Genomic DNA, 72089 nt, shown 5'->3' with positions numbered 1-72089 from the left:
TCATTGGTGAAGAAATTACAAACAGTACCATTCGAATAAAGAAAAAGTACCAAAAAGTCTCCCCCTAGAATTCTAACTCACTTAGGACCGAGTATGCTTAATTTCATGTTTCTAAGTCCATTGTTATACAAAATTAAAAAAAAGTACCATTATAATAAAGAAAAAGTACCATAAAGTATCCGCTTGAATTTTTACTCACATAGGACCATATACGCTTAATTACATATTTCTAGGTCCATTATTATAGAAAATTCAAAAAGTACCATTATAATATATAAAAAGTACCAAAAAGCAGTCACTTGTAGATGTCCACCAACTCTGGCCCATGTAAGCTTTATTTCATGTTTCTAGGTTCATTGGTGAAGAAATTACAAAAAGTACCATTCGATTAAAGAAAAAGTACCACAAAGTCTACCCCTAAAATTCACACTCACTTAGGACCATATATGCTTAATTTCATGTTTCTAAGCCCATTGTCATATAAAATTCAAAAAGTACCATTAGATGAATAAAAAAGTACCTATAGTTCAGTTCTCACATTTTGGTACCTAAATATTGTACCCTATTCCTAACACAAACTTCACTCAGATACATATCAGCTAACTTTAGTGCCGATAAGTGAAATAATTTAAAATATTAAAAAAAGTACCATTAGGAGAAAAGTACCAATTTCCCTTTTCTTCCATGAAACAATCAAGTTCGAACTTTAAAAATATTCCATTTTGCCAAAATTGTTTATGCTACAGACATGTCTCAAAATATTAAAATCTGAGTTAATGTGCCCAAGAAAAAATATGTTTTTAAAAAAGTACCAAACTGTTTACCCGGATTTGGCCCAATATACACCTTGGCACTCGAGTTCCAAATAACACCCTGTTAGTTAATTTTTGTACGAATCCAGGAACCAATGTTAAAAAATTATCAAAATTGGCTTAATAATTTCAATAAAATGTATTTTCACGATTTTATCTCCTTTTTTATCCCCATTGCTTTGGTAAAATTTAATTCAAATAAATTTCTGTGTCGTGGTGGGAGCTCATAATAAAATATTCGTATGTCTATGTCAAATTATAGAAAAACATATTTTATGAAAAAGTACCAAAAATAAACACAATTTTTATCCATTAAGGGTTCGAATTTCCAAAAAGTACCAATTTTTTATTTTTTGATAATTAGAGAATACGATTTAAAATTTGTTTCTATGTTTATTGGTTTAAAAGATACATAGGGTGCAAAAAAAGTACCAAAATACAGTTTTTACCCGTTTTCTCCCCTAAAAGTTTCGAATTTCCAAAAAGTACGAAACACCTGTCAGCTTATTTTTTAAATGGAGTAACAGCTATTTTAATTTTTTTTGTGTCTTTATTAGTTTTGAAGATATAAGGTTACCGAATTTACCCCCTAAACGTTCGAATTTCCAAAAATCCCTTCTTATCGGATCGTTTTGGGGAGGGAGGAACCCACAGTTAAAATTTCGTGATTCTAGCTTCAGCCGTTTGGGCTGTGCGATGATGAATCAGTCAGTCAGTCAGTAACGTTACTCTTTTATATATATATAAAAGAGTAACGTTATATATATAGATTATTATCACTTTACTGAGTTTAGGTAAAAATGTTCAGGATCGGAACAGTGGGTGTACATAGTTAATTTTGAATATCTAACTTTGTCTGAAAATTTATTTTTTATAATTTTACCTAATTTGTTTCACCTCATTAAAAAAATAGTTTATAAACTCTTTCATATTTTTTTATTTTACTACGTAGGGGTAACGAAGCGCAACGGGATTCAATATGAATGGTGTTAACTTTAATGTTTTTCAGAATTAAATAAACTGAATCATTCAATTTATAAATGAAAAATGCACTAAAGGGTTTCCGTTTGATAAATGTGTGGTCAAAATTGAACAAAATTGTGAACAAAATAAAATTTGGAATTAATGAATCATGGATTATTCAGATTTCAAAACCGACTGAATATAAATATGTACGTTTATATTTACTATATAATCTATTTTAGTTGATAAATAAAAAATCCAGTATCTCTAAATGTATTCATATTTATTATATTGTACTCGTATGTTATAGAATGAATCAAGTTTAACTAAATTAACATTAAGGTTTGCAGAAAAATACGATAATAAATTTGGAGATTGCTATGTTTGCTTTACTAAGTGGACATTTCGCCATTTGTGATAGTTTTGTTTGCGTAATATTGGTAATAGAAACTAAATTTTAGTTTATATTAAGGACTTTTAATTCCAACATGAAAAAATATAAAACAAGAAATAGTATTCAATAACTATACATTTTTACGAATTGTTATTAGAAAAACGTTAATTTGCAAGATAACCCTAGGTTGACTATCGATTCAGAACAGTAAAAAGGTATCTTTAATGCTTATTTGGATTATTTCGATAATGGTGATTTAGCGGTAAAAGTTTTTTGGCTTATTTCGGTAAGGATTATTTAGCGGTAACGATATTTGCTGTTATTTCGGTAACGGTATTTTCACACTCAATTAAATTATGAAATAAATTTACAAAAATTAAAAATAAGTTGAAAATGTTGGTATTTTATTATATTTTTTAGATTTCAGTAAAAAAAATTTTAAAATCACAAATTTTTTATTTTTATAATTTTGAATTATTTATAGAATAAGGGTAACGGTGTTGACAGATAACGGTATAAACGATTATAATGGTAATTTCATTTATTTCCGGGTAACGTTAGCCAATCCTAAGAAAAAACGAGTAAGAGAGCTTATTCGGCTGTGCCGAATCTTATATACCCCTCACCAAATTATACTTCAAAATAAAAATTTTAAATATTTTTAGGTAAACAAAATTTAATCTTTTTTTTTGCAAAAGATTTTTTTAAATTTTTTGGAAAAAAAAATATTCGATTTTTTTTTAATTTTTTCGATTTTTTTTTTTGTTTTTTAATATTTAGAGAATCGTGTATGTAAGTTATTTGGGGGCTTCGGAAAGTTTATTCCAACAGAAAGACAGACGGCCGGACATGGCTTATCGACTCCGATATCTATATGGATTTACAATATACATACATATGTACTTTATAGGATCGGTCGGAAAATTATATTGTGGAAATTACAAACGGAATGACAAACAGATATATACCCATCTCACGAAGGTGAAGGGTATAAAAATAGAAATATATCCAATTCCTGGATAAATTAAAATACACTGTGACTAACCTTTTATATTCATGTACGTTTTAAAATACTTGTATTCGCAATATGACCAATTTTAGGCAATTTTTCCTATTTGCGAAAATTTATTTACATGTGTAATTTTTTCTCATATGTGTAATTCAGGTATGAGGCATGTGTAGTTTATAATTTTTTTGATGGCAACACTGCTGTGATATCATAATTTCGTTCATTGCAATGCTGTATGATATCGCAATGAGATTTGTTGATTGTCATTGCAAATGCATGCCGTACCGGAAACTGCAAGCGTTTAAAATCGAATGGCATGTCGGTCGGAGCCATTGGGATCTGTGGTATCAAAAGGTTTTCTCCCTTGTACTTTCCTATAATATAATTGCTTCCATGACGTTATTCATCAGGTTTTTTATCGCAAGTCGGGTGTCATTACAAAGACGTGGTTAGTTTATGATTCGTAACATTATGATTACAGAGCCGACTTTCAGTTGGAGATTATGAGGCAGTAATTAAACGTCAATTCTTCGACATCAATGTTATTCGCAGTCAATATAGCACGTTTGCTCAACCAATCATGATTTTTGTAATTTTGTGCAATGTTTGGAAACACCTATCGGATGAATTCGTATTTTGATTCGCTGAATTGGCAGAAAGCGAAGGGAAATTGAATGCAGCCGGTCGAAATGTCAACCGATTTTGCCGTTGCCAATGTCCAGTAATTGTTTGTATAATCAATAATTCTCAGATTGATCGTTCTGCAGCTCGACACTCATGTTCTCATTCAATTTGAATTTCTTGACGTGTTTCCACAAAACGAACGACTTCAAACATGCTTCAAGTTCATCGGCTGGTGTTGATCGTAGAATCACTGGCAATGTTTGCCGAAAATCACAGATTTATCGCACCACCAAACCGGCTTTGATTGTTTTGTTAATCTTACAACATATTGTATAATGCCTTTATGAGCCATTGTACACTCATCCTAAACGATGAGTTTGCTTTGCTGCAAAACTTTGGCCATCGCACTGCTCTTGGAATGTTGCATGTCGAATTTCCAACAATGTAGCTGCAGTGCAATATCATTATGCGAGCATTTCGTTGCCAAAATCAACGTGAGCCTCAAAAATCCGTCGTACGCATATTTTTGTTGTCGATTCAACAGTGCTACATTTGTTCTAACATCCCTCAAGGCATCGCAATCATATTGTTTTTCGCATCGCAACTCTTGATTAAATGCGTCGTGTAACGGATAATAACTTCTTCATATCCTCAATTAATATCAAAGTCTTGTTGTAAATTTCCTCGCTTAGTTGCAAAATATCATCACACATGGCATCTTTGTATTTGCTCCACAAATCAGTTGGTTTGGATTGGAAACATGTTGAGATATTTATCGAACACAATATTCGTATTTGATGAGCATTTGTCGAAAGCACAGAATATCCGGGTATGTATTCCCAGTGAGTATCATTCTCTAACAATCGCAAGCGTTGACACGCTTCGCTATACGTTTATAGTTCGCAAATCTTGGAATGATGTTGGGCCAAGAACGTTGACTAATAGCAAACGCAAATAGAAACACTCATCGTTTCTTGGATGGACTGTGTAAATGCATCGGTCACTGCCTTTGGTTACATAATTGCAGATGTATTCGATAAGTGGGCATATAAGTGGGTGAATTAGTGATCGTGAACAATTTTTCTTTATGTAAAAAACTTTTGTGGACTATTGAGAACATTAAAAAAAATTACCAAAATCGGTCTTGGTGCTCTGCGATTTTTGATATATCGAAAAAAGGTGAGCGTGCTCAATTTTTCTTTCAGTAAAAACTTAAATTGAATTACTACGAACATTTCAACAAAGCGGGACAGCCGTTTTCCGATTTTAGATAAATCTAATAAAGTGGGCGTGGTCAATTTTTCTTTTTGTAAAAACTTAAATTGGGTTACTACGAACATTCCAACAAAAAATTAGGCATATCGGTGCTGCCGTTTTCCAATTTTATATAAATTTAAAAAGTGTCCGTAAAAGTGGGCGTTTGCCAATTTTTCTTTCTGTCGGAACCCACTTTCAACCACTTGCAGGAGCAACTGTTTCTCTTCCTCATCATTTGTCAGAAGCTTGTTAAACTCTTCAAATGCTCCATCTTCTTGACAATTGCTACCTTTGCCTCATTTGATACTTTCTCTAAGAATAAACTTAAGCCAACTAACTCATCCGAGAGCTACCAATGATGGGATTTTATGGCAGTTGATACATTTTTATGTTTAACAAATTTTTTTATTGGTACTATACCAATTTTGTTTAAAAATATTATTTAAAACAGACAAACTGTTTACTGAATCAATAAAACTAGAAAATTCCAGAAAATCAAAATCAGTGAAATTTTTGTCTGTTTTAAACAAATATTTGTTTGAAATTGTGTGTAAATTCAAACAAAATTTTTATTCAAATCATATTTTTTTAATTGAAAAAAAAAATAATATTTTTTTTTTTTGCAAAATTTCGTGTTTGAATTTACATATTTTGTGATAGGTCCTAAAGCAAACAATATTTTGTTTGATTGGGTGAATTTCTTGATTGAATCAGAAATTTAATTCTTTCTGTGTACCCTTCACCAAAATATACTTTAAAATAAAGATTTTAAATATTTTTAGGTAAACAAAATTTAATTTTTTTTCAGTTGTTTTTTTGAAATTGTTTTTTTAAATTTAAAAATAATTTTTTAATTTTAAAAAATTTTTTTTTTAGTTTTTAATTTTTTTTTTAATATTTAGTGAAAAAAAATTCGGGTTAAAAATTTTTTTTTCCGATTTTGAACTATTGTAGGTCCAACTATGGTCTTATATACGTCGTTGCACAGGTCTTTGAAATATCTATCATTAGATATCCATATTGTCTATATTAATGATTTAGTAATCCAGATATGGGTCAAAAATCGAGGTTGTCCTGGTTGTGGACCGATTTTTTCGATTTTAAATAGCAACCGTGCCGGAAGAATTTCGGAGATATTGATGTATCATTCGTGTATGTAAGTTATTTGGGGGCTTCGGAAAGTTGATTTCATCACACAGACGGACATGGCTATATCGACTCCGCTATCTATAACGATTCAGAATATATATACTTTGTGGGGTCGCAAATGAAAAATGTAGAAATTACAAACGGAATGACAAACTTATATATACCCTTGCCACTCATGGTGAAGGGTATAAAAATTACGACATACAATGCTACGAAACCAATTGTGAATTGGGCAATTATGTATACAAAAACTAAAAAAGTGAATAGAAAATAAACATTCGGTTTTAATAAACAATTTTATAATAGCAAATAAACATTCAGAGTCAAATTCATTTCATACTACATATATGCAAATATAGAAATTGATAGTTTTTTTTATTTTCCTTCAAATTTGTCCTACGATTTACCTGGACAAATTTACTTTTATTTATAAGAAATAAAATATAAATATTTTGTGTATGTGAAAATTGTGTAACTTTGGAACAGAATAATTGGATTGAATGGCATTGTGTATGAAAACATTAAACAACAGCTAGAACATAAACCAAATCTTCCACGCTATGTACTATACCATAGTTTGTTCCAAATATTTAACTTTCATTCAACATTTTTAGAATTTAAATTTACACAATTTGTAAAACTTTTCTGTTAAAGCTTATGTTGAATTTATTTTTATTTGACATTTATGTATATCAAATATAAATTTTCTGTATAAACTTGCACAAAATTTGCACAAATGAGAAACTTAAGTGTTTAAATGAGCACCCTTAATGTAATAATCAAGGTAACTAAAAATATGTTCTAAAACAAGTGATTTATGCGCATAAAAAAGCACTTAAAAACGAAAAATATAAAAAATATCCACTTAAAAATAGTTGGTTATTGTTTAATTTCAAATTTTTATAAAAAAATAAGTAAGAAAGTATAGTTTTTTAAAAGTTTGTTTCTTCTGTATTTGTTTTGAATGTGTAAAAGATCCACTGGTAACATATACATATATTGAAAATTTTTGGTTGTGTTACTTCTAGTGTATTTTCCCCATAATTGTTTTGGAAGCTATCAACTTTAAATCGTCCTTGCGCTCGTCGTCTTGTGTTATATTGATGATCGATTGGTTTAAGAAACCTTGGATCATTGTAAAATTGGATAGCTAACGTTGTGTAATATATTGATTTAATGTTTAATATCTGCAGTTCCTTTGCTAGGTTATGGTGAATTCCAAAATGTATGTATGCAATGCAACCTTAACCTTCGCTTTACCAAAGGTTTTTTTATGTACATGGTTTACCAATACCCACCCGGGTTACACTGCACTTCTATAAATATATGCGACGAACGAAATTTTAAAAAATTTAAAAAAACCTTATAAAAAGTTTAAAATGCTTCTATTAAATTCTATAGAACTCTAAAATTTGTTCAGTGAGTATAAATTTCATTGAAATCGAAACAAAATTATAAAAAAATATTAAACCAATAAAAACGATGTGGTCACACCCGGGTGGGTATTGGTAAAGCGACGGTTAAAAAGTCGAGCGATTCTTAACGCAACCGTGTAAACTTTGATAATGTTTCATATTGCAAAATGTATGAAAAAGTAAAAACAGGCATAAAGTTTTTTTTTAATTTTAACTACGCGTTGCATACATACATTTTGGAATTCACCCTTATAGGGTTTTTACACTAGCGCACATCTAACATCTACCATCAATTTGCAAAGATGTTAACATCTTCCCATAAGAATTACACAGGGCTGAGTGCCAACATCTTTCTACATCTTTAAAAAATGTTCCTATCTCATTTCGTTCCACCTAACATCTTTCGATTATTTTAGTGTCACCACTAATAAAATTGCATTTATATTAAAAAAAAAAATGTAAACAAATATTTGTATAATGTATAATAATAATTTTATTTGTTTGAAATGTGTTTGTGAAATTATTTTCTTATTTAATTTGATAGTATAAAAAAGAAAACCAGTCTCAATTCATTTTGTTTTCATTAAAACAATATGATTTTTAATATTTTTGCAATTTTACTGATGGTAGATGTTGCAAGTGTGATCAAATCTTTCAAGTTTTCAACATCTTTCATACGTTTCGCCAAAATGTACGTAAGTGTAAAAACCCTATTACTGTTTATGACATTGTTGTTGCTGACGTTATATTGTTGTTGCTGACGATGTTGTTGTTTCTGCTGTATATGTTGATGTCGTTGTACACGATTATGTTGTTGTGGTTTACGATGTTGTTGACATAGCTGTTGTACCCGTGACAATGTTGTTGTTATGGATGTTGTTGTTGTGAGTTATCCCAGTTGGCCAGAGAGTTATAGACGAAATTTTCGTCGATGTTATCTTCAGGACATTTTAGAATTTGTCGTCTATACAATGCCTGTGAGGACAAGTATAAATCAAAGTCGCATATGTTGTCGTGTTTGAAGCTCCATTGTTGATTAGCTAACGACAATTTCACGAAATTGTCTTGAATAAAATATTATTCAGGACAAAGTGAGCGACATGTGCATGCATATTGACCTGTATTAAGCCACATCCACGACAAGATGAGCGACAATGTCTTCACCTTATTATCAGTAAAACTGTTGTGAGGACAAAATTATCGACAATTGCATGCATTTTGACGTGTTTCAAACTATATTGACGACCAGATGAGCGACGAAGTCTTAAACACTTCTTCATTTAAAAATGCAAAATAGCGGGACTTTAACAGAAAATAAGAAAACAAACTAACGCAGGAGGAACGTATAGATATTCAGTTGAGTTTTTAAAGTTCTAGTGAAAGGTAGTTAAAGTGCGTAACGGCGAAAAAAGTAACGAAACAGTGTGACGATGAACCTTCAGATCTTTTGCTATTTTCTTGAAAATCCATAATAGCAAAACATCTGAAGGTTCATCGTTTCAAAATCCATTAATCAGTAAGAGGATGACTTGAATATTTAAAGAAAACCTGGATCAGTAAAAGGTCTGACAGATGTTACCAATATCAAATACTGTCGAACAACTCTTTCGAAGAGCACCGAACACTTCTATCAGAAAAGCAGCTCGTAAAGTTAAATATTTTAATTAATTTTGTGCGCAGAGCCAAAGCTAATGCTGGGTTGAAGTCGTATAAAGTGTTCTTTAACTTTAGAAGCAAAAGAACTAGAGAAAAAATTGAGGGCAAAATTTATAAAAATATACACCTGGATGATGAAACTTATGAGCTGGCAGACATTTTACAACTTCCGGGTCAAAATTTGTATGTGGCTGATGGACGAGGTAATATTCAAGAAAAATACCGGTCAAAAAAAGGCAAATAAAATCCTTCGTAATAATTAAATGAATTGATTATATTTTCGAAATTATAAATATATTATTTAAAAATGAATTAAATAAACTGTATAATTTTATTTATTTAAAATTTTTTATTTGCGTTATTTATAAATATATTTAGAATTAATAAAATTATTTAATATAATTAATTAATAAAAAAAACAAATATATATTTCTACAAAAAAGTCTAGTGACAAAGTGGGTATATTGTCGACCGGATTATGGATAGTTCCACTATACTGTCATCAACGATAATTTGGAGGATACAGTATCTAACTGTCATCAACGAATACATGAGAGAGAAGTCGTGTTTATAGTCGTCGATGACAACTTTTACCACATTGTCACCCATATGATCATCAACGACAATGTGCATGATAATGTTGCTCACATTGTCGTGTACGATTTAAGTGCCGTTTGTTCGAAAAAGTTGTCAACGATTTGTATGGGCTGTCGCCTACGTGTCGTCTAGCATAGTTGGGGGTAGTGCACTAAATGTTGATTGAAATCAGCATTGCAATATCAGTCACTAAAATTGCAAAAAATTTAGTTTGCTCTATTTTTTATCAGCTTTAGTGATAATGCTTATTTCTTAACTAGCACTAACAAAAATAGTGATAGTGTTAATTTTTTAACTATTACTAAACAAGATTTAGTGATAAAATCTGCACTACTATTAATTAGTGCAAAATTTTAACCTGCAATCAAAAAAGGCTGCATTAAACATACTATCACTAAATTTTCAAAAATGAGTAGTCATGAAATTGTTGAATCCAAATTCGATAAATAAAAATTTTAAATAATTTTTGTTATTTTTAATGAAATATTAGTCTTAAGTTTTAAATTAGTGTACAGGAATAAACTTAAACCATTTTGAACAAAAAAGTTGCAATAAACTGATGATTGCATTTTTTTAATTCAACTAATTTAATTTTGAGTGCAAAATTTTTTAACTCATGGTATTTTCTTTTCTGGCATAAATGATGCATTTATTCTGCCTTTTACCCTTCTTTGTGTTCTTTTCTGAAAAAATGTAGTGTTCTTTTCTAATAATGTTACCCTAAAACCCTGAATATATGCAACATGTTTCACCCTCAATTTAATCAAAAGGTTTGAAATGCACCACTTTTTATGTAAGCAAAAAGTATAGTTTTATAATAATTATAAGCTACATAAAAGAAAAGTGCATAAGTGGTAATGATTTTTGTTCTATTGTGATCGTTAAAAATGCAACACATTATGAGGGTATGGGTAACCTTTAATAAATGGTACAAAATATATAGGCAACATTTTGTGTCAGAAAAGAAAACACCATCACTATCACTAATGTTTAGTGATTGTGCAAAATAGCGGGACTTTAACAGAAAATAAGAAAACTAAACAGACTAACGCAGGAAGGAACGTATAGATATTCAGTTCAGTTTTTTAAGTTCTAGTGAATGGTGGTTTAAAGTGCGTAACGGCGTAAAAAGTAACGAATAATGCGACGATGAACCTTCAGATCTTTTGCTATTTTTTGAAAGTCCATAATATTAAAAGATCAGTAAAAGTATAACTTGAACATTTAAAGAAAACCTGGATCAGTAAAAGGTCTGACAGATATTACCAATATCAAAAGAAGTCGAACAACTCTTTCGAAGAGCACCGAACACTTCTATCAAAAAAACAGCTCGTAAAGTTAAATACTCTGATTATTTTGTGCGAAGAGCCAAAGCTAATGCTGGGTTGAAGTCGTATAAAGTTCACAAAATTACAGATCCCAATGCGTTATAGAACTTAGAAGCAAAAGAACTAGCGAAGAAATTGAGGACAATTTTTATAAAAATATACACCTGTTGTGTGATGGATAATGAGACTAATCTACTGGCAGACAGTTTACAGGAATAATACCGGCCAAAAAAACAAACAAATTCCCACAAATAATTAAATGATATAATTATATTTTCAAAATTATAAAAGTATAATTTATATTTTATTTATATAATATATTTTATTTGCACTAAAAATATGTTTAGCATTAATAAAATTATTTAATATAATTAATTAATAAAAAACAAAATCTATTTCTACAAGAAAGTCTGGTGACAAAGTGGGAATATTGACGACCAGATTATGGATAGTGTCCAATATATGGTCATCAACTACAATATGGAAAATAAAGTAGCTAACTGTCATCAACGATAACATGACAGAAAAGTCGTGTTTATAACCAAAATGCTGAAATAGTAACCAAAAAAAAATTGAAAACGCCATGTTTTTAACAATTTTTAAATAATATGAAGTATGGAATTTAATTTAAAAATACAAATACAGGTTTTTATACATACTTCAAGATAAATTCTATGTCAAGATTTTAACATTTAGAATATTATGAAAATAAATTCTTAATAGCAATATATTCTGAAAAATCGGTAGAAATAATTTTTAATTAAATTTTTATTAAATATTTTAAAAATATTTTTTGCAGTTTAATTTTTTGGCTTTTTTGGATATTTTTTTATTTTACCCAATTATTTTTACTTAATGTAAATCTTTTAATTTTTTTAAAATGTACTTTATTTTAACCTCTACATGAAATACCTGACTTAAACATATCTTTTCAAATAGTGGAATAGATTTTCAAATATGTATTAGCCCCTGTCTATACCTGACAAATTTTTATCATGATAAACTTCAAAATGGTTGTCAGATATAGTCGCCATTTATTAGTATTATTGTTTCGTTATGATTCAATTGTTAGTGCTTTTGCTTAGACAATTTTGTCTTGACAACAAATGTCATTTATTGTTATGATGAATATTTGTCAAGTATAGAAGTTTTGGTTCGATTCCTTTTTTTTAAATATAAAATTGAAACAAATAATAAATTTTGTTTGAAAAATAATTTTCTTTATTGTTTAATTTTTATTTTTAGTTATATTAATAATTTGTTTTAAATTTTGTTCTTGCTGGTCAGAGTGCACATTTATAACTGACTTTTGTTAATAATTACAATTAGCATATCAGTAATAACAATCATAAAAAAAGAAAAGTGATAATTAAAGTAAATAACAAAATCATTCATTGATCTTTTTTATGTTCTGCTCTTTCTCTCTTCTTCATACGCATTGATAGTATGTAATAGAGCATGCAGAAATTATTTTTATGATCTCTCACACTTAACAGATTTATTGATTTAATAAATAAGTAAAAATGATTGAATGTATGTAATTGATTTAAAATAAAATATGTATGTAAAGCTTGACAACAAAGAATTTTAACAGAGAAATATAATGTTGTTGGCAAGTAATATATTTATAATGTGATATGTAATATTATATACATATTATGGGTATTCACTTATAACATCCCCATCGTTTGATTGAGACTCCGGCGAAAATTTTTGCATTTGTATTAATTACATTAAATGATTTTTACAAAACCTAAAGAAATTTAAATTCTTAAATTTTTTTTTGTATTACATATTACAAAATTTTGTTTGATTTTTTTCTTACTTTTGTTTTCTTTATAGAATAAAAAAAATAATTTATTAATATAATTGTAGTTTGATAAATTTAGTTTGATGAAATTATTTTCATTATGATCTTCATTCATATTTTTAATATATTTTTTTTTTTGTTTAATTTGGAATTTTAATTTGTTTTTTTTTCAATAGTTTGTTAATTTATTTTGCAATTGTATTTTAATTTGTATCAGTTTTTATAATATGAGAATTAATCTTTGTTATATATATTATATATACAATTTCTATTTATATTTTGAGAATACATTTAATAGTATAGCGTGAAATTCATAAATTCATGTTTGCTTTTATTTAATAGCCTTCATCAAAAATTGGTTTTGTGTTATCTTATACATTTTCCTTAATTTTTAAATATCTTTTTATTTACAAAATTTTTATTTTATATTTATATAAGCAAAAGTTTTCTATAACAAATTTTATAATTTTGCAATTTTAAATTAAAGGTTTTTTTTTTTTTAAAAAAAATGAGTTATTCATTACTTTGCAAATGTTTCTTTCTTTTTACATGCGATTTATAATATTTGTGTCTTGTTTGAGTTATGACGTGGTCATCATCTAACCTATCTACTTCAATTTTCCTAAACTTGGCATGATTTTTCCCACCTCTGTCATGTTTTAAATATACTTTTCCAGCTTGTATTTCACAGTCCTCGCGTTTTTGATTTAATTTTGATATGGATTTTTCTTTTGATTTAATAATGTTATCTTTTATCATCTGGTAATTTTCTATTGTTATATTGCCATTATGGAAATCAAAAGGTTTGTACTTTGTGGTTGAATGGATAGAATTATTGTAGAATGTGATTACCTTATAAATTTTTTCTTCTACTGTATCAGTATCTTTTTCTGGATCATGCCTTAGAAGACGAATATGTTCATTCATGGTATTGTGTAAACGTTCTACGTCTGCATTTGATGTATGATTATTGTTGGATGTAAAATGTATTTCTATGTTCCTTTCTCTTAAAAATTCCATTAGGGGCAGCGCCTTAAAGCCTAACTCATTATCTGTTACAATCTTATCTATATTTCCTACAATACTTATGTATTGAGTAAGAGCTTTTTTAAATTCAATCCAGGACCTATTTTGTATCTTGATTGCTTGCGCAAACTTCGAAAACTTATCAATTATAGTAAGAAATAATGTTTTTTGTAAACTATAAAAGACATCGATGTGTACTATTTGCCCTGGCCTATCAGGCGTTTCTGTAATTTTAAATCGTTGTTTAACTGGGTTTCGGTCATATTTTTCAATATTGCAGATATGACAATTGTTTATATATTGTTGTATTCTAAGTTTTAATTTTGGATGATAAATTCTAGTTTTGAGTTGTTCAAAGTTTTCGCTAATACCACGATGATTATTTTTGCGGTGTTCATTTTGAATGTGATCGTAGAGAATATTTTCATCCAAAATATCTTCATACAATTTATTACATCTAGCAATTTTTAAGTTTGAATTTTCTAGATATTTTAAAACTGTTCTTTTAAACAAATCGTAGAGATTGTCATCATTTATGAAAATTGCGTTTACTTTTGTTGGGTGGAAATAATTTGTTAATATTGATAACATATCGCTTTCATCAAAACAATTAGAAGTAATTGTTTTTCTTTCATTATTAAATATTTTTGTATTGACTATTTTGAGAGAGTTTGTATTTGAGTTTGTTTCGAAAATGATTTGATATCTATACACATTCAAAGGAGAATTACTTTGAAAAATAATGTTAAGAGGAGAACGCTCAATCAAATTAACTTGGGGTTCTAAACGAGATAATGCATCCGCGTTACCATTTTTGATTCCACGTTTATAATAAATTTCATAGTCGTATTCCTCTAACTGCAGTCTCCATCGAACTAATTTAGAATTTGGTTCTTTGATGGAAAATAACCATTGTAGTGGCTGATGATCTGTTTTTATAATGAATTTCCTGCCAAAAAGATACGGACGAAAGTATTTAACGGCCCAAACTACAGCCAACAATTCCTTTTCAACTATGCTGTAATTTATCTCATGTTCATTGAGCGTTCTACTGGCATAGCAAACGGGATGGTTGTCCTGCGAAAGGACGGCACCTAAAGCAAAGTTGCTAGCGTCTGTATTTAAAACGAATTGTTTGTTAAAATTCGGGTAAACTAAAATTGGGTCATTTATAAGTAGCAATTTTAAGGTTCTAAAACTCTCCATATATTCCGGGTCTTTAATATCTATTTTTGAATTTTTCTTTAAATATTTGGTCATAGGCTTTGCTATTCTCGAATAGTCCTTGATAAATTTCCTATAATACCCGCTGAGTCCTAAAAACTGTTTTATTTGCTTTGCTGTTACCGGAAGGGGATAGTTGGATACACATTCAACCTTTTTAGGATTCGGTTTTATACCCTGTTGAGTAATAACGTGCCCTAAAAACTCAGTTTCTCTTTTCAAGAACTCGCACTTGTCTGCTTGAATTTTTAGGTTGGCCTCTGAAAGTCTGTCAAGTACTAGCCGTAGGGAGTTGATGTGTTCTTGAAGAGAAGTTGAGTAAACAATGATGTCATCTAAGTATACTAAACAGTATTTGTTTACCAAATCACCTAAAATGTTGTTCATGAGCCTTTGAAATGTGGAAGGTGCCGTTTTCAATCCAAAGGGCATTCTTAAAAACTCGTAGTGACCACCCTCTACTGAAAACGCTGTTTTATGGGTGTCCCTTTCATCTATTTCAACTTGGTGAAATCCCTTTGCTAGGTCTAAAGTTGTAAAATACATGCTCCTACCAAGTTTGTCTAATATTTCTTCAATATTCGGTATGGGAAAACGGTCATCGATAGTTTTTTCGTTTAGTTTCCTATAATCAATTACGATTCGCCACTTCTTAATTCCACTAGCATCGTCTTTCTTAGGAACTATCCATATAGGAGCGGAGTATGGAGAATTTGATGGTCTAATTATTTTGCAATCCAACATTTCCTGTATTTGTTTATTTACTTCTTCCTTATGTATATAAGGGTATCTATATGTTTTGACAAACACGGGTATGTCGTCTTTAGTAAGTATTCTATGTTTTATTGCATTTGTAAACGATAAGTTTGAATTTGTTTCATAAAACAATTGCTTATAATCTTCTAGAACTTTTAATAAATTAAATTTTTCCTCAGAATTTAAATGATCTGTCCGAATTTGTTCAAGGTAATGTTGATCACAATTACTTGTTGGTGATAATTTATCATCAACTAAATAATAATTTTCGGGAGAAACTGGCCACGAACTATTTTCAGTAAGGTGTATTACATTTGAGCATTTGGTGGTTGTTTCTACCTCAACTTTAAAATTATGCGAATTGTAAACACCTTCATTAATTATAGTTTCGCCAATAGAATTTCTATGCTCCATAATGTGAACTAATCCACATTCAACATTTGAAATAAATTTAACTATTTGGATTTTCTTTAGATTCAGCAAAGGAACTACTTTGTTGTTGATTATTAATTTGTCATTGTTATAATCTATAACAGTTTTATATTTACGTAAGATATCATTTCCTATGATTCCGTCGTATTCATTATGAAACTTACATTCTATTAAAAATATTTTGTCATTACCATCTCCCAATTCTGTAAACAATGGAACTTGGTAAACTGTATTGGTCATTATCGTGTTTTGCAAAGTTTTCAGAGTCAAAGTATGGGAATTAATTTTCCATTTTGGATTGCATATACCTGGATTTATAATTGAGTGAGTGGCTCCAGTATCGACAATAAATTTAAGAGTTTTTTTGATCACTATATATGGTAGCTCTCCGGAGAGGCTTGAAAAGGAAAATTTTGTATTGTCTCATTTTGATTTAATGGAATATGATGAGGAACTTGTGTATTAGTGGAATAATTTATGACGGAAGTATTTTGTGGCATTCTCTCTTGTCTATTTGAATTCTGAATAATGTTAATGTCCCTTGGATCTTCGAAAGATTGTTGATTTTGAGAATTTGTAAAATTGTTCCTAAAATGTTGTCCGGTTTTATAATTATATTGATAGCTATATCGATTAGTGTTATTATTGTTATTATTTAAATTCGAGATTACAGGTCTATTGGAATCTTGAATATAATTAATGTCCATTGGTTCTGGTAAAGATGGGTGACTTTGAGAATTTGTAAAATTGTTTCTAAAGTTTTGTCTGTTATTAGGGTTATATTGATAGTTATTCCTATTACTGTTGTTATTATTACTGTTATGTTGGAACCTATTATTGTTATAAGTCTGCCTACTTATATCAGTCTGGTTATTTTGCGTTTCCCATCTATTCGTAAAATAGTTGTTTCTATTTGTTTTAAAACGCTGGCCTGTTCCATTGTTTTCATGTGTTTCATAATTACTGCTAACATTTGTATATATTCTACTTCTATTATTCGAGTTATCAAGTCTATTAAAAGTGTTATTTCTATTCTTAACTCCATAATTGGCATATCCTGAGTTAAAAAGAATATCCATTGCATCTTCAAGCGTGTTTGGATTTCTGCAAGCTAGAATAGTTCTCATGGGTTCCGGTATTTTTTCTTTAAAAATATTAAGAGCGGTTTTCATATTATTTCTAGCTGTTTGCTCGCTGTTTGCATTAATTCCAAAATCAGTCGATGTTTTGTTATTTAAACTTCGGAGTTTTTCCTTGATTTCATTATAAAAATCTATGGCATTGGTTTTAAAAACTACAGATCTAAGTCTGTCATATAACTCTTCTACACTATGTTTTTCACCAAAATTATTCATCAAAATTATTCTAATTTCTGTCCACGATTGGGCATGGAAATTGATTTCCATAGTCTCTTTTGCCTTATCTTTAAGTTTGCTTTTAATTATGTCAAAAAATAAAAGTTGGGAAAGCTCATCGTATTGAATGAGAATGGGGTTGATTCTATCAACAAGTGCAATAAATGAATATAACTCTTTTCTGTCTCCAGAAAAGTCCGGCAATCTTTGAAGGAATTTAAGTGGGTCCAAAGTTAAAGGCTGTAAGGCATTATTAGCTTGAGCCATTTTTGATAAGAAAAATTAATCCTTTGTATAATTATTTATTTTGAAATATATATTAATTTTTTTTAAGACCTATAAAGGATTATATTATTATATATTTTTTTTAATTATGTATATGAAAAAAAAAAATATTTATAGTAGTAGAAGTAATTTTATTAAGTTAACCAATTTGTATATTTTTAATGTAGGCAAAAATAATATGTTTTTTTTTTTTAATAATAATTATAACAAAATTTTTTTTATTTAAATTCACTAACTAATTGCTTATTGTAAAAATAATAATAAATTTCACATTTAATTAATTTTGAAAATGATTAATTGATAATTATATTAGTTCCTTATGGTTTTTTTATAGTTTAATATTTTTGACTGTACTTATTCAATTTCTGTACAAATATTACAAAATGAAGAAAAAACAGGAGAACACATTTTTGTCTCTCTTTTCTTAGCAAATGACAAAAACAATATTTTTTTGTTTTATATTAATACGAAAGTGGAATGAAAAAAAATGGATTTTAAAATTTTATAACCGTAAATAATTTTGCAACAATAATATATGGAGTAAAAGGAAGAGAAGAAGAAAAAAAATTGTTACTATGCTGAATTTTCTCTCTTCTTTTTTCTTATGCGTATGTTTTTTATCGATAGAGACCAAAAAAAAATTGTTTTTGCAATTTAACTGTAATAATACAATATGACATATTTTAACTGTAAACTTAAATACTAAAAAAAATAATATACATACATTATTACAAATACTAAAAAATAATGCATCAATGATGGATCTCGAAATTTGTATGATGGACCTCGTGTATTTTCAAAATGGTTGTCATATATTTTCTTATTGTCGAAGTCTTTTGATGTGGGTATTTTATTGTTGACTCTTTTTTTTTATACTGGGTGTGTAAAATTTTAATACTGTTTCTGAATTTGTACTATGTATTTCGTTTAAATTTATATGTATATTCACAATTTTATGTTTTTATTTCTGTTTTGTAGATTTTAAATATATATTTTTTATTATATAAAACAAATCGTTTTTGTATCAAAATTTTAGTTTTTTTTCTTCATGTTGAACCAACGTTTTTTATATTATTTCTTAACTTATCACTTATCGTGTTTTTGTAATTCTAATAATTTGGTGTTTGGATATTAATTTTGCGTTTACATATATAATTTCTTCATTAAATTAATTGTAAATATTTTTAAATTCACTTCTTTCTTTTTTTTTGCATTAAATTTTAATTAATTGTTTTTTAAATCTGTTTATTAGTTTTTTAATTATAAAGAAATATCTTTTCTTGTCTTTTATGTATAAAGAAATATCTTTTCTTTATATTCACATGCCCGTTAGTACATTTAAATGTACAATATCACTTTTAAGAAAAACTTTAATAAGGATACTCGGGCATCCTACCGACTGCGCCAGTTTTGGTTCGATTCCTTTTTTTTAAATATAAAATTGAAACAAATAATAAATTTTGTTTGAAAAATAATTTTCTTTATTGTTTAATTTTTATTTTTAGTTATATTAATAATTTGTTTTAAATTTTGTTCTTGCTGGTCAGAGTGCACATTTATAACTGACTTTTGTTAATAATTACAATTAGCATATCAGTAATAACAATCATAAAAAAAGAAAAGTGATAATTAAAGTAAATAACAAAATCATTCATTGATCTTTTTTATGTTCTGCTCTTTCTCTCTTCTTCATACGCATTGATAGTATGTAATAGAGCATGCAGAAATTATTTTTATGATCTCTCACACTTAACAGATTTATTGATTTAATAAATAAGTAAAAATGATTGAATGTATGTAATTGATTTAAAATAAAATATGTATGTAAAGCTTGACAACAAAGAATTTTAACAGAGAAATATAATGTTGTTGGCAAGTAATATATTTATAATGTGATATGTAATATTATATACATATTATGGGTATTCACTTATAACATATAGACAGGGGGTTACACTTTTGCTGTGGTTTTGCTCATTCGGATCATACTTGGATTTTTGTAGATATTTTTAAAAAATGTGATATGGCGTGTAATTTTTTTTTTCTTGGACCAGCACTCAGGGGATGACCCCTACTCATGCAAAGCATTGTTTTGGAACTAGGAAAATAGGTTATGGGAGGGAGGATAGAGGGATTAGTGTTTGTGGACATTAGATTTGAATTTTCCTATATTGAAAGTGACAGGAAAGACTTCAGGAGGAAGATTATTCCACATACGGACAGTACGGCTAAAGAACGAATTTTCTCTGTAATGTGTTGTGCGATCCACTGTCCAGTCGACAACGAATTGGTGAGCCCTTGCCGAAGAACGTGTGTTGCGTAAAAAACTACGGGTTTCGGGAACAAGTTCCCTAATTTCTGCAGAGCACATACCATTGTAGTATCGGTAGAACAGTGAAACACAACCCACATTGCGACGATGTTCCAGTGAGTCAATAGAGCTGGATAACCTACTGTCACCGATAAGCACCTTCGCCCTCTCCTGTACGCGGTCGAGTAACAAAATAGACTTCGAAGCACCGGCCCACACATGAGAGTAGTATTAAATTTTAGGTCGGATATAAGTGGTGTAAACAGTAAGGAGATCAGATGGAGTGAAGTAATTCTTACACCGTTTAAGGAAACCAAGGCACTTGAATGCTTCTTTCGACACTCGAAAAATGTGTTTTGTCCAGCGGACATTGCACTGAATACTCATGCCTAGAACATCAAGAGCTTCTGATTCCTTAATATTTACACCACCCATGAAAACAGATGGAGCAACATGATCTGTTGTGCGTTTGTGTGTTAACATACAACATTGAGTCTTGCGTGCGTTGAAATCGACTCTATTCGCACAACCCCATTCAGAGATTGTCACAAGATCTTGGTTAAGCGTATCATTCATGTTTTGCCTCATTGTCCCAATCTCCGACAGGCTTGGTCTATAATTGAATGCATATGAATGGCAAATGTTGCTGTAATCTGCAATCTGCAAAAGAGTAGATAGGATTGGAAGTTTGACGTAGAAGGTCGTTTATAAAGATAAGGAATAGAGTAGGAGAAAGAACGGAGCCTTGCGGTACCCCTGAATTGATCTTGAACTCGTTTGATGAGATTCCACCTATAACAACTCGTATAGTACGATCTCTGAGAAAACTCGATATAAATCGAGAGAAGCTATTACCGACACCAAAAGCAATAAGTTTTGCTAAGTGCAGAACAAATTGCTATTGGGCGATAATTTTCAGGGTTGTTAGCCTCTCCCTTTTTAGGAATTGGCGTTACATTAGCAACCTTCCAACATACTGGAAATTTGCCGGCACGGTATAAAGTGCTGAAAAGGTTAGCTAATGGACGAGCTAGCGTCGAAGAGCACTGCTTCAAGACCAGTGCTGGTATACCATCAGGCCCAGGAGACTTATTTATGTTGAGATCCGCTAAAACCCTTTTAACTGCGCGAGCGCGAAAGAATATATTCGGCATAGTAACAGATACTCTTTCGAGCTCGGGCAGTAGTTGATTTCTTTCCGGTAAGTTCGAATTATTTGCAAATAATTCAGCCAAAAGGTTAGCTTTATCAACCGGGTCAGTGAATGATTGGTCATTCCTTAAAAGAGTAGGAATTGATGAACTAGCATTATCCTTAATTCTTTTAACGAATGACCAAAAGCTTTTACTGCCCCGGGGAGCAGTAAGAACTTTGGCACGGAGGCGCTGCTCGTGTAGAGATTTTTCACGCCTCAGCACTTTGGCACACGAAGATCTCGCCTTTTTGCGTAGCGAATCAGTTTCTGCATTTTTGTTATAACGCCAGATTCTGAATGCTTCCTCTCTAGATCTGATTGCAATTTTGCACTTCTGATTAAACCAGGATTTTTCCATAGTTTTAAGGTCGAGGATGTTATTTTGGTGCCCATCAACGCATGAAATATGCGTTGGTTCATTCACTAATAGCGCAAGGATCTTCGATATGGAATCGGAAAGGGCATCGAAGCTGGATATAGTAATATCCCTTCCCGCGTTTGGACTTCTATAGAGAAACCCGAAGTGCAAAAAGTGTGCCCTGATTTTGAACTTAACCCAGAGACAGTTAAATTCTACATCATGCGTACCTAATGATTGCTGGTACTGGTACACAACTTCATTGCGTATGTACATGGCAATGCCCCGATGAAAGTTAAAAAGCGACAGAAAGTGATACCCAGGAATCTGAAAATCCTGTGGATCAGCATTATCGGATACCTGCGTTTCACATAAGGCGAAAACATTCGGCCGATGGAGACAAACATGAGCATGGACGGAGAAAAAATTTGCTCTTAGCCGCCGTATATTGCAAAAGTCTACCCTGAAGCTACCTGTCATTGCAATATAGTGAAAATTCAAATAAATTGTCTATTTTTATGATATAAGTTACAATAAGATTAATTGCTGTTTATAAGACTCGTTTAGTGACCATTGTTATACCTTCGTCACCAAACAGTCAAACAACAATTAATACAATTGTACCAATATCATAAAAAATTAAAGGAAGTAATGGAAAGCGGACAAATTAGGATGGGGAAATAGTAACACAATGACGAGGGGTCATAAAAGCCCTGATGTGGTCATAGCGACAGAGGAACGGCCCGTAGTGCCAACACTATTGATGTTGTGTTGACTCTGTTCTCTGAGAGGATGTTTTAGTTGCTTGTTTGTTGTTTTGCTGTGGTTGTTGTTAGTGGATTTTTGCGGTTTATTTTCTTAGGTTTATTTTTATGTTGGTTTGTCTTATTGTTTTTGTTGATTATTGTTATTATTTTTGTTATATTTATTTTGTTATTGTTGTATGATTGTTTTATTTTTCTTTTAAGTATTTAATTTATGTTGTATTGTTTTGTATTTTTAATTGTACTATGTTGATTTATTTGTAATATTTTAATTAAACGACGCGGACACAAAAACATAAGTACATATTTTTTATACTAGACGGATCACGACACTTATTTGCGGACAACATTAAAATGCGTGTGGATGCGACGGACGACAGAACACTACTCTTTTGCTAATTTTTTGTGTGTGTTCACGTACTTTCCAGTAAAAAATATCCAGTAACTTTATTTTAGGAAGTAAAAATAAATTACTCTCAATCTGAAAAATTACCAAAAAAAAAGTACGCGAACAACAATTTGTAAAAATAAGTTGTATTTTTTTATAAATCAATTTAAAACGTTTGTTTTGTGTTATTTTACTTCTTTTCTTTGCAAGACTTGTAAATTGTGATAATTTTCAACTTTTTTGTTTTGTTTACATTTGCAACAATTTGTTTTAAACATATTTTTCATGTTGATATTTTTTACTGGAGAAGAAATGTCCAGTAAAAAATATCATGTTCTCTATCTACGAACTGTCATTTTTAACACTCTCTTACTCTCTCGTTACAAGTTTTTAAAAGTAAACGAACGGAATCCCGTAACTTCTAGTGATAATTTGTACAAATTATTACAAATTATCAAGTATGCGAACACAACTATTAAAATTTTATTGGATATGATGTTATTTTCAATGTTTAGATCAGTGATGTTCAAAAATAAAAATGAAGATGTTTAGATTTAGAATTTTTGACAGATATAACCAATTTATTAAATGAATGTAATTTAAATTTTAAGGAAATAAAAGAATATACATTATACGGCCGAAATTCTCTAAATTTTTTTATTTATTTCTGACTTTGTTCTTTTGTGTTCAATTGTAATTGAAACGCGTGTGTTTGCTATGCTTCGTCCAAAGACCAACCAACAGTGTTGTCAGATTAAGGGATTTTCCCCAAATTGGGGATTTTATTTTGTAAATGGGGATAAATAATTGTGTTTGGGGATATGTATGTTTTGGGGATATGTATGTTGGGGCAATATTGTATGTTTTGGGGATTTTTGGAATATTTTTGGGGATTTTTATTTTCTTTTTATTTTTGGTTTAGTTTTCGTACTTACGGAATTGATCTAGTTAATTAATGTAAAAGTTTATTTTGCAATCGAAAGAGTTTATTTTAACATCCAAATATTTTATTTATTTGACATTTTATACTGACAATCCTTGTTTTTGGTTTTATCAATAGACGCAAATGTTTGTTGTAAAAGAAGAAGCTATAGTTCAAATCAAAGTATACCAAGTAGTCCAACTCTCTATTTTATAAATTTACTCTCTCACATATACGGGTACTGTGTAAATTCAACACCCTTGTGAGAGAATTATACACATCAAAAGTCTCGAAATTTTAACTATAAATTGTCCAATAAATATAGTTTGATACGCGTAAATTCACTAACACACATTATTTTATAATTTTTTTCAACACATTTAGCACTTTTTCTTTTCCGAAGCACGTCCATTTCGCACAAACTAAAAAATATTTTTTTTATTAATTTTGACGTTTTATTTTGTTTGTGGTAGGTTTTAAAATATAGAACAGAGTTTCAATTTTTGGTATTGAAAATAGAACAAAATTTAAATAAATTAAAATTTAAACATTTTTTTAGAACTCTGTGTATCTGGTGAAAATTCAAAGGGCACCAACACATATACATTTTTGTTACTAACACATATTTAGACTTAGGTACTTTTTCACTAACACATGTATAGAGTTAGGTACTGCTGTCAAAGAGTTGGACTACTTGTTATACTTTGGTTCAAATGACGAATTTGTATCAGAGACATAACTGTTATAAGAAATATCTAAAAAAATTTAGCCATAACTGTTATATTGTAGAAATAAATTTTTGTTTCTTTAAATAATAGTTATTCTCAATGAAAAAAAGTTTTGCTTTTCAATAAGTGTTATTCATAATAAATATTTTTTTTCGTTGCTCATAACTTTTATTTTTGATTTTTATAATTTTACGTTGCCTTATAAGAGTAATTCATAATAAATATTTTTTTACGTTACTCATAACTTTTATTTTCGATTTATATTTTTTTCGTTATTTATAATAAATATTTTTTTTCGTTACTTAAAAATTTTATTTTCAATATAATTTCACCTGAAGTATCTCCACTTCAACCAATATCAGATTTTCTGATTGACGAATCTTAATACGTCGTCGTTGTTCGGAACATCAATTAGATAACTTGAAGTGGATTTATCGTCAGAAGATGACAAAGGCAATATATCAGGAGAGTTATTAGCAGCTATAGCTGAAATAGAGAGCTTTAAACCTGTGAGACTGGACGTAGAAGCCGATTTGTTGCAATATCGGGAAGAGAAAAAGTATACTTTTGCAATTTTTAAATAAATAGGTTCATATTTTCTATGCTCTGCCGGCTAAATGGCTTTCTGTTGAAAGAGCATTTTCTGCTTTGCGTATTTTGTTGACTGAGAAAAGGTGCAACTTGGCGGACAATGCGTTTGCTGAAACATTGATTGTAAAACAAAATTCTTCATTATTAAAAAACACACAATAAAAAACATCAATCTCATACCAAGCTTATTTTTTTGCGACTTTAAAGGTTAAATTCAATGTATGTACTAATAAAATGCAACCAAGGTGGCGAAAGAAACTTCTTTTGAGTTATGAGCAGCGAAAAAAATATATTCTTTAGAATAACTCTTAAAAACATACAAATTGAAAAAAAGTTATGAGCAACGTAAAAAAATATAAATCCAAAATAAAAGTTATGAGCAACGTAAAAAAATATATATTATGAATAACACTTATTAGGCAACGTTTAAAAATATAAATCGAAAATAAAAGTTATGAGCAACGAAAAAAAATATTTATTATGAATAACTCTTATTTAAAAACGTAAAAATTATTCATTGATTTATGCCAAACTTTTTCATTCTCAAAAAATTTAATAACAGTTATTTTTGGTCTCTGATTTGTATCGTTAAAAATGGCAAACAAAATTTACAACTCCAAAAAAAAGCATAATTCCATCTGGGAAAGTGAAGTTTGGGCACAAGGTAAGAAAAATATGTATTTCTTATGGAAAAATGTTTTTCTTATGGAATAACATCTGAAATTTAAAAGAATAGAAGGGTATTCATTTTGTATATTTTTTTTTGACAAATTTTTTAAGTAAAACAAATGTTTATTAGCGGGGGTTAATTATTATGTTTATTAAGCGATATACGCACCTTTTTCTCTGGGGGTTTGTTTTTAAGTGATTTAAGTTACAATTCTTTTTTGTATCAATGTCTTATGTATAACAATTATATTTCACAAAAGAGAGCAAGAGCGCACACATAAAACACTACGGCGATTGGAATGTTTTCCACAGCCAAGGACGTTTAATAATGGGCACTTAACTTATTTACATATAAACATCCCGGCCCCCTTGCTTCTATGCAACCTTAACATAATTCATAAATGTATATATAAAAGTTTGCAAAGTTAAAAAAAAAAAATTACAGTTTTAATGTTTTAATTCATACAATACGGATTTCAAGCAAATAACAATATAGATTGTTTTTAAAGTAAATGTATAAAACAAAATATGAATAATAATTAATATTATAATAACAATTATGTTTTGAGGAATTCAAAAAAAAAATAAAAATATGTATGTACATAATCATTTTAAAGTAAAAAGAAATAAAAATACAATAATAAAAAGAAAAAATATGTATGTTTATACATTGTGGTGTTATATATACAGCAAATTTTGAAATTTTGATGTTAGATGTATTCGATGCCAAATTTTCCTATTATAGTCCAGCCAAGGACGGTGTCTTGAGCCATTGGTGAGCCAATTGTTTCTGGCTGAATACTCGACCAAATAAGTCTCGGATAGATATCAGCTCCCAGGATGAAGTTGATGTCAAAATTGGCATAAAAATAGGGGTCGGCCAGTCGAAGATTAGTATAAAGATTTGCGACTCTTTGAACTATCTTTTCTTTGGGTTTTTTACGTGGCAATTCATCCACGATCATAGTCAAAACGTGAGCGTATTTTTATTTTGCAAAAGCTGTCCGATCCAATCTTTTCCTGAGGCAGCTTATGTCGCTCTACGAGAAACCGAGCTATAGAGCTTACCTCGACACAAGGGTTAAGTAAATCTCTCACACTACTAAATTTCTCTCCCAGTTCCATTTTAACTATTATCGTTGGGAGTAGCGTAATAGAGCGTATTTATAGAGTTGTTAGATTGTTAGATAGAGTTGTTAGATAAAGTTGTTGGTTGATCATTGGCGGAGTCGGTAGTGCGTTTGTTCTCATTCAAACGTCGGTGTCGGTGTAGCAGGGTATGATGCTTGCCTTGACATTGTCGACAACGTTCTTTATTGCGACAGGACATTATCAAATGTGAGTGACCCAGACAGTTTTCACAATACATGTAGCGTTTTACAACCTTCAACTTCTCGGTCACGTTCATGGCTTTAAATTTTAGGCATTTTCTCAGCGGGTGGTCCTTACGGCATAGGCGACAATCAAAAGATGGCTTACGGTTTCGATTATTATTTCGGCTTCTGACTTCCAATGGCGATAGACTTCGGCTGCGATCGTTTGGCATCGTAGTAGCTGTGAATGAAATAGATAGAAATTTATTAGTGTTGTTCGGGATTGGGGAGTAAAACAAGTTTAACGATTGGCCTAGTAACGATGCCATTGGCAGTTCGTACTTCAGCGACTCTAACACGGTTATCTGAACAGCGAACAACATTTTCAATGCGACCAAGTCGCCATTGATTGGGGGATAAATTATCTTGTCTTATGACGACAAAATTGCCGATAGCATAATCACGCTGGGGGTATTTCCACTTAAAACGTTTGTGAAGTTCTTTGAGGTATTCCTCTTTCCACCTTTGCGCAAAGTGATGATGAAGAACCTTTAGTTTTTGCCAACGACTAACATAACTCAAAGAGTGATCTGTTAGATTAGGTTCTGGGGGTGATAATAAAGGACTACCGATAAAGTAATGTCCGGGGGTTAACGCACATAGATCTGTAGGGTTTTCACTACTAGAACTGAGTGGTCTTGAGTTTAAACAGGATTCTATACGAGCAAGCAAAGTGGAGAACTTCTCAAAGGTAAAATTCTGACTATGAGATACTCGTTTTAAGTGCATTTTGAAGCTCTTAACTCCGGCTTCCCAGAGACCTCCCATATGAGGTGCGCCTGGGGGTATAAAATGCCATTGAAGGGGGGTAAAATCATGTAATTCTAGCAGTTTTCGTCGCACAAGTGTCATAAATTGGGTTTTATCTACGTATAGTATGTTAGAAGCTCTAACAAAAGCAGTGCCATTATCCGAATATAAGGAATTTGGACAACCACGGCGGGAAAAGAAACGTGCAAACGCAGCTAGAAAGGCTTGAGTTGACATGTCACTGGTTGCTTCTAGATGTATGGCCTTTGTCGCGAAACAGACGAAAACCAGTACGTAACCCTTTGTTACCTTACAACCTCTGCCTGCATATGTTTTGATATCGAACGGTCCAGCGAAGTCGACACCGGTATTTGTGAAAGGACGCGAAAGTGTGGTCCTTTCTGGAGGTAAAGCTGCCATAATTTGCTGACGTTTTTGGATTACACACGTACGACATTGGGATATGATAGTTTTAAGCAGAGTTTTGAGCTTGGGCACGTAATAATATAGGCGCATGAGTCTGTACAACAGAGCATTCTGGCCATGGAGCGAGTATTTGTGCAAATATGTCAAGAATAAACGAGTGTACCGAGAGTGGTATGGCAATAATATGGGATATCGTTCATCGTAGTTTAGTGAAGGGGAGTTAGCCAATCGACCATTGATTCTCATGATACCTGTGGAATCTAAGAATGGGTTGAATGTTAAAAGGCTACTTTTTCGGGGAATTTCTTGACTTTGGGATAATAGATTATATTCATTTTCGAAGTATAATCTTTGGCTTGCAATGATCATTCCAGTTTTAGCGTTTTCCAGTTCAGCTCGGGTTAATTCATTCGTGGCTAGCTTATGGCGTTGATTACTATTACACCTGTAATAGAAACAAAATATCCGACATATAACGCGCATAGTCTTTGTTAAGTCTGAAAAATTGTTAAGGATATCGGTATTTTCGATTAGATTTAAGTGGACCTGAATGGGTTTCGCCTCTTCTTCGGTTGTGAAACTTGATGAGTTCGTAGGCCATTTATTTTTCGGACATCTAAGCCACGACGGTCCATGCCACCATAAATCATTCGAAGCAAGCTGGGATACTGTGATTCCACGGGTTGCCAGATCGGCGGGGTTATTTTTGGAGTCAACATGAGACCACGATTGACTTCCTACTTTTTCGATTATGGATGAAACTCTGTTTTCCACAAAGGTTTTCCATCTATTCGGGGGTTTCTGTAACCATGCCAAGACTATCGTTGAATCGGTCCAGAGAAATAGTTTAAGATTTTTTAGATCGAGCTGTGATTGAATAGATTCGATCATTGTAGCCATTAATTCTGCGCCACATAGCTCTTTTCGGGGTAGTGAAACAAACTTGACTGGGGCCACTTTCGTTTTGGCGACTAGCAGATGAGAAGAGACATAACCAAGGTTTTCAGCGCGCAAATACAATGTAGCGGCATATGCTTTCTCTGAAGCATCGCAAAAACCATGTAACTCGGTGGAGTATGACGGGTCAAAATCAACGAATCGGGGAATTTGGATATTTACATAATCGTCTAGGAAATCTTGCCATTGTTTGTTTCATCGTTCCAGATCTGTTGCATGATGATTTTTGCTACGATTATTTTGGGGGAAAACCAACCGGCGGGGTCAAAGAGCTTGGCAATTTCTGATAAAACTGATCTCTTGGTTACTGAGTTTCGATCGGGGTTATTCTTGAGTTGAAAGTAAAAATTATCAGTTCCAGCGTTCCAACGTAAACCTAAAGTCTTAGTTTTACAAGAGTCTGATAATTTCAGGAACTCTGTATCTAAAAGATGATCTGGAGAAAGACCTTTTAGTAAATAGTCGTGATTCGCAGTCCATTTACGAATGGTAAAACCAGCGGATTGAAGAACATCGATTAGTTCATCGCGATCTTTTAATGCTGTTGAAAGGGTATGAGCGCCGGCTAACACGTCGTCAACGTACATATAGTTGCGTAGGATATTGGAAACTGCAGGGTTTGATTGTTCACAAGATTTGGCTAACTCAAGCAGTGTACGGATGGCCAAATATGGGGCGCAGTTAACTCCAAAGGTTACGGTATTCAGCTCAAAGTCTTGTGGTTCATCTTGGGGGGAATTTCGAAAAATGATTCGTTGGAACGGGGTGTGAGAAGGATTTACAAGTATCTGACGATACATCTTCTCAATGTCCGAATTGAAAACATACCGAAATAGTCTCCAACGTAGAATGAGAATGGTCAAATCTGCTTGGAGAATAGGACCTGGGTAAAGTAAGTCGTTGAGACTATTTCCGTTGGACGAAGGACTTGACGCATTAAATACTACCCGCAACTTTGTGGTAGTACTATCGGGCTTTAGCACTGCATGGTGGGGTAAATAGTATGTGGTATTGGAATTAGATGGACTGACCATTGTCATTTGTCCGAGCGTTGAGTATTCAGAAATTACTCGATCATATTCTGACTTGAGCGGGGGGTTTTTCATGAGTCTAAGCTCATTTCGGAGAAACTGAGAAAGAGCAATATGACGAGATGGACCAATATTAATATCCTCAGGGTATTCCTGTCGGAAAGGCAACGAGACTATAAATCTACCACTATTATTGCGATATGTTGTTGACTGGTATATATTTTCGCAGTATGCATCTTCGGTTGAAAGGCGAGGTCTCTTCGGGACTTCTTCGATTTCCCAAAACTTCTGAAGTTGAAGATTTAGAGTTATTTCATTATAAAATGATGAAACCTTAGATATGTTACTCTGATTTGCTATTTTACCAGTTATAATCCACCCGAAGACCGTCTGTTGTGCAACTAAAGATTGAGTACTTTCCCATCGTAGACCATTTCGTATGATTTTCGGGTAAATGTCTCCACCAAGAAGTAATTCTATTTCCGAAAAGTTTGGAATTTGTGGATCAGCTCTTCTCAAATCAGAAAATTCACTATCGTTTAAGGCTAATGAGGGGAAATAGGGGAGTTGTCCAGTGAGCTTCTTAACTACGAAAGCATCTGTGAAGGTTTCAAATGTGTCATCTATGGGTGAGCCGATGCGAATGTAGCATAATTGTGTTGATGTGGCAGTTAAGGCTCCATTTAGGCCATGTACCTCAGTTTGAGATGATCGGGTTTTCAAGAGAAGTCGATTTTGAAGTTTTTTAGAAATAAAAGTTGCTTCCGAAGCAGAATCGATTAAAGCCCGAACTGTATATTTAAGATCATTGGAATAAATGTCTACAAGCGCGGTTCCGAGTAAAACAGTGGAGTTTGAAGTGGACTGTATTTGCGTAGAATATGTTTGTCGTACTTGAGCTGCCGCTGCAGCAGAAGTGGATGGGTTTACGTTTAAATTTGACGTTATAGGGGATTATTTACGGGGGTATTACTCGGATTTGGATTCTGGCTTCTAGTTACAGGTCGCGTGCTTGCTTGGGGGTTCGTAATCTCGGAACGATAAAGCAGAGAATGGTGTTTACGCTTGCACAAATGGCAAACATATTGACTTCTACATTTCTTCCATTCGTGGGAAGTTCCTAGGCAATTGGAAAATCTCTTTTGGTTCTTAAAAACCGCATAACGTTCATCAACAGTCATTGAGAGGAATGAAGGACAAAGCCTAAGGGAATGTGAGTCAGAGAAGATTGAACATTTAATAGTTTTATCAGAAGAGACACTGGTATTGTAACTATTGACTTTCTTTTTCTCCGTAAAATTTTGCTTCTTCGAGTTATGGTATTTATTCGGATTAGAGGTATTAGGGTTTGCAAAAGTAGTACGAACGTCAGCTACTGATTCGAGGGTTTGAAAACGGGATGTCAGAAAAGCGTCCATTTGCTTCCACGTTGGCAACTCTGTGCTGCTAGGTAAGGATTGTTCCCATAGGTAAGGATTGTTCCCACTTGTTTCGGGTAAACAAGTGGAGCAAATGTAAACGAAAATGATGTCCCAGTTCTCGGTATCAATTTTCAATAGGGATAGATTTGTAACACAATCGTTGATTGTTCGTTGAACGCGCCTTATGTTGCTTGAAGTCTCTTTTGCGACTGGGGAAATATTGAATAAATTCTTTAATTGTGCATTGATAATAATCCGTTTGTTCTCGTAGCGATTGACCAGATTACGCCATGCCATTTCAAAACCTTCATTGGTAATGGGACAAGTCTTCAACAGTTCACGAGCCTCACCTTGCGTTTTCTTAATTAAATGACACATCTTCTCAACTGGGGATAAACGAGTACTATTTCGGTATAAAGCCGTAAACATGTCGCGAAATGTTGGCCATGACTGATAATCGCCGTGAAAAACTTCAGTATCACACGGAGGCAACGAAATATGAGGGGTATTCTCAACTGGAGGGACAATTGCGGGATTTGTAGGCGCTGGGGAGCTATTGTTACGACATAGAGAATCTAAAATCTCATTAGACTTCGCTAAAACCCTGACATGAGCCTCAAAAGTTGAAAAGAATCGGGACTTCAGTGTTGCGACTTCAACATCTTCCTCTAATTCGTTAAATTTATTTAAGATTTCGTCGTAACGTGACCTAAAATCTGACCAGAGATGAACTATTTCATCCTTCTGAACTTCCAAGGTATGAAGGGAATGGCTATCGACAGGAAGGGTCTCAAAGTACGCTTGAAACTCGACTACGCGATCCGAAGCGCGAATAAAGTCATCGAGGACTGACATGATGAAGTCTCAAAATAGTATGGGGGTTGAAAAATTGCAAATATTTGTGAAAAATCAGAGTAGGCACAAATCGAAACCGAAATGAATCGAGCAACTTAGTTTTAGGGCTTATAAAACCGGCAAACGATTAATAACCACGAGTGTAAAACGAAATAATAATTGTACCAGGTATTAAAGAAAACGATTGATGATAATGATTATTTATCACAACTGAATGTCAAATAGTAGTTTATATATGGTAAATAAATTTTAAAATGTGAAATATGTATAGAATTATATAAAAATAGTAATATTTATAGAAAATTTCTTAAAAGTGCAATTATTATTAAGTTGATTGATTAATTTATTAAATATGCAATGAATTGTAGGTATACAGTTATTTACTTTGGATTTATGAGTGAAATTATTAGGCTTAGGGGGGTTTTCTCTTAATTTCACAATGAAAAAAAAATGTATGCTTTAGCTCACTCTTATTCAGATACAAAACTTTTATTCGGATTTTAATAAACCAAAAGTATTTTTTAATAAATTGAAGTTCACGTATTAAATTTATTTTTAACTTTTATTTCATTACATTTATTTATTGAATTTTAACGAAAAAGTATATATTTATTTTAATTTAAATAGTTTTCATTTTATTTTATTTATTTAAATTTATTTTAGTTTAATCAAATGTTTATGTTGTAAATATTTTTGTTTTTTACATGAAAAATGTTCACTGGTTTGTGTGTGTGTTAAAGATATTTATTTGTTTCAAACCCAAAAAATAATCCAGACTAAATAACAAAACTAGATACAATGATGTAAATACAAAAAAAACTTCGATTGTTTTGTTTCTGTTGGATGTGTATATACATACGTATGCATAGTTTTTTTTTATTTTACATTTAATTCTTGCTTTGTTTTGATTCTGTGTTATGTATGTTCGTGTGTATGTTTTTCTTTTTTCTTCTTATTCTTGTTTTGTTTTGATTATTTAGAATATTAAGTTGCGTTTGGTTTGATCTTACTTCTCTTTTGGTTTGATTGTAAAAGCTTTATTTTTCTTTACACGCACAATTTGATGATCAATGTTCGAGTTGTAATGTTTGAGAGAGACCTATTGATCGAACTTCGGTATTTACAACTTAAAGGCTGTTTGATGACCGTAAATGTAAATATACAAGTTGAAACACACTGATATTTAAATATTGTTCTATGTTAAGCTTAGATTTTTTAGTTTTTCACTCAAGTATTTTCTTTGTGGATTTCCATTTTATTAGCTGGGGGATATTTTATGTTCACAAAAATGATAACTGTATACTCTACTTTGTTACTGGTGTAGCTAAACACGGGCGGCAAGCGTTTTTTAGTTGTCAAAAGTTCTCATGCCCATACAATTTGTATGTAGCATACCGAAATAACGCGGCGGCAACGCTATGGCAACGCTAAAGATGTAAAGCAGAAAGAAAAGATTTGGGAGGATATTGGAACACAAATAAATTTGTCAGGTAATAAAAGTGATCATTAGTTACCTTGAAAAATTATGTGTTCAATTTTTAATTTATTTAGCCAAAGATTGCAAAGTGAAGTGGAAGAGCTTACGCGACAGATATAGAAAGCAAAAACATGCCGAAGATCTTCCCTCTGGTTCTTCACAAAAGCTTGGAACTCCATGGAAGCACATGAATAGTTTAAGTTTTTTAGCAGAATCTATAGAGCCTGCAAGGTAAACAAATTATATAATACTTTTAAAAGTGAAAATAGAACTGAAATGTCGTTCTGTTAATTTCAGTACAATCGGTAATATTTCCGAAGAATTGGACACCAGTGTGGAGTGGCTACTCGATGATAACAGCAACCAAACAACGGGTTCTAATTCACAAACAACCCGAAAAAGAAAAAATGATGATCTTTTTACGGAAGTGCTAATGGCCATGAAAAAAAATACGAGGAGCCACCAAAACAATTAAATACGGAAAAATACACCAACTTTTTTGAAATGCTAAAAGAAAAGTTTAATAAATTAGACGAAAGTGAAGTTGACAATGTTCAACTTGAAATTTTACAATTAGTAAACCAAAAAATCGTTTATAAAAAGTAGAATCTATAATTTACAAATCTATAAATTGATTTATCTTGATTTGAAATTGTATATTTGTTTTTTGTAGGTAACAAATTCATTTTTACAAATATGTAATTTCAAATCAAGGTAAATCAATTTATAGATTTGTAAATTATAGATTTTGCATTTAAAAACGTTTTTTGGTTTACTAATTGTAAAATTTTATGTTAAACATTATTAACTTATCTGTACCTTATGTGATTATAAATCAAAAATGTATCTCATTGTAATGTATGTATCTCATTCAAATGTATTCCTTGTTTGTTAATAAAAACATTTAATTTAAAGAACAACAATTGTGAACATGTAAAATCAAAAACACTTCATCTTCAAGATCAAAATCGCAAAGAACTTTAACAAATTCGATTTGTTTACCTTTTTTCTGCTGTTCAGGTCCATAGGTAGCAAACCGTTCAAACTTCAAGGAAACATTCAACTACAAAAATGTACCTAATCTCAATAAACAACTTTCTAGAACATATAAACTTCCTAGGAATGATTTTTAACACCGCACACTGAGGCATAATTAATTTTTTTTGGAAATAAATCTGGCATTTCTAAACGGCTGATCCGATCTGGATACAATTTGACGCGGGCGTAGCCAAGTAGCATTCGAGTTTAAGCCATTAAAATGGGTCCTACAAATGATCCAGTTGTGGCGCTACGGGGGCTTAAAGTAGGATACCTTCGACATGTAAAATTTTTAAACACGTACAATTTTTTTGTTTCCCATTTGATTTTAAAGATTTTTATATTTTTGGAAAGCGCCCGTCTAGGGCTTGAAAAAACATGTATGTAGATGCATGTGCTATTTATCTCTTATAATTTGCGAGTTATAGGCATTTTAAATTTACATTTTTTTTTTTTTTTTTTTTTAACGTTTTATTGATTTATTGAATCTGTCTATTTTGACCTTACAATAAGTATTTAAATCTTATAACTAAAATTAAAACTATTTGCTCTTCAGCAAGAGAGCCATTATGGTAAACTGTCACTCATCTTAGCGGGGTGGTAGATCTGCTCTACGGAGCCTGGATCGGGTTTGGGTCTGCACAAGTTGTCTTGCAAGGGAATTGGGATGGTTTCGCAGCTTCACAATATATTTCTCACGGACTTTCTCGAACTCTTCCTTTACCAATGTCACTTCTAAGTCTCTGTGGATGTTTTCATTTCTTATGTACCATGGTGCTCCCGTCATGGTCCTAAGAATTTTAGATTGGGCCCTCTGTATAAGATCAATACTGGTGTTGCTAGCCATTCCCCATAATTGAATTCCATATGTCCAAATTGGTTTTAAAACGGTCTTATACAGGATGACTTTATATTCAAGGCTTAATTTTGATTGGTCACTGATTAACCAATGAAAGCTAGAGGCTTTTAACTTCATGTGAAGTCTCTTGGTTTCTATGTGTCGGCGCCAAGTAAGCCGTCTATCTAGATGAATACCAAGGTAGGTGACATAATCAGACTGCGGTATATTAACGTTGTTGAGTGTGACAGGTGGGCAATTTCCTCTCCTTAGAGCGAACGTAACATGTTTACTTTTCAGCTCATTTACCTTTATTCGCCAGTTTTTCAACCATGACTCCACACGTACGAGGTAATTCTGTAGTTGACTAGATGCCATGAGTGGGTTTTCGTCTGAGCTAATAATGGCGGTATCATCAGCAAATGTTGAAATTGTTAGTTTATCGCACGTAGGGAGGTCGGAGGTGTAAATCAAATATAGCGTAGGTCCCAGTACACTTCCCTGTGGAACGCCAGCTCCAATCTTGCATTCTCTCGTCACATAATCATTGTACTTAACTCTGAAAAGTCTATTCGATAAATAAGACTCCAGCAATTTATGAGTACATAGTGGTAGTAAACATTTGATTTTATGTATTAGACCCTTATGCCATACCTTGTCAAAAGCCTGAGCAACGTCTAAAAAAATGGCAGAACAATATTTCTTTAATTCAAAAGATTTTCGAATCTCTCCAGTTAAACGATTGACCTGTTCAATGGTGCCATGATGTTCACGGAAACCAAATTGGTGTACTGGGATAATGTTTCCATCATTCAAAAAAGGTATTATCTTTTCCTGGAATATTTTTTCGAATAACTTCGACAAACAAGGGAGTAGGCTAATAGGTCTATAAGAAGATGGCAGGGTTAAATCTTTACCCGGTTTAGGTATCATTATTATTTGAGAAATTTTCCAATTTTTTGGATAAATTCCTAGTTTCAAGATCGCATTAAACAATATAGATAGCACAATTATTGCCACATTTGGTAGGTTCTTAATCATTGATGGCGTTATTAAATCATATCCCGGTGATTTTTTCAAGTCTAATTTATTTTTAATTACTCTATTAACATCCTCAGGACTAATATCGAATTGGGCTGCATTAGCCATTGTTGAAGCTGGCAGTTCTTCTAGTTCAAACTCATTTGCCGTGGAGTTGGGCTGAAATACTTCACTTAAATGTTCAGCAAATACTGAGGCTTTTTCTATAGCACTTCGTGCCCAGGTTCCGTCAGCTTTTCTTAAAGCGCTTTGTGCCTCTACCGGTGGCTTAATGTTCCTCGTTGCCTTCCAAAAGAGAAATTTGTGTATTTTGTACTCGTCAAACTTTTAATATATTTTTCGTTTATGCGATCCTCCTCTAAATGAAGGGCTCTTTTCAGTTTTCGTACTGCTGCGGACAGCCTCTGCTTTGCAGCAGGTGATCTATTATGTTGCCATTCTCTTCTGAGTCTTCTCTTTTCGAGAAGAAGTCTTTCAATATCCGAACTTGAAATAGGCGTATTAGTTTTTGGAGGGATCTGGCACCTAGAGTGTTCCAGAGCCGAAACAATCAGTGACGTGAAGTCATTAACGGTCCTATCTATGTCTTCCTCACACTGTAAATTAGGATTTGTGTGGATATGACTGCTGATATATTTTCTATATTTTAGCCAATTTGTCTTAAAATACAAAGAGTCCTTAGGAAATCTTGGGGTGTTGGGTCTCTCACAATAATTAATAATTACAGGAGAGTGGTCAGAAGATAGATCATAGGATATTTCTGTGGATATTGCATTCCGAATAATATTTCTGCATATGGCGAAGTCTATTAGATCAGGAATTTTTCTAGGATCAGTTGGCCAATAAGTTGGGTGTCCAGGAGACACAAAATCTAAGCAATTTTTGCGATCAACTAGAGCTTTATACAGCTGTCTACCTCTGGGATTTACCAATCGCGAACCCCAATATGTATGTTTGGCATTGTAGTCTCCACATGCCAGAAACCGATCTCCTAGTGTTATAAAGAATTCTTCAAATTTTTCCTTGGTCATCGAAAAACGTGGTGGGCAATATATAGAGCTCAGAGTTAGGTCTCCAGCTGGGTATTCAAGGCGAATAGATGTTGCTTGCATATAATCCTTTGAAAACGCTTCTAGGGCATAGTGTCTCAATCGGTTTCTAATTATGATACCGGTACCGCCATGTGCCTTACCATCCGGATGGTTTGTGTAATAAAATGAGTATCCTGATATATTAAAGTTATATCTATTTGTAAGATGTGTCTCCGAAATTAACATCACATCGATGCTTTTATTTAACATAAAATGGGAAATTTCCGATTTGTGCTGGTTTAAACCATTTGCATTCCAGAAACATATCTTCAAAAAATTCATTTTCTTGTTAATAGAATTTGAATCATTTGGTTCTGTGCTCTCAGAAGCTCTTGTATTGTGTTTTGCATGGATGACATGAAGTTAGTCATATTTTGATTAAGAGAGGAAATATTCTCAGTAAGTGTTTGCATAAGGTTTTCCAACCCTCCCATATTTTGGGGGACTTTTGGCTTTTGATAACCCGTTTTTAAAATACTGGCGTATGAGCTGGCTCCAGCATTAATTGTAGCTCCCTGGCCATTTTCCTGTGATACTGGATGAGTCGCATTTATTTTATCATTTGAAAAATCTACTCCAGAGCTTAGTGGTCTAGATGTAGATACCGAATTTGTAGGTGTTGATTCAACTATTTCACCTCTCAACAGCTTTTGCCTCTCTCTTAATCTTTTTAGTAACTCCTTGTAGACCGGGCATCCGCGATAATTAGCGGAATGATCTCCACCGCAGTTACCACATTTCCTACTGAGACCATTCTCAACTATATCACATTGTGACGAAGAGTGCAGGCCTCCGCATGCAACACATACTGTGCGTAGGGTACAATAATTACGTGTATGTCCAAATTCCTGACAATTACTACACTGAACTGGACGATTACGCTTAAGAGGTTCCTCTATATTTACTCTACGATTCAACAAATATCTTAGAGTGTATATAGGGTGAGTTTCATTATTTTTTAATTTCCTATCATCAGGCTCTAACTCAACCCTAAACATTGGCTGAGGAACCTTGTCTCTATTAAAGATATTGACTACATTCTTTGTCTGATAGCCCAATTCTTCCAGGGCCTCCTTGATTTCGTTTGTATCTACACTGGACTCTATACCTTTTATGACCACTATCAAGCCCTTGCAACTCTTAAGTTGATATGTATAAAAGTTTTTCTTACTGTCATTTAGGTGTTGAGAAATTTTTCTATAACAATCCTCAGTGTATACAACTATTTTTGTCTCTTGCACACCTCCTTTTCTTATTGGAACAATATGAAAATTATTTTTTCCAATGAGTTCAATAAATGATTTCACTAAGCTATTAGAGCTAGTTTCACGAAGGAATATTGGTGGTGGTTTTAACGGTTTACGGATGGATTTATCATCATTTTTTTGACGATTAGAATCTTCCTCACTCAAGAGAGCAAAACGGTTACTTTTCAAGGGGTTATCAGTAATTTTTTGCTTCTTCTCAGAAGGCAGACTTTTCTGGGGACTTAAATTTCGCTTATTAATTCTTATATATCTAAGCATACCTGTTTGAACTGGAGATTTAGTTTTACTTATCTTATTTCCAACCTTAGGTATAGCACCACTTGATGTTCCATTATCTTCCATCACGGTATTTTCAGTGTTAAATACATTAAAACTCTCACTAGGTGTTGTTAGTGGATTATCATAAGCTTGTGTATTTATCATTGTCGACTCTGTTATATCTACTGCAGTATTTGTTGTTGTACCAGAACACTTTTTATTTTCTTTTATGCTTTGTTCTAAACAAGCATTACTAGGTGATGATGTGTGTGCAATATTGTTCTCATGTATTTGTATCACGGGGGAACAAGAGCGCGCTCTCTCAATCGGTTTGGCGGTTAAATAATTTTTGTTAAAGTCTGGATCTCTTATATTTTTGTTAGCACTTCTATTTTCACCCTCCCCGTTCAAAAATATGTAGGCATTTCTACCGTTTAAACTGAGTCTGCTCTCATTATGAGAGTTCATATGCTCACAGTAATTTAACGAAATTTGAAAAAAGAAAATAAACAAAGCACTTTTAAACAAATTTCTATTTTTTTTGTTATATTGTATATTTTTTTTTGTTTGTTTATATTAAACACTTAGAGAAATATATTTTTTTTTTTGCGTCCAATCGCTAAATTTTTCCTTTTTATTTAAATTTTCACTGAAACCACTTAAATCGCGGAGCGAATAAAAAACACGTCTGCTTCTCATAAGAATTGCAGATGGTCCGCTTTTTTAAAAATATAGGTCGTACTTTTGGACCCAACGGACTCAATTTGTTCTGGTAGTTATACAACTAAATTACCAATAATATACAAAAGATTTCAGAGTAATATCGATTATTGATCCAAAAATAAAGGATATTAAATTTAAGAATTCAAAAACTAGTAGATTCTAGCTGTTTTTTGGGCGAAAATATGTCTTAAAAAAAAACATTCTTTAAGAACTTATAACAATTTTATGGTTTTGTGTAAGCTATCTTTACGAAGAATGTAATGGTATAAACATATGTCCTATTATTCGAATATGTTGCCCCTACGCCCTTTGGAATTTGACTTATTTTTGTTTATCAGAAAACCGAAAGCAGCTTTGGAAACCTTGACGTGTTCCCTATTTATCCCCAAAGTATTTTCCTAGTCTCAAAGGAAATGAGGACCCTGTGGGTCCTCATTTGGGATTTTGGATTGGGATTTTCGCTCCAATTTTTAGGAATTGCGGGATTTCCTTTGACATGTTTTTTTACACTTTGTTATTTAAAATGATAAATTTAAAAAACGTCGAAAATTTAATTGAATTTTGTTCAAAAATAAAGTTTTTATTACATATTACTTATTTATTGAGTTTCTAAAACTAAAATTTGTATCAAAATTTTAATAGGATTGTAAATATTGGGAACAATTTGATCCACATGTATTCCGAACTATTTTTTTGTTTAGATGAGTTTTCATATTTTATTATAACCAACCATTGATTTGTATTGAATAAAATATTAAGAAACTTTATAAAAAATTTTATTATGAAAAAGTGCAATATTTTTGAACGACTTAGTTTTAAAGTGGCACATTGTTAATATAATAAATATGTTATACCCTACACTACCATAGTGGGGAGGGTATATTGGGTTAGTGCTGATGTTTGTAACATACCAAGGCCCACTTCCGAAAATCATTTTAATGAGTATAGATTTCTTAAAAATTTTGGTATTCAAATAAAATTCAACACAAATAGGTTTCATATATGCACAAGTCATGCCACCTAATTTTATTGCGATTGGTCCATAATTATATTGGTGTAGGGTATCATATGGTCGGAATTTAAATAGTGACAAAGTTCATTTCTTAAGCCAAGGGCTGCTTGACTTGACGTGTTTGCAGTATTCAAATCTTGTCTATTCACACTATTCAAATTTGAGCTGTCGCTTTCCTCTGTAACAGTTGAATTTATTATGCCAAATCTTAGGAAATTGTGAAGCACTACTGTTGCTAATACGATCTAATAAAACAAAAAAATATTTTTTTATATAATATCGCACTCGTTCAACAATACTGTGGCTGACTTCCAAAATGTTAGTTGCTTTGTATTTGAACAAAGTATACTGTTTCATAATGCCGGCATACAAAATGCTTACTGTGTATACTATTTCAAAATGCCGAAAATGAGTATTTTGAACGCAGTAAAAAAGCAATCACGCATCGGTTTTATAGTTGATGCTTTCTTTGACAATTTTTTATTTACGCACACAAATAAAAAAGAAATGAATATAGAAAATGGCCGACTCACAAATGAAGTAATATTATTTTTTTTGGATAAAAAAAACTTAATATAAACTCCAAATAAATACTTTTATATATTTTTCAGTCAAAAAAATGATAATTTGCATTATTTTCATTTCATATCGTAAATGTAAACAAAGTATATAGTTGCATTGTTTAGGAAGTTTAAATATGTACATAATTAAAATACTGTAGTAGAACTGCATACAAACTTTGCATTGATACATTTTGGAAGTCAGTTAATAGCATTTTTCTGAAACTTCTCGATATTTTTTTGTATTATTTGATTATTTTTAACTTGAATAAAGGCTCAATTCAAAATAATACGTTCTTTTATGAAAATATACAATGTATTTCAATTTAAATTTTTGTATTAACTCAAAATAATACTTTTTGTTGATACAAGGTATTCACTAATTATCACGAAAATGGTCTCAAATGTGGTTTTCGGGATGAAATTTTTACAGTATATAGATATTGATGTTGTTAGTTAATTTCTTGCAAAAAGTGAATTTTTAAAAATTTTGAGTTAATACAGTATTGTTGAACGAGTGCGATATGTATTTAGAAAACATATGTATGTTAATACCTTTTTTGCGTTTTCCGGTGAAAACGATATGCTCGTCATCAAAACTCTCCAACGAGAAGTAAGTATTCCTTAAAAAATTAAATGTAAACAAATATATTTTTATATGCATTCGTACAGTAGAAGTTTTTCTTACCAAAAGCAATCTCAATGCCTATTCTAGATCAGAGGTTCGCAAAAATAAATCCTCTCACCAAACACTTACTCTCACCAACACATTCAATTCTTTATTTTATTCAGTGCACCTACAAACACACAAATACAAAAACTGAAAAAATAAAGAAAAAGTCATACACCAATGCTCATGCGTATTCCTAGTTGTCTCGTTGAGTGGACAACGACTACTAAAATGTAAGAGCATAAGAATACGTGTGATTTTATTTTCCACAATTGTGGTATGGGCTGCGCATTACTGTTCTAGATCTACTTATTCTTTTGTTGAATATCTCTTTAGTTGGATCAGTAATTTTTGAATAGGGCTTCATAATATTTTCTTTTAATGGAAATGCTGCATCAGCTACAAAATAGTATGGGAATAGAACATTTGATCCAGGCAAGTTTTTTGCTGCAGGTACATTTAAAGTTTTATTTAATATCATTTTCCTAAATTGGGAATTTCTAAAAACTCCACCATCACTCTGGCTACCATATGCACCTACGTCTACCAGTGTAAACGTGTAATTACTGTCACACGCCGCAAGTAAAACCTTCAAAATATAAACATTTCAATTAATTTAGCTATTTCTGAATTTAAAATTATTACTTACGATGCTGTTAAATTTTTTATAATTAAAAAATTGTGAACCGGAATTCGGTGGACATGTTAATCTTACATGTTTTCCATCTAATGCTCCTAAGCAATGAGGTAACTGAGTGGTTTGATAAAAATCATCAGCAATTTTGACCCACTCTTCAGTATTAGGTGGACTAACGTAATTACGCTTCCGTGAGCTAAAAAACTATATTCCATAAAAGATTAGAATCCAAATTAACTACTGTAAGGTTATGTACAGCCTTTGCTCTGGTTCAATGGGTTTCCTGTGGGAGTATTTCCTAAGCCAAGGTTCAACTAAATTTAGCAAAACATTAAACTGATCATGAGTTAACCTGGTGGATTTGAAAAATAGGTCTGGGTTGTTTTCAATTAAAATATTAACTCCCGTAGAATAAAATCCGTATGATGCACGACTTTTAAAAATCCTCCAAATCATCCACATAACTCATTTTTTAAACTTTAATATTATATTTAGTTTTTTATAAAATTTTAGTTAAGACATCACAAAAGAAAAATCAAATATGGTTATTGTCTAAATAATCAGGGTTGTTATATTTATTTTTTTTAACCCTGTTTTTATTGTTTGACGTAGCGTTGGCGCTGTTGTTTAGGTATGGCATTTCAGCGTTAAAGCTAAGCGGAAAAAAACGTTCCGTCTTACGCTTTTGTTTAGGTAGGTCAGTTATTGGACTATTTATTTTTTTTTTGTTTGCACTTTTATTTTTGTTGTAATTCGCACTTTTATTTATAAAAAAAAAACAAGAAACTGAACACTTACTTTTTTTTTGTTGATTTAAAGTTGAGTTTCTGATGTTTTTTGATGGGGGTTGATTTTGTCTTCACAAAAGCACTCTTTTGGAGACCAAACGTGATTTCACGGGGATTACAATGTGGCTTCCACGGGGGTTTAATAGATTAATTCCTTATTATTTCGGGGGATTTAATTTCTCTGAAATTAGATAATTTGTCAAAATATCTACAACTTTATTTCTTTTTAGAATCCGGTTCGATTGGACCAAATAATGTTGGGGTAGAAATGCAAATATTTTTGACAAATTTTTTAAGTAAAACAAATGTTTATTAGCGGGGGTTAATTATTATGTTTATTAAGCGATATACGCACCTTTTTCTCTGGGGGTTTGTTTTTAAGTGATTTAAGTTACAATTCTTTTTTGTATCAATGTCTTATGTATAACAATTATATTTCACAAAAGAGAGCAAGAGAGCACACATAAAACACTACGGCGATTGGAATGTTTTCCACAGCCAAGGACGTTTAATAATGGGCACTTAACTTATTTACATATAAACAGATTTAAAAAAAAATGGAAAATTATACTCTGATTTCTTTACACTTGGTTTTAGTTTGTTAAAAATACAACTTTTTGTGAAATTTTTATACCCTACACCACCATAGTGGGGAGGGTATAATGCGTTTGTGCAGATGTTTGTAACGCCCAAAACTATTAGTCTAACACCCACCTTAAAGTATACCGATCGACTTAGAATCACTTTCTGAGTCGATTAAACCTTGTGCGCAGAGTACAGGTCGCAATACGAAAGACGAAGCCTATTGAAACTGGCTGAAATCGGTCCATTATTTCACCTAGCCCCCATACAAATCCTTCCGAAATTGTACTTTATCGGTCATAAATGTTTAATTTAATAAGTTTTATATAAACAAAATTCATGTCACCAAATTTTGTTACAATCGGTCCATAATTAGTTATAGCTTGGTATTCAACAAAAATTCAACATAAAAACTTTCATATTGACATAAATCACACGACCTAATTTCATGGTGATCGGTCCATAATTGGTCATAGCTCCCATATAAGGCCGACTTCCGAAAATCACTCAAAAGTATAAATTATTGAAATTTTAAAAGAAAAATGTTTTTGCTCTTTTACTTAGTGTACGGTATTATATGTTCGGGCTTGACTGACCATACTTTCTTCCTTGTTTTTCTTATGTTTGTTGTGTAAAAGTGTAAAAAAATTAAAGTGTAATTTTCTATCTTTTTTAAATGAATAAAGTTATACAAGTATTATAAATTTAATTTTTTAAATTATTTTAAATAAATACATGAATAAAATTTGTATGTAAAGTACATATAAATATGTATCAATTAAAATTGAACTATTATTTTCAATGGGGATTTTTGGGGATATCACAATTGTTTTTTGGGGAATTTCGGGGATGAAACATTTCAATTTGGGGATAAGTCTCGAAAAAAATCTGGGAACCCTGCCAACCAACAACAATGCTTAATGAATTTCTGAAAAAATGAGACATTTGTTATCAGCGTTGCCGCTTTGGTCCAATTGGACCAAAATTGGTAGTTTCAAGTTAACAAATTGACTTTTGGTAGTTTGGTTGGTTTGTTCCGATATTTGTCGTATTTTGGTAGGCTACGATATTTCTGAATACATAAGTATTTTTAAGAACAAAATAATTAAAATAATAACGAAAAAACTACTTATGTTAAGCCAAAATAATAAAACTACATATTTGCAAAATATGAAGATAGCATTTTCTTAAATATTTAGTTTAGTCAGGTAAATGTGTATTTATTTAGTAGTGTTGAGTTCAAAAAATGCCAAAGGGCTCTCAAAACTTTTATTTTCTAATAATATGTGTTATTATTCAATATTTCAGTTTCATCTTACACTTTAAATGTCCAATTATGGAAATTAGGACGCGTAATTTATTTCTATATGAAACTTATTTGTGTTGAATTTTTTCGGGATACCAACACTTTTTGGAGTTTTATGCTCGTTTAAGTAATTTTCTTATTTCTGGAGGACATTTATATGGGGGCTATGTGAAATACATGGACAACCAGACAGACGTACGGAAGGACATCGTTAAATCGACTCAAAAATAAAATCTCGAAAACTGAACGATTTTAACATATTTATGATTGTAGTGTTATTAAATAACTTTCTTCCTCTGCACAGAGAAACAGATTCGTAGTAGCAACCGAATTTGTTGCCAATCAAATGATTCGGTTGCACACATAGAATTTTTCGGTTCTTTCAACAGAAAGTCAGTTAATAAAGAAGAAATTCGGTTGAAATAACCAAATTTTTGTTACTCCTTCTAAAATTTGTTACCCACAACTGTAAAATTCGGTTACTAAGGCAATCATTCGATTGGCAACAAATTCGGTTGCCATCACGAATTTGGTTTCTCTGTGTGGGTAATTTTATAGCAGCAATAATATAATTTTAAGTTAACTATTAATTTTGAAACGAATCCATATAGCATTTCTCAAATATTATACATTTGGTAGGTTTTGGTAGTTTTTAATTAGAAATTTGGTAGGAAAAATATTTTATGAGTGGCAAAGCTGTTTGTTATACTCTTTTAAAGAGAATAAGAATATGTGTGTTGTTACTCAGCGCGAAAGCACAATGAAATGAACATCATTGGCAAGGCGAATTCATACAAGGTGGTGTCCAAAGTAAATTAATAAAGTAGACTCAGTAGAACAGCTGACTATTTTTTTTACTTTGGTCTGAACTGTCAATTCACTTGTGGTTGTTGTGGCGAAAAATACAACAAGCCCAAAAGCAAAAACAACAACAGGCAACTTTGACAGCTCAGACCTTAAACCAAAAACAAAATTGCTTGTGGTTTTTGTAAATGTTGTATTTGTTGTAGTACTGTCGCTACTTTATTAATTTACTTTGGTGGTGTCAGTTCTACAAAAACAACAATTGGTCTTAACAAATGTCAAAAAACCAAAATGAAAAATTAAACAAATAAGTATTTAAACCAATGATGTTCATTTCATTGTGCTTTCGCGCTGAGTAACAACACACATATTCTTATTCTCTTTAAAAGAGCGTAACAAATGTCTAATTTTTTCAGAAATTCATTAAGCATTGTTGTTGGTTGGTTTTTGGACGAAGCATAGCAAACACACGCGTTTCAATTACAATTGAACACAAAACAACAAAGTCAGAAATAAATAAAAAATTTTAGAGAATTTCGGTCGTATAATGTGTATTCTTTTATTTCCCTTAAATTTAAATTACATTCATTTAATAAATTGGTTATATCTAGCAAAAATTCTAAATCTAAACATTCTTTAATTTGTTCTTATTTTAAGTGTTTGACATTATGTTTGCTGGGTAGCTCTCTCACCAATACATCTTCATTTTTATTTTTGAACATCACTGATTTAAACTTAATATAGTGTAGATAATTGAATAGTGAGGGCTTTACTCACAATTGCGGAAAATAAAATCACACGTATTCTTATGCTCTTACATTTTAGTAGTCGTTGTCCACTCAACGAGACAACTAGGAATACGCATGAGCACTGGTGTATGACTTTTTCTTTATTTTTTCAGTTTTTGTATTTGTGTGTTTGTAGGTGCACTGAATAAAATAAAGAATTGAATGTGTTGGTGAGAGTAAGTGTATTGGTGAGAGGATTTAGTTTTGCGAACCTCTGGTTTAGATCAGGGAAAGGCAACCTATACTATTTTACGATTGTATTAGTTATACAGGCTGACTTCATAAACGCATTTTGCAAAGCAACGCTGCAATGCATAGTGTTCATAAACGCAATAGATTTTGTTTTGGCAATGTCGCAAGTTCATTACTGTATGGCAATGCTTGTCCATGCGCAGCATCTGTGAAATTTGTGAACTGTTTTTAATTATGATTCTTTACAAAATATTTATGCGTTCATGAATGTCACAAAATATTGCTTTGCCTTGTAATTGCTTTGCATTACTGCGTTTATGAAGTCGGCCACACTCTCTCCACGAAACGGTGTTGCCAGTAAACTTTCGTCGCTTTTCCCCAATTAAAAATGTAAAATCTCATATTGTTCATCATACATCTTTAAATGTTGGGACATATTTTTTTTCACTGGCAACGCTGATTCTTAAATTGTGCGATAAAAAACGATACACAACCTGCTTGTTTGAGTTCTCAAGCTAGACTGATTAAAAGTTGTTTATTTCTCTACAATGCGTGTGCACACTTACGTAAGAGAAGAGTAAATGAAAAACGCGGCGCCATGTTTTGCCTTTCCCTGGTTTAGATAGTGCCGATGATTTTTCTTCAGAATTTTTAATAAGCGGTCCTGAGTGTTTTGTAGTAATCTGCAGTGGGTTGCACTTCCCCATGCTGCGATCCCATGCTTAATGTATGATTCTGCAATAGTTGCACAGTTACTTAAGTGGTATAACATAAAAGCGGATTTACGTAGTTTCTTTTGGAGGTTATCGACATGAATGATCCTTATTGTTTAGTCATTTAACCACTATTTCCTCTAGTATATTCTCTAATACTGGTAAAATTACTGATGTTTTTAGGATTTTTGGTATTGAAGCGTTATCTAAACTTGAATTTATTAAATTTGTGATTATAGGTGTTAAGACTCTAGCATTATTTTGTATGTCCTTTGGTCTTATTCCATCAAATCCAGAACCTTTTTTACTATTTAAGTTATTTAATATATGATATAATCTTGTTCATTGGCAGTTTCAACAAAAATTGAGTTTTGAAGCGTTATTGCTATATTAAAACACAGAAAATTATTTAACTTAAGATAATCTTTTGAAAACAATATTCCATGTAATGTTGAAGAATCCAATGCATTTCTGATTTTTGTTTTATTTAAATTTACAATATTAAAAATTCTTTCAACGTTGGCCGACGAATGTGGTAGTGCCATTAAACTCGAAACAAATTGTGTTAAAATTGGGAAGGCCTTTGCATTATTGAAAAATTTTTCCAATGTTTCGAGTTCGGTGAATTTCATATTACGTAATTCTCGAACTTCATTATCAATTTCTTGATATTCTTTTCCATTTAATAAATTTGGAATAAGTTTGGCAAATTGTAAAATTGAATCATTTTTTTTGTTCGCTGGAGGTTAATCCTTCTAAAAGTTTATCGCCAAAATCAAAACGTTTTACAATTTCTGAAACCAATTCAATATAAAAGTGGACTTAGGTGGCATTTACACTTTGATTTAAAATCTTATTGTTTTAATTGTTTTTCTTTTAAAACCCCTACGAAAATCCCCTTGCATTTATATGATGCTTTTTTTTGTCAACCACGTTTGCCTTTTTTGGCGTATAATCGTATCAACAACCAATCAGAAAAGAGCTCAGCAGAATATCAAAAAAAGTCTTGAAAAACAGAAAACTGGCCTTATGTTTAGACGTCACAATTTGTTAGTACAAAAAATAAAACGTGATTACAAAATTTGAATTTTAGGAAAAAAGGTTACCATATGTTTATCTTCTAAAAAAAATCGTCATTTTAATAAATTTTACTTAAAAAATCGTCAAAATGACGATAAATCAACAAAGTTGGCAGCGCTGCTTATAAGTAGTAAAAAAAATATAATGCTCATAAATTAAAATTGGTTATTATAGGTTTAAATTTACATTTTAGTGACTTAGGAACTATATGAAAATTGTATGATCCAATTCATTTCGTTATATTTAGCAATAAATTACTATCAGCCCAATTATGAATAAAAGATTCCGCGTGGGTTTGTTCCCCGGGACTTTTTTCCCATTGAATTTGAATAGGACAAATTAGAAAAGGGGAACAACTCCGGGAGAATTTTTATTTATAATTGGGATGTATGTGTTTACTTAAGTTTGCAGAGTTACAATTTAAGAGTCGACTAAAGTCGAGTAATTTTCGGCGCCGCGGCTATTAAAAAAACTTCAACGGCGGCTGAAAGTCGACTAAGCCGGCAACGGACAATAACAAAATTTAAATTACCGAACTTTTCGCTAATTTTGCTACGTTTCACAGTGCGGCCAAAGGCACCTTTGTCCGGCCAAAAGTCGAAAAATGTACAAAATGATCCACAAATTTGTATATGGGGGTTTTTGGGGTCGCTGTTTACTAATCCGTTATCAGAATTAGCAAATTCAAAATGGCTGACCTAATATGGCGTCATTTCATACGAAAAAAAATTAAATGAATTTGCAAATTGAGTACAAGTTATTGTTTTGATATTATTTTTGAAAATGTATTAAAAATTAACAAATTTACAATGGTGAAATGCAATATGGCGATGTTAGAGTGCATTCAACAAATACATGCATACGTATTTGTGTAGCTCTACCTTAGTTCACGTTTTCGAGAGTTTACTGTATATCTTCTATAGATATAAAAATGAAATGGTCCATGGTCCATGTATGAAATGGCATCACGTGAGAACGACTAGAGCGATTTGTCTGATTTTTTTTTTTATTCGATTCGAAATTTTTAGATGGTTTGTAAAGAAAAAAAATTCGTAAATTGTAATTTTTAATACATTGCCTTCTTTTCACTTCTCACTGTTCTTAATAAGATAAATTTTTTGGATAAACTTGAAGAACAACATTAGTAAATAGCTACTGGGCGAAGCCGGTGCGGTCATCTAGTTTATATATATAAATGTGGTGTTGTATTTTATGTTATTTCATGTACATTAAGCGCACCACCTTACAAGCAAAAAAAATGCGCCGTAAACCCTCTAGTAAGTATTTTTGCAAGGCAGTTATCAAAAAAAAATTAATTTTTGTTTGCCGAACGTAGGACAACTTGCAAATATGTGCAGCTGAATTTTATTTGTTAAATAATACTTTGACTTATTACCTCCAATAGCTTTAAAAGCAGGAAATAAATTTCACTCAATCACATCAATTTTGTTTAACAAATTAAAAATAAAAAATAGTCCTTACATATCACTTTCTAACAATTTACTTTTTAGAAATTTACATTCAGATTTTGATTTTACGTATTATACTTACCTTCAACTGTAGAATCCATTTTGTTTAGTTTGATTTGCTTGATTACAAAAACTGTGACAAGTGTTTAACGGAAACTCCTACTAGTAGATCCTTCTTACGGTAGTGTGCCATTCGTGTGAAGGCCTCATTCAAACTGAAATTATGATGGGCATTTGAGGCAAGAGACCTTACTATGATAATTTTTTTTCTCCTAGAGCATTTCATTAACCAACCCCACGACAAAAAACCCCCATCTAAAAACATATTTTTTTTTTTTGGCCTCACTGTGCGTTTGGATAAATCTGAAATCAAATGTATGAATATTGGCCCATAATCATAGTGAAAAATAAAGTACATTTTAAGAGAATTAAACTCGACTTTACTTAAGAGTGGACTTTAGGTCTATCATAGACAAGTTAAAGTATACTTCTGACGCTGAAGTCGACTCTAAATATAAAACTAGCTGAAGTTGTTTTTAACTCGTTGAACAACGGCATCAGCTGTTCTTCGCCGAGTACAAAAGTTCGTCACAAAGTAAAAAATGTTTAAGTTACAAGATATTGGTATAGATTTTGCAATTATTGAACAGTTATCAATAAAATAAGTACCAAAATATCGTAATTATGATATTAATTCTATCTTTTCCATTTTTCCACAACAAACAACTTTCTTTCTTTAGATGTCCCGGTTACTTTTATAGTTTACGTTTTTTGGATTTTTTTAATTTTGTATGTCAGCTGTTCAGCGTTGCCACTTGTCTGTTTTTTGTTGTATATTGTATGAAAACATTTTCTACATTTGCGGTGGCACCCAGTTAAAGTCGGTTCAATTTAAAACATACTTTAATTTTGAATATGGTTGCAAATTAATAAAAAGCAGGTTTTTATTTAAAAGTTGTTTTTAAAAAGAACCGACTTAGTGTTTGACTATGATTATGGGCCATTATGTTTAATATTGTAAAAACTCCATCTCACATCCTTGTGTTGTTGCCAGCAATCGAGAGATTCTGTTTCCAAAGTAGAGTTGTGTAGCTCATGAATGACCTAGTTCAATTGAGCTATTCACTCAACTGAGCGAAGTGAATCATTCATCATACTGAGCGTTTTCAGCTCAGCACTGAGCGTTTTCAACTGAGCGCTGAGCGGTTTCAGTTCAGTGCTCATGAAAGAGCTGCACAAGCACATTCATTTGTCGTCTTCAATGTTTCAGATGTTTCACATGTTTCACTTTACTCGTCAATGCTCTTACATTCTTTCGCTCACTGACATTGAAAAGTGAGTGAGTATTTTGTCCAACAGAAATAAAACGATCATTCGAATGTAGGTTTGTTATGTATGTATATGATCGTATGCTGCCGCGTATATATTTTTGTTTCAAGAATTATTAGAGTTATTCAAATTGTTTTTGTTTTCATGAAGGAATTTTTATATGTGTGCTATTGAATGAATGTGAATTTATTTATGGTATGGTGATGTAGAATGAAATAAAGAAAGAGTATTGCTACAGTTTGTAAGTAAATTTCATAAAAAAAATAATGAAAAAGGGAAATACATAATTGTTATTGTTAAAATAATAATTGTAATTGAAAGTATGCAATTAGTAAAAAAATACTATTTCAAAAACACATTAGTGGGAGTATATCTAACAAAACACATAATTAAAAAAATACAAAGTACTGATATTCTTAATTAAATTAGCAATATTATTTCAATCACTTTTTTAGAAAATATATATCTTATGCACTTTTTTACTATACTGCTACATCAACAGAACATTTGTCTGCTGCCATGAGCGACCTATCGTGGGTTTTTCGCTGTTTTTAGGAATGACAGTTTCGAATTTCGGAATTTAAGGAATAAGATTTATAAAATCTTATTCCTTAAATTCAGAAATTCTATTTATATATTGTTATATCATAAAATAATTAAGTTAATGTTGAAAATATACAAATTGTATCACAAAACTATTTTTCTTTCGTATTTTTAGTAGAAATTTTGTTGATCATATATACTATATAAGTTGTAAAAGTCAGATAAAAAATATATATTTTGCCAATTGACCCAAAAAATTGCAACAATATTCATTTTGGTTTAGTTATTGTCACATTTTTATTTTGGATCACAATTATCAGATCATCAAAATATTTTTCCTTTTTCAAATTCCAGTTAATATCTTGAGTTTTTGGTAATTTTATTATTTTGTGGTAAAAGAATACGTTATAGTTAGTGAATGTTCTGCTTAACAAATATTGTCTAAACCAGTCATGCCCAAGCCCTATACTCTTGGTACTCTTTTGTTATTGTAATTCAGAGGTTCGCAAAAATAAATCCTCTCACCAATACACTTACTCTCACCAACACATTCAATTCTTTATTTTATTCAGTGCACCTACAAACACACAAATACAAAAACTGAAAAAATAAAGAAAAAGTCATACACCAGTCCTCATGCGTATTCCTAGTTGTCTCGTTGAGTGGACAACGACTACTAAAATGTAAGAGCGTAAGAATACGTGTGATTTGATTCTGCACAATTGTGCTATGGGCTGCGCATTACTGTTGTAATTGCTCTTAGCTATAGGCTGTGTGTTTTGTATACTCACTAGAGCACTCAGCATTAGCAATACAAAATACACAAACAACTTTGTCTTATTATTTTTTTTGTCGTTCTTCACTGAATACACGCATGTTGAAAGCAACAACACTTTCGTATGCTTGCTGGTAAACATTGACGACTGCGATCATCCATGTAGATTTTGTTTTTGTTTATCGTATGATATTTTAAAAATGTGTGTGTTGAAAGTGAGTTTTTTTTTCTTTTTTCTTTGTATGAATTGGTTTTAGCAACAACAAATATTGAATAAAAAGTAGCTTTTCTTTAACTGTATTGGTGTTTACTCTTCCATAAGGAACTTGTGGGCACCCCTGGTCTAAACATTTGGTTAGCATCGGAAATTATAAATAATAAAAAATTAACTCTTTTTTCCGCAAAAATATTAGTTTAAATAAAATACAATTTTATTTTTTAAAATTTTAATCAATTATTTCACGCATAAATCTCTAATTGTCAAAAGACTGTGTGTTTTTACAACTAACAACAGAAATAATTGATTTAATTCACTACAAGCAATTTTCAAAATGAAATGGTCATTATACAACATACTGAGCTAATGAGCTAAAAGAGCGACCTAGTTCATTTCAGTGAGCTGAGCTGAAAAGAGCGGTCACTTCACTGAGCTAATAAACCCAACTCTATTCCAAAGCGTCTTTCTCCAAATATTTTTTTACTTTTTTTACTTAAGAGAATTAAACTCGACTTTACTTAAGAGTGGACTTTAGGTCTATCATAGACAAGTTAAAGTATACTTCTGACGCTGAAGTCGACTCTAAATATAAAACTAGCTGAAGTTGTTTTTAACTCGTTGAACAACAGCATCAGCTGTTCTTCGCCGAGTAAAAAAGTTAGATATGTATATACCACAAATGTTAAAAAATTTACCTACATACATATTTCTTATTTGATGGTTCAGCTGCTTTGCTTGTTGATGGGTGACTGGTCAATAATAGGTAAATTTCTTCTAAAAGTAATTCCCCCTTTCTGACGTAGTAATGTTCTGTCGTCCGTCGCATCCACACGCATTTTAATTTTGTCCGCAAATAAGTGTCGTGATCCGTCTAGTATAAAAAATATGTACTTATGTTTTTGTGTCCGCGTCTTTTAATTAAAATATTACAAATAAATCAACATATTACAATTAAAAATACAAAACAATACAACATAAATTAAATACTTAAAAGAAAAATAAAACAAGCATACAACAATAACAAAATAAATATAACAAAAATAATAACAATAATCAACAAAAACAATAATAGGGGGGTCAGACGGAATGTATTGCTTGTGTATTGGGACATGTATTCGATAAATATGGAATTCCATGTGTATGTCAAAATTCACGTTATACATACGATTCATAATTTCCACGTTCAAATGTACATATGTAATTGCATGTGACATAACCTCTATTAGTTTATATGTTTGTTGTTTTTAACAATATATTTATTTAAAACATTTTTAAATCACAATAAATATATTTAATGCAATGAAATTTATTTTGTTATGATTTTTCTTTACTATTTTTTGTTTTGTTTTTTTATTTTGCACTCACACAGTGTTGTATTTCAAAATACAACACTGTTATACACACGAAAATAGAACATGCTCTAATTGCCAAAAATATCACGTGTAATACACATGTATTTTACATACACAAAGTTTCATATGGATCACACGGTATGTATATGTTTACATATGGAAAAATGTCCCAATACATGGTACAAAACACAAGCAATACATGTCGTCTGACCCCCCTTTAAGACAAACCAACATAAAAAGAAACGTAAGAAAATAAACCGCAAAAATCCACTAACAACAACCACAGCAAAACAACAAACAAGCAACTAAAACATCCTCTCAGAGAACAGAGTCAACAAAACATCAATAGTGTTGGCAGTACGGGCCGTTTCTCTGTCACAATGACCAGATCAGGGCTTTTATGGCCTCTCGTCATTGTGTTACTATTTCCCCGTCCTAAGTTGTCCGCTTTCCATTACTTCCTTTAATTTTTTATGATATTGGTACAATTGTATTAATTGTTGTTTGACTGTTTGGTGACTGGTCACGAGTCTTATAAACAGCAATTAATCTTACTGTAACTTATATCATAAAAATAGACAATTTATTTGAATTTTCAGTATATTGCAATGACAGGTAGCTTCAGGGTAGACTTTTGCAATATACGGGGGCTAAGAGCGAATTTTTTCTCCGTCTATGCTCAGAAGTCCAATATGTTGAACTATTCGCGGCGCACAATCACCTTGCGCAATTAGTGAATGAACCAACGCATATTTCATGCGTTGATGGGCACCAAAATAACATCCTCGACCTTTTTCTAACTTCACACCCTGACAAGTATGAAGTAGATGTCTTTGCACCTCTTGGTAATTCAGATCATTGTACCATTTCCGCCTCCTTTTCGCTCCCTGAACTTCGTAACGTTTTACGACCAGCTACGAAACGCTCAACTTTTATTTACGAAAAGGCTCGTTGGGCTGAGCTCAACGAGTTCTTTAGGCATTTTAATTGGAAACTTTGTTTTTAGACAATAGTGTCAATGCCATGGCGAAAATGGTCGAAAACACAATTATGAGTGGGATGAAAACATTCATTCCATCAAAAAAAATTTCGATTAAAACTATGGAAAAATCCTGGTTTAATCAGAAGTGCAAAATTGCAATCAGATCTAGAGAGGAAGCATTCAGAATCTGGCGTTATAACAAAAATGCAGAAACTGATTCGCTACGCAAAAAGGCGAGATCTTCGTGTGCCAAAGTGCTGAGGCGTGAAAAATCTCTACACGAGCAGCGCCTCCGTGCCAAAGTTCTTACTGCTCCCCGGGGCAGTAAAAGCTTTTGGTCATTCGTTAAAAGAATTAAGGATAATGCTAGTTCATCAATTCCTACTCTTTTAAGGGATGACCAATCATTCACTGACCCGGTTGATAAAGCTAACCTTTTGGCTGAATTATTTGCAAATAAGGGAGAGGTTAGCAACCCTGAAAATTATCGCCCAATAGAAATTTAAAGATCATGGGCACTCTAAGATACTGAACTACTATGGGTACTTACATAGTAATGTCGATTATTGCATCGCAAAGCCATTTTTCGATAGGCATTTCCATATTAAGATCCCGAATAGGGATTCATGGCGGCGCGGACTCTTACCCCCTGATGATGTCATAAGGGTAGTTACTGATGGCTCAAAGCGGGGCAATAGGGTCGGTGGTGGTTTGAGAACTATGGGATTAAATCCTATTTCAGGCTACCTAACTTCTGTACGGCTCTTCAGGCGGAAGTTACGGCCATTAAACGTGCATCCAACTGGCTGAGGTTTTATCAAATATCTGGTGATATATGTATATTTACTGATAGCAAGGCTGCCGTTAACGGAATAGCGGGTGTCTTTACGACATCTAGGTTAACCGAGGAATGCCGGGTATCCCTTAATGAGATAGGGAGACATTCTAGGATAATGCTTATATGGGTCCCTGGCCACGATGGTAATCAGGGTAATTGTATAGCTGACGAACTGGCCAAAATGGGTGCGATGATGGATGATGATGAGATCGACCCCTTTTCTGGTATCTCCCTTGCTAAATGCAAGATGGCTGTTCAGCAGACACCATATGAATCTGCACAAAGCAGGTGGATCAATGAGTTTTCCTGTGTTACAACGAGGTCTACTTGGCCCGTATATGATGCCAGCAGGACGAATCTACTTATGGAATTTCGTCGTGAGCAAATAAGGCTAATTGTCTCCTTCATTACAGGACACTGTATAATTGGGACACATGCTAGGAGATTGGGCCTACCGTATAATAACTACTGTAGGAGCTGCCATAATGAAGAAGAGGATGAGACGGTGTCACACCTATTCTGTCAATGCCCGGCTCCGATAAACCTGAGGGAACGCATCCTCGGAATACCATTCCTATCATGCTTAGATGAGCTGTCAAGGATAAGTCTTAGACGAATCTACTTTTTCATCAGAGAATCTAGCTGGTTTAGCCTGGAAACAACGGACGTATAATTAATACCAAGATGTTTACCCCCTGGGTATCACAACGGGATCAGTTTTGAATGGACCCAAGTGAGCTGCTTGAAGAGTGGCTACCCATGGAACCTAACCTAACCTACTAACTTTAAGTAAAACCTATTCAGAATATTATATCCTTAAATCGATAAGGTCAAAGGTCAAATTTTTCAATATTTTGAATTTCTCATGGAAAAATAGCGAAATGTTATATATTCGATTTTAATGAAACTTAAGAAAAATATAACACAAAACCTAGTATTTACTAAAAACAGCAGAAAAATTAAAAATAACCGATAATAGCACTTGGGGTTAAAATGACCCCAAACTTCTAAAACCATTAAAAAATAGTCAATTTCAATAGTGCTGATGAAAATTTGATTTTTATAGGAAACAAACTTTAAAATATTGTGTTGTGTCATATTGTATTATACCTGCCTTTTGCTTTAATAACGTAATTAATATTTTATTGAGGATTTTTGAATAATAAAATTGATTTTAACCCTTTAGTGTACTTTTGATTTATTTAATTTAAAAAATAGCTTGAATAATTGAGTTTATTTAACTCTGAAAAACATTAAATAATTTTTGTTCTGTTATTATAAATACTAGACATCATTATATTTTTCTTAAGTTTCATTAAAATCGGCCCAAAAATATATAACATTTCGCTATCTTTCCATTAGAAATTCCAAATATTGAAAAAATTTACTTATGACCTCCACGATTTAAAGGTTAACGTTTTCCGATTTTAGTAAAACTTTCAGACAATATTTAAAATAGCATAGGCTATAATATTATGAAAAGGTTTTACTTAAAGTATATAACAGTAAGGAAATTCGGCTCATTCACCAAAATATGGCCAAAATTTAAATCGCAGGTACAGAAAAACTATAGGAGGTATTGTCATACTCTTTTCATAATTTTATTCCCTATTATGTTCTCAATAAATCCCAATGTGATGATTAAAAAATTCTGAAATTTGTTTAACATAATTTTTAAAAATTTGAAAATGGAGTTTTCAAACTGCCGTTAAAAAAATTATTATTTTTTGGCTATAACTGCGAAATTTCTCTGAAACTTGAACTTAAAAGACTTTTTTAATTTCATGGATGTAAACCTAACACTTGTAGTAGAACACCAGCTGAGAACTGTTCCAATCGAATTAAGATTCTAAAAATTATAGTCAAATAAAAAATAAGTATACCACATTACCCGAACTTACTCTAATATTTCTCAAAATATGTTAATTTTGTTCCTACATTTCTTGTTCTAGTGGCCTGAGACACGTTAATGGCCTGGCGATTTTTTAATAACTTTAACATTTTTTAACCAATTTTTGTGTCTTATATCTTCTTAGAACGACAATTACGTACACATTTCAATTCTTTTAAATTAAATTGCAAAAGTAAGTATTTAATGACAAAATGTTTGCAAAAACTGAAAAATTTGCATTTTTCCCCTTGTGAATGCACCCTAAAACTAAATCGCAAGTCGGCACAGGTTGCAATCATGATAGAAAGACAAAATTGTATATTTAACTATAGTATTATATATGTATATAAAAAATAGAGGGTATGCGTTCCAAAACTCCAAAAAAAATTTTGGGACATTCTAATATACATACATGTATTGTTAGGCTTATGAAGTAAAGGTAAAAAAACTTATCACAAAATAAATAAATAAAAAATATAAAATAAAACTAGTTTATAATAAATTATACACACAATGTACATACAATAATAAATTTATGTCTATTTATTTTAGATTCAAATTTCGTTCTCGGAAATGCACAAGCAAATGGCAATCCAATTGTATATTGTTCGGATGGCTTCGTTGAGTTGACAGGATATTCTCGTGCCCAAATTATGCAAAAAGGTAATTAAAATCTTCATTTTGGTAGCTGAACATTCGACACTATTTCTAACAAATAATAAAATATCTTTAAAGGATGTTCTTGTCATTTTCTTTATGGACCGGAAACCAAGGATGAACACAAACAACAAATTGAAAAAAGTTTAATGAGCAAAACTGAATTGAAATTGGAAGTTATATTTTACAAAAAAGATGGTATGTATTTTGTGTCAAATTAATATATTAAGGGAATAATAATAAATCGCAAACCCAGTGGGTTAGAATATTAGTTAGTCGTTGGTCAAAGATTTAAAAACTCATTTATAATTCGATTGTTAAAAATGTTGATCCATACGCTTCCTCGATTAAAATAAAATGGTGGTTTCGAATCGTGTACCAGATAAAACGATTTCTCTCATGACGTATGTACATAAATCGTTTGCAAATTACTTTATTGCAAGACAAGTTAACAAACATCGCTAACAAATAAGTAATTTTTCAAGTAGAATAATAAATAGTATTATTGTCATGTTCGCATTGTTATTCAGCTGGCAAAATCAATGTTATTACACAGCGAAACAGGCTTTTTGATTTTTGATGTCCAAAATTTCAACTACGTTTTGAACGAGTTGATGAACCCTCATTCCCATGTTAAACTCAAGGTTCAGAAGAATTCATATATGATCACTTAAATTTATTCATTCATGACAATTTATCATGAATGAAATTTGGAAATTTTTTTATGCCCACATTCGAAAATGAGTAGCTAAGAATTTTTTGAATTTTAAGAACACATAAATTAATACACTGTTTTTTTCTTTAAAGTATATATACAGTAGCGAGCATAAAAAATGCAACGATATGCAATGTGATTTTCAACAGCACTGATTTGGATCAAAAAGGTATCCAATTGTCCACATCTGCTGTTTTTATAATCTTATTGATCATAGGCAATTATTGTATGACATTTTGTCCACTATTTTTTACGTAAGGATAATTATAACATTTTTAGTAAAAACAGTGGTAAAATTGTGCGAGCAAAAAAAATGCAACTCTAAGAAAATTTACTTGATTTTTAAAATTTTGAAAAAAATAATTGTAAAAAAATTGCTAAAAACTATAATACCGTAATTTACTGTTAATACTAATAAATTCAAGGATATGAAATCTACAAAACATAACAGAATTAACGAATAATGCATTTTCTGTTCAATATGGTGATTTTTTCGAAAAGCAAGAAAATTTTAAGAATTTTTATTTATTTCTTTACCAAATTAAAATCTTGCGGATATTCTCTATGAAAAGGAAATCAAATAATTGTGGTGGTGTGCCTAAAGCTGAGTGCATAAAAGCTCAAGATCAAAAGGATATGACTAGTTAATGTTAGAAGGGTGCTGAAATTTAATGCTAAAATAATATTTTCACAATCATATGACATCATGTGGTCTTTAAAAATTACAAATAATGAAATCATATTCAAATATCCATTTATTTTGGTAAGTAAACGAATTCCAAAACAGCGGATGACAACTGTAAATAATATTAAATTTGATACTGTTCCTATTTCATAGAATCCTATATTTAGCTTACGTGATTACTAAGCTATCGCAATTTTTTACTATTTTAATTTAATATTAAGGGAATATCTGTGCCCAGACGGCCTGAGTAACAAATCGAAACGAATAAATTAAAATTACATTAATTGACCTTCCATATCATACGACTGCACCATTTTAAGCATAGGCGCTTAATTTATTTTTGTAAATAATATATGGTTTATTGAATTGGTTTCTCCTTATTATATTTGCATCATTAAATTATCTTTTGTAGGTTGCAGTAGTCATAAATGTCCACATGTGTTCATTTGGGTAGCATCAAATATATGATGTCACCTTCCATGGATCAGGTAACACAGGATTGACTACTTCAATGTCTAACATTTTAGTTTTATTTCAATAAAATCCAATTCAAAACTAGCCATCAAAATTATTTATGGCATTTTTTGGATAAAATGTTAATAGTAAATCTTGGTAATGGAACATTGTTATAGTTTTTTAGCAATTTTTTATAATTATTGTTTTAAAAATTAAATAAATTTTCGTAGAGTTGCATTTTTTTTGCTCGCACAATTTTGTTTTTACTAAAAATTTTATAATTATTTTTACGTAAAAAAAATATTAAATAAAATGTCATACAATAATTGCAAAATAAGAACAAAAAAACAGCAGATGTGGACAATTCGATACCTTTTTGAGCAAAATCAGTGATGTTGAAAATCACATTGCATGCCGTTGCATTTTTTATGCTCGCTACTGTACGTATGTGAAACAGTGATGGGATTTGAACATTTATATTTAGTGCCAATTTGATGTATAAATTATGCCAAAAAGGGTTCAATTGCCAAAACTACTTTTCACAAAATAAATAGAATTTGAATCGCTTTTTGACACAATATTTATATACGATTTTTTAAAAAAATAATGTTAATTCAATTGAAATATACTGTATCTTTTGATATTAAACTTATTTGCAAATGGCATAATATGGTTATGATGGCCTCAGGCTAGACTAGAAGATTGTATATTAATTAATTTTTAATCTATGGATGTTATTTTGGGTTGCCGATATTTTGGTTTTATTTGCGTAAAATTTAAAACTATGGTTAAAACTATGCAAAGAAGCCGAAAGTGCAAAAAGTTGATGAAATATGTGTTGGAAAATAAACAAAAATGGATCATTCCAGGAATATTTAAGAGACCTTAAGAAAAACTATGAATTCAAAGAGCCTACAACCAGTTTTTGGATATATTTTGTGACAATGAAAGTGCAAATAGTTGATGAAAATATGTGTTGGAAAATAAACAAAAATGGATCATTCCAGGAATATTTAAGAGACCTTAAGAAAAACTATGAATTCAAAGAGCCTACAACCATTTTTTGGATATATTTTGTGACAATCAGTAATTTTTGTACATGATACATTTCAGATTTTAAGCAGATTCCATACATTTGCACCGAAAACGAAATGGTACCGATCAGTAACGAAAAACCTGTAATTTGGGGCCGGAACGAAAACAACTTCAAGTAGGTGGTTTTCGGTAATTTTCTTTATTGAAAGAGGTAAAAATAATAGATTTTGTCAAAAATAATGAAATTCTATGTAATTTCCAAATGACAACTTAAGAAATAATTTCGTTTCTGTTTTATGCAGCAACGCACCCAACTGAAACGAAAACAATTCAGAAACGAGACGGTGACGAACACCAACGTTTTTCAGTTTTCGTTATCGGCGCCGATTACGGTTAATGCGGAAACCCAGCTTTACTTGTTTCTTTTTTAATTATTTTGAAAAGTATTAAATGTGCCAAAATAGTTTAGACTGTGCCATTGTGCCACTCAAAACGTAATAGTGCCAAAAATGGCACTATTGTGCCACAAATATCATCACTGATGTGAATAGTGAGAAATACAAAATGTCCAATGCTCAAAATGGAGAGGCTTTCTCATCGCGCTCATTAATGTTCATACTAGGGTTCCTATATTCCTGGACTTTTGCATTTCCCAGTAGAAAATTTAAAAATGTTTTCATTCCTGGGAATTCCCCGGAATTTTTTAATACTAAATCAAACCAAAAAACCAGTAAATTTTTTTCGAATATATTGTCTTAGCATTTCACAAGAAGCGTTTTAAAAGAAGTATAAAATAATTATATTTGGGTATACAATGTTGGTCAAACCTTTTTTTATTATTTTCTATAAATAAGAATATTTTTAAAAGATGTAGAAGAACCCACGCACTTGCTTGGCGAGAAGAGAACAAATATGGAGCTCAATCTCAAAAATGCAGTTCAGATTCTAACTTCGTAATGGAATAAAATATTAGTATCCAATATCCGTAAATCCTGGAACGCCTTGCTCGAACGGTACTGAATAGAGTGAAGAGGATAACATGCCCTTAAATATTTTACAAAATATAATTCAGGAAGAAAACGATGATCTTTCAACTATTGGTACGGGAAATCTTTTCACGAATGCTGACATAAACAACTGGGTTCAAGAAAAATTTCATGTGGGAAGTAATGAGGAGCAAATGGAATGATCAGATAAGCAAGAAAACAAAATTAAGGTACAATGGGCTTTGGAAAATTATAAACCGACAAGAAAAAATATTGCTTGCGACAGGTCTGGTTTTTAATTAGTCGCGAATACCGAGCATGCGCTGCACAGAGGGGCAGAATCAAAATGTTTTAGAAATAAATCTGGCATTTCTAAATGGCTCATCCGATCGGGATAAAATTTGACATGGGCATAGCCAAGGAGTATTTGAGTTTAACTTATTAAAATGAGCCCTACAAATGATCCAGGGGCTATGGGGGCTCAAAGTAGGGTACCTTCGACATGTAAAATTTTTAAACACGTGCAATTTTTTTGTTTCCTATCCGATTTCAAAGATCGACTATGCGACTTGAGAATTTTTGCCCTAAAGTTGAATTTTACAGAAAAAATAGGCGTTATTTGAATGGATCTGGTCCCCTTGGTATCAAAAATTATAAATTTTGTTTTCATTTAAAAAATTTGATGTAAAGTTAGCTTTTCAAAAAGTACAAATTCATCATACATCCTTCTAGAAAATTTTTAGATAACTTAAAAAGAAAAGTACTTTTTTCCCAAAAAAATAGCGAAATTTTTTTAAATTCAAATACATGTAACTTTGGACTGAACCATGATTTTTAAATATTTCCGATGTCGATGAAATTTGTTGTGTGTGTTTGAGTGGGTCTCTGGATGGTTTAGATTTACAATTGACCTATATAGGAACAATGGGCATGGTACCTCCCATACAAAGTTAAAATTTATTGCTGCATACCTGGAGTACTATTATAGTGGGAGTCTTCAAACTTTGTGTGAGCTATAGCATAACAATGTTTGCCGGGACAGCTAGTAAAGTATATATATTCTAGATCCTTATAGATAGCGGTGTTTATTAAGCCATGTACGTCTGTCTGTTGAAATCAATTTTCTGAAGACCCCAGATATCTTAGGGATCCAAATCTTCAATAATTCTGTCAGACATGCTTTCGAGAATTTTGCTATTTAAAATCCGCAAAATCCATCCATAAATAACGGAGATATGCGAAAAAATCCGAGACAACTTCTGAAAATTTCATCAAAAAAAGACAATTTATTTCATGCTTTGACAAAAAAGCAACAAAACGTATGTTTGTGTATTGGTTTCATTGCTTTGCGTATTTTGTTTCGTTTGTAACTTCTGACAAAAGAGCAACAATACATATGTTTGGATGTGTGTTGGTTTCATTGCTTTTCGTATTTTGTTTTTTTTTGGTGTTTTGTTTGGCGTTGTTGTTGTTTTTTATACAACAAAACGTATACATAGTATTTGGATGTGTGTTGGTTTTATTGCTTTGCGTATTTTGTTTTTGGTGTTTTGTTTCGTTTGTAACTTCTACAATTTTTGAAAGTGTTCTTGATATATTATACTAATTATTATAAAAAATAATAATGCATCCACAACAAAGACGAAGGGTATATAAGATTCGGCATAGCCGAATATAGAACACTTACTTGTTAAGTGTTTATACGCACGACTTATTCGCAAATAAATATATTGAAAGTAGAAAAATTAGCCGTATAAACAGTGAATTATTTTTTTATTTGCAAATAGCTAACTCTCGAAAACAATTCCTGATTAACGATACTATTTGCAAATAAGATTAATTAATTTTTGCATTTAAAAAAATAAGAATTTTCCGTAACCAAAGTGACATATAAACAGAGAGTTAGTTAATTACAAATTATTTTTATTTGCGAATAGGCTACGTATAAACGTAGTATATGTCATGTATATTTTTCTATGGTTTCTATCAAGGCGTATTAACAAGGTGAGTGCATAAAATCAGCTGTTTCTTAATTCGCTGTGGTTTTATGTACACTATGTGTCAAACATTGTTTATGTTTACATTTGTTATTGTAAATAACATAGTAATATTTTAATTCGCCTTGATTTTGACATTTAACGTACATTTTAACAAAAACAAATTGCCTGTTGTTTTTGCATTGTTGTATTTGTTGCCGGGACGCACTCACCTTGTTAATACGCCTTGGTTTCTATATTTTGTATTTATTCATTATTTGATATTAAATTAGAAAATGTCCTAAAAACAAAAAAGTCAGGAAATGCATGTCAAACATTTTTGTGTTTTTCACGAAATTTAGAAACAATGTTTTTTTTTAATTTAATCTTTTTCTTTATTGAATCTTTCTTTTGCTAAATTTACAATAAGTATTAAAATCTTAACCTATACTAAAACTAAAGTTGTTATTGCCGCTGCAATGTCCAACATGAGTGCTCGTTAAATGATTATCTGGCCAGATCCAGTGTTTCCAGTCGCCTCAGTCGTCTATGACCCTCGAATGACAGCAACTCCCTGGCAAGGGGATTTGGATGATCCAGTAGTTTTGAAATGTAGTTTAAACTGGAGAGTTTGATCTCCTCGCGTATTATGGGGACATTGAGATCCCTATGGATATTACTATTGCGAATGTACCATGGGGCACCTGTTATTGTCCTTAACAGTGCTGACAGCTTTCTTTGCAATTTTTCAACGTTAGATGAGGAGGCTGTTCCCCATAGCTGAATGCCGTATAGTCATATCGGTTTTATAATTGTTTTGTACAAAAGGCCCAACTATAATATGCATACACTAATACATATAAAACGTATGTGACAAACTATAATGTACTTAAGAGAGTTTCATCAAGTTTCGTCAAATTTTATTTGCTTAACCTTCGCTTTACCAAAGGGTTTTTATGTACATGGTTTACCAATACCCACCCTGGTGTTACTGCACTTTTATACATATCAGCGACGAACAATATTTTAAAAAATAAAAAAAACCATACAAAAGGTTTAAAATGATTTTAATAAATTCGAAACAAAATTAAAAAAAAATTATTAAACTACTAAATCCGTAATGGTCATCCGGGTGGGTATTGGTAAAGCGAAGGTTAAGCAAAGGGCGAAGCTGGTCGCACATTCCATAAGTTTGTTTATTGTATACAAAGAAAATAAAGAAAAAATGAAAAGGATGAAAAATTAAAATAATAAGAATTACGTATTTTTTTAATTACGTGTTGCACATAAATGTGCAAATGGGGCTAAATTGATTTGAATGTACATAAGTACATTATGGCCACCTAAACGTTTCTTCCGATTTTCTTAAGCATTTGACAGTCTTTTCGTTCGGTTTTGACATTAACATAAGCTAGCTTATGCACATTATAGTTGGGCCTAAAAGCACTTTGTATTCCAAGTCTAGAGCAGACCGTGGGCCAATTAGCCAGTTCAATTGAACTGACTTAAATTGGTGGGACCATGTTAAACGGCGATCAAGATAGATACCGAGATATCTCACATGGCTCTGTTCTGGAATTTATCTGTATAGAAGGGCAACTTTCTCGTCTTAGAGTAAATGTAACGTGAATACATTTTGTTGCATTGACTTTAATTTTCCATTTGTCCAGCCATTTTTCCAAATCGCCGATATGAGACTGGAGTTGTTCAGAAGCTATTGCGGGGTTTTCATGTGTACTTAAAAACGCGGTATCGTCCGGAAATGTAGATGTGTGAGTCAGTGCGCTCGTAGGCATATCCGCAGTATATAAAATATATAGGAACGGCCCTAGTATACTTCCCTGTGGTTAGAGATGCTAATCGGGACTGATTTTTGAAAATCCCGGGGTTCGGGATTTGGTAAAGAATCCCAGAATCCCGACCCGGGGTTTTCGGGAAATCTAAAATCTCGAAAATTATAAGAAAGAAACGTACATAACTATGTACAGTGCCGGACTTACATAAATATTCACACAGCATACAGATTTATCTTAAATCTTCCATAATTTTTAAACGAAAGCCAAAACTTTCGTACGGGTTTCAAAATAATATTTATTTACGTATAACTTATTGAAATATATGGAAAAACTAAATGGCACATTTCAGAAAAAAAAATTAACTAATGTTTCGAAGTTCGATTTTAAGGGGACAAAAATATTCACACAGTTTCTAATTTTTAATAGGAAAATAGTTTTTTTTAATAGTTTAATATTTTGTGGAGTAACCTATCTTTTTAATGACCTATTTTAATCGTCTTGGCAATTTTTGGTGACGTCAGCTCCAATATTTTTCCATTCTTATAACAGGACTTCTTTAAGTTGAGTCTTAGTAATAATATGGTGCTTTCCTACACGTTCGGCAAATTTATCCCACAGATTTTCTATGGGATTCATGTCAGGTGATTGCGGAGGAGTCGGGAGAATGTGGGGAACATGATGCACTATTCATATTCGGACGTCATGGGCTGTGTGTTTGGGGTCATTGTACTGTTGATAACAGAAATATTTCCAAGCTTTAACTTTAGAGCGCATTGTAGTAGGTTTTCTTTTAAAATATTAAGGTACACTGTTTTGTCCATTGAACCGTCGATGAAAACTAAGTTTCCTACACCAGCTACAGCCATACAACCCCACAACATGACTCCTTATCCACCATGTTTGACAGTGTTTACTACATTGTACTTTTCCAATTCGGTGTTTGGCCTTCTCCAAACTGTTACCCTATTGTCCGATTATGTGTATTTACAATAGAAGACATTTTTTTATTTAGCAATTAATTTTTATTAGACACTAAAAAACATAAAATACTTGCATGAGTAATCGTATAGCAGAAACGCATTCTACAGAAAATTCTAAGAAATTTTCCCCAAGAAACGATAGGTCTAAAATCAAATCCTATCTTGCGATTTCGTCTTTTATCCAATGATATTTCATTATTTATTTCTTTTAATAGTTTTTTAATTCGATAAAAGACGAAATGCGCAAGATAGGATTTGATTTTAGACCTATAGTTTCTTGAGGAAACATTCTTAGAATTTTCCGTAGATTGCGTTTCTGCTATACGATTTTTTACTTTTTGATCGTACATACAAATCAACACAGCCTAATGTACATACTGGTAACAGTACCTTATGTTTTAGCCTTTTAGCAATCGAAATATTTTAATTTTGTTCGAGCTCCTCATCTGAGATAAAATCTATTTCATTTGAATTTAAATTGAGTTTTGTTAGACAACTTACAGTAAAGGGTGAAGAATTGATTTTCAAGAGCCCCATTCAAGGAAAACCAAAAATACCGTTTTCCTTTATTAACTATATTGTAGCAGGAGTTGAACAACTTTGCTGGACATCACTTTGTGAAATTCGGGCATGTAGAATGTCAAAATTCATGAAAAAGGCACACAAAAATGACAATTTCCCATATTTATTTATGAAAAACGGAATTTGGAAAATCCCGAAATCCCCGGGATTGAAAATTAAAAATCCCAGGCTTCGGGATTCAGAAAATCCCGAAAACCCCGGGATTTTCGGGAACGGGATTCCCCGTTTAGCATCTCTACCTGTGGCACAACAGCAGATATTTTTCGACTTGAAGAGATCTCATCTTTCGATCTGATTTGGAAAGATCTTTCTTGTATGTAATTTTTAAGCAGTTTATGTACATTCGCAGGTAGTAATCTAGTAATTTTGTGTATAAGTCCATCGTGCTAGATTTATCGAAGACTTGAGATATGTCAATAAATAATGCGGAGCAATACTGCTTGCTCTCGAAGGTTTTCCGACTAAGTGTAGTTATCCGATGTATCTGTTCGATCGTACTTCTGAAACCAAATTGATGGTCAGGGACAATGCAATTTTCGTCAAGGTGCACTACAAGCCTCTCAAGCCACTCAACCACTTTTCAAAAAATTTTGAGAATATTGACAACAGGCTAATGGACGGTATGATGTCACTTGAGTGACATCTTTTCCCGGTTTTGGTATCCTTGATGGTCCATGGGAAGTATACCCGCCCCTCACATATATGAGTGATGACGATGAAGGTGCTGTTCCTGCATTTGGTCTTGAAGGTGCGGATGATGACGATTTCACATATCAACCAAATTTTCATGTTGATGATTCGGATGCGGAAACTGAACCACATATAGACATCAATGAAGATATTAGTGATGACGGCGATGATGAAGAGGAAGAAACTGATGCTCAGCAAACAATTGACAATTACTTCATTTCCAAAGATGGCACCAAATGGACTAAAAATGCACCACCGACTTCCCGTACTCGTGCTCATAACGTGGTCGTTTACACAAGGAGGAATCCGGGACCAGTAGGAACCACATATGATCCCAGCTTACACTCCGCATGATGCAGTGACCGTTGATGAGCAGTTATTCCCATACAGAGGCCGCACCCGCTTCACACAATACATTTCATCGAAGCCTGCCAAGTACGGAATAAAGATATGGTGGTTGTGCGACTCAAAATCATTTTATCCTGTCAAAGGAATGATTTACTCTGGGAAATTGCCTGACCAGACACGAGAGGTGAATCAAGGGCAGAATGTCGTACTTCAACTTTCGGAGAGATTCTTGAATACAGGCCGTACTTTGATCAGGAAGAAAACCGCATGTGTTGGAACAGTGCGCTCGAATACGCGTCCTGTCAAAAGCACATTGTTCGGCTTCAACGAAGGCGATATAGCACTATGTTCATATGTGCCCAAGAAGAACAAAGCGGTAATTTTGCTGTCGACATAACATTATACTTGCGGTGTGGACATGCAAACTGAAAAGAAGAAGCAGTTTGCTATTTTGGATTACAACGCCAACAAATCGGGCGTTGATACAATGGACCAGATGCTTTTTTTTTAAAAAAAAAAAGAGAAGTAACACTCAGGCAATTAATATGCCTATATATAAATGTGTTACTTTCTTTGGAAAGGGGATAGAGTGTAGAGGAAAAGGTGGTGAAAGGAGGAGAAAAGCTTTTTAATAGGCAACTCTACAATTGCGCGTTATATTTGTTATTAGTGCAGGTTGCAGCGCCTCTGGTGGTGAGATGGCGAATTTTAGTCAAGCCAACAACCTTTATTTAATTATTTTACTTCGGTGACGTATTAGTGTTATACCACCGAAGGAGGGCGCTGTGATAAATATTAGTTATTAGTAAACTAATAATTATTATAAACTGATGTTGTTGATTGGCAGCGGCTGGGAATCGAACCCAGGCCACAAATACCATATCATGCTTAATGATCAAACACGCTAACCAATTAAGCCACAGCACCCCAATAAAAAGAAGTGACAGACGACGGTCATTCCTACTGATGGAAGCATTTGATGTAAAGGTAAGAAAAAACAATTCTAATGTTCAAAAGCAGAATAACTACATAATTTTGCGTCTAGAACGAACAGACCGTCATGTCGCCTATGCCGTTCTGAGTACGGACGGCAGCGGAAAACAAGGGCCTATTGTCATTCCTGTAACAATCCAGTTTGTGCAGAGCATTCAACACTTATGCATCGTTGCTACACCTGCACAGAAAATATGTTGGACGAGGGACAATCTACACAATAGTTTTTTAGGCTTTTTTCATATAAAGCTCATAAAAAATTAATAATGTTATATATAAAAAAAAAAAACATTTTCTAATATTCATTATACATAATAATAGTAAATAATAATAAATCAAAATGTTTAAAAAATGCGTTTTCATATAAAATTCCATACAAATAGAAATACTTCGAATAAGGGCAACAGATGACTCAACCGTCGGACGGTTAGAGACCTTTGATTGTCGTCTTCACGGTAGAGAACTGGAATTTTATTGAGTTTGGCACCACATTATTTATGACATTATCACTAATAGATGAATTTGTATCATTTGGGGTAAATACATTCTCCAAGTGATTGGCAAATGCTTCGATTTTTTCTGAAGTATTTTTTGCCCATTCTCCTTTCTGAAGGCGACTCATATACAATAGGGCATTGCATATTTCTCACAGCTTTCCAGAGACTATATTCTGTTTTCTTAGTAGGGTCTAAGTTTTTAAGATAATTTCTCAGGTTAGATTCTTTATTAATCTTTAAGGCGACGTGAAGTCTTCTTTGGCACTGATTAATGCCCTAATTTTGTAATACGTAACGAAACGTTTTTTTCGAATAAATTTGTCATTTTTGAATTTTCATATTCTTCAAAACGTATTTTTCGCTTCTGTATATAAATTTGAATTTTATAAAACAGAACAAAACGTTCACAAGCGCCTGAAACATCAAAATCAAACGTTGAGAATTTTTTTTTCGTTTCAATACCTTTTTCAAAGATTTTTAAATTTTAAAAGAAAAAAATATTTTTTGAGAATGTGTTTTTTCTTTTCATACATAAAAAATATAACAAAAAAATTAGTTTTCCAAATAAATGTAAAAAATTTAATTTATTTGGCAGAAAGT

At 31.9% G+C, this 72089-nt stretch overlaps 1 protein-coding gene and 1 long non-coding RNA gene across 2 annotated transcripts; both read right to left on the bottom strand.

Annotated features, from left to right (window-relative positions):
• Positions 1–27598: 27598 nt before the first annotated feature.
• Positions 27599–32831, bottom strand: LOC135961248 (uncharacterized). The gene is made up of 3 exons (XM_065512745.1): positions 31529–32831; positions 29781–31460; positions 27599–29607 (listed from the first exon to the last, which is right to left on the bottom strand). Exons 1-3 carry the CDS (start codon positions 32829–32831, stop codon positions 27599–27601), a joined length of 4992 nt encoding a protein of 1663 aa, XP_065368817.1.
• An 8830-nt stretch (positions 32832–41661) lies between these two features.
• LOC135959980 (uncharacterized) lies at positions 41662–42853 on the bottom strand. The gene is made up of 3 exons (XR_010576567.1): positions 42826–42853; positions 42693–42760; positions 41662–41822 (listed from the first exon to the last, which is right to left on the bottom strand). It is a non-coding gene; the product is annotated as an uncharacterized LOC135959980 (long non-coding RNA).
• Between the last annotated feature and the right edge of the window lie 29236 nt (positions 42854–72089).

This window comes from Calliphora vicina, chromosome 5 (assembly GCF_958450345.1).
Source record: "Calliphora vicina chromosome 5, idCalVici1.1, whole genome shotgun sequence".
NCBI lineage: Eukaryota > Metazoa > Arthropoda > Insecta > Diptera > Calliphoridae > Calliphora > Calliphora vicina.
The sequence above is the reverse complement of the archived record's forward strand: the minus strand, read 5'-3'. Positions and strand labels throughout refer to the sequence as shown.

Coding starts and splice junctions, on each gene's coding strand:
- LOC135961248 (XM_065512745.1), bottom strand. CDS start 32,831: ATGTCAGTCCTCGATGACTTTATTCGCGCTTCGGATCGCGTAGTCGAG. Junction 31,461..31,528: donor AAGCCAGAATCCAAATCCGA/GTAATACCCCCG, acceptor CTTCTGCTGCAG/CGGCAGCTCAAGTACGACAA. Junction 29,608..29,780: donor CAAGCTCTTTGACCCCGCCG/GTTGGTTTTCCC, acceptor GCGATGCTTCAG/AGAAAGCATATGCCGCTACA.